The sequence below is a fragment of the Lactuca saligna genome, chromosome 9 (assembly GCF_052625555.1).
Source record: "Lactuca saligna cultivar CGN05327 chromosome 9, ASM5262555v1, whole genome shotgun sequence".
Classification (NCBI taxonomy): Eukaryota; Viridiplantae; Streptophyta; class Magnoliopsida; order Asterales; family Asteraceae; genus Lactuca; species Lactuca saligna.
In genome coordinates, this window is record NC_136425.1 from 32,495,409 (window position 1) to 32,567,497 (window position 72,089).

At 38.0% G+C, this 72,089-nt stretch overlaps 2 protein-coding genes across 4 annotated transcripts; both read right to left on the minus strand.

The window, feature by feature from the left end:
• Nucleotides 1-10,230: 10,230 nt before the first annotated feature.
• Nucleotides 10,231-12,717, minus strand: LOC145017241 (Adenine nucleotide alpha hydrolases-like superfamily protein). Of its 3 annotated transcripts, none has more exons than XM_078975304.1 (3): nt 12,237-12,717; nt 10,808-12,091; nt 10,231-10,623 (listed from the first exon to the last, which is right to left on the minus strand). In XM_078975304.1, exons 2-3 carry the CDS (start codon nt 11,272-11,274, stop codon nt 10,473-10,475), a joined length of 618 nt encoding a protein of 205 aa, XP_078831430.1. In that variant the 5' UTR covers nt 11,275-12,091; nt 12,237-12,717; the 3' UTR covers nt 10,231-10,472. The 3 variants fall into 3 exon arrangements, with proteins under 3 accessions (XP_078831430.1, XP_078831429.1, XP_078831428.1); XM_078975303.1 differs by having other exon boundaries at nt 10,808-12,099; XM_078975302.1 differs by lacking the exon at nt 10,231-10,623 and having other exon boundaries at nt 11,289-12,099.
• Nucleotides 12,718-33,846: 21,129 nt separating this feature from the next.
• Nucleotides 33,847-34,944, minus strand: LOC145015852 (calcium-binding protein CML42-like). Its single transcript, XM_078974325.1, has one exon. The coding sequence runs from the start codon at nt 34,644-34,646 to the stop codon at nt 34,029-34,031; it is 618 nt and encodes a 205-aa protein (XP_078830451.1). The 5' UTR covers nt 34,647-34,944; the 3' UTR covers nt 33,847-34,028.
• Nucleotides 34,945-72,089: the final 37,145 nt, after the last annotated feature.

Sequence of the window (72,089 nt, forward strand, 5' to 3'; positions counted from 1 at the left end):
ACACTCCTTGTCCTGGTAGCGAGTGACCATGCAAATGTTACAGATCCAATCGTTAAAATTGGGTCCATCGAAGATCACTCTCCCACATAAGTTCATGAGGGAAAAGGATCTAGAAGCATTTGAGCCATAAGTGTTGTTTGAAGTAGACATCTGAAAAAGAAAGACAAGTTTTATTAGATAGAAATCCCTTAATATTACACTCAAATGAAATATTAAGGCTAGGACCCAACACAATATTTCACAATTCGGAAGGGGGATGTCGTAATCCAATTGCAAAACATTTGAAGGTAGGTAAATGACGATTTACCAATTTCACCACCCAAAACTAAAAATTGCAAAAGAATTAAGTTTTACGAAATTCCTAGATCTTTGAGATTCATTTAACTTTTCAATGGTATGTTTAAATCTCGATTATTCCCTTCAAGTTTGTGACTGGGATACCGAGGATCACAAACAAGGTGTGAATAACCATGCAAATTAGTTTGATACTCTTGAGTCATTTACCACCTAATCAATGTGCCAGTTAACCACACATGCTCCACTGATCTATGATAATTCTGAGGCTACACATCCCCACCCTTGTTAGTCCATGTTAGTGTGTCGGTTAACCACACACGCTCCACGAACGACTTGGCAATGTGCAAAGTGTAATTTCATGGAATAGCACCATTTTCACATTTTTCCTAAAGTAACTAAGATTGGGAATTAAAAGAAAACATTTAGTTATTTTTATAATTATCATTACTCACTTCAATAACCCATTAATTAGAGAAGCCCCAACAACCCCTTGAGAAAATCGATGCCCAATCACCAGTTGGGTTTAGATGCCATTTCTTTTACGTGAAATTGGAAGTACTTAGCTTAGGAATCCAATGATCGGTTGAAGAGTAACACATCCCTTATAACATACACATTCTGAAATTGTGTATTGTTATTGTTAAAAGTGAATAAAATTGAATGTTGAGTTCTAACAGCTAGTTTTTACTAGAAATGAAGTAAAACTATGTTTAGAATCACTCATAAAATATTGGAAGTCTTATGAGATTCCAATTAATAGCCAAATAGTGAAATTTAGCGAAAATATAAAATTTGAAATAAGTAAAATTTTATTATTTGATGTTGTAAATCATCTCGTTAGAAACTTGTAGGCGAAAACCTCGTCGAAATCCGAGTTATAACGAAGAAGTTATGACCAACCGAAGATCCACGACAAAACCGACACGGCGCCGAATGACGTAAAAAGTGAGTTTTTGATAAACTACTTTTTAGCCTTAAAAATCTAAATGAAATTCGTATTATTTGTTAAACCGAGAAATTCGATAAAAAGAACGCTAAAATCTGACTTCGTATGAGGAAGTTATGATTTTTCAAAGTTTCAACTTAGCAGTAGACAGCTAAAAACTCGAATTTTAGATCGAGCGATATTTTACCGATACATCCTACACGTGAATCGAAGGTCTCGTCATTTGTAGTACAATGGTAAAAAGTCTTACGAAAACGGATGTCGGATGAAGAAGTTATGAATTTTTAACGGATTTTCCTATCCCGGTCTGTTAAAAATAATAATATTAAAAATAAAGTCAAATTTAGCCGACGAAGTCTAAACAAAAGTTGTAGAGCGTAATTTTAGCTACGTGTGCATATAAAGAATTTCAAAAACGGAGCTCGTATGCGAAAGTTATGGATTTTAGAAGTTCGGGGCTAAAAAATCGAGAAATCTCGCATGAATAGTAACTGGCCACGTCACCTCGCACGAAGCAGGTGCGTCACCGAAGATGTGGCCTCACCTCGCAAATGCCGCTTGTCGCACAGGTGTCCGAAACATGCGAAGCCACCGGGGACCCTCGTAGCTGCCACGTCCTTCGCACGAGGAAGCCGCGTCACCGAGACGTGGCCTCGCCTGATTGGTCCGAAGCTCGCAGGTGCCACGTCTTCTCCCTCCTGACCGAACCTCGTAGGCACGACGTGTTTCCTTCTCAACCACAGGATCCGAACCTCGCCCCTATAAATAGGAGGGTGCGAACCCTCCCGACTAGAATTGGAAAATTTCCATTTTGGCCCCTTTTTCCATATTTTCACTATTTTGACTTTTCCCGAAGCCCCGGTATCAATTTTAGCACCCGAAACACATCCCGAGACCCCCGAGAAGCACAAAAATTTTATCTTTTCGGTTTTGAAGCCCTACCTTCGTAGATCCCGGTTTTCAATTAAGCTCCCGGTTTTCAACATAGAAAGTCATATTTAAAGCCGAAATGCTGTCCAAATTACTATTTTAACCCCCGGTTAACTTAAGGTGAGTTCAATATATAGGAACAATTGTATGTTATGTGTTATATATGTTATGTGCTTCTGAGTGTTATTATTCTGAGTTATTCTACAGTGTTATTTTATTCGCTATGTTTATAGCAAATATAATACCTTTGACCATGTGATAAGTGAAAGAACTTAAATTCACATTGGTACTGGTACGTAACCTCTGGCCATGTAGAGGATGTCTCCGTAAGAGAATGACTTCTATTCTATGGAATTGGCATAAGGTTTGATAGGAATGATATGTAGCCTCTGACCATGTAGAGCATGACTCCGTAAGAGAATGAACTCTATTCTATGGTATTTGTAAATGGTTAGATAGGGATATAAGTCTGAAATTTACCAAAATGTTAATCAGAAATTGTATGTCTTCTGTGCCAATTGGGCCAAAGCTTTATTGATGCATATCAAGTATTGAAATCGTTATATCTCATTGAAAAGTATATCTTTGAATAAAGTCTTTGATTGATATAAACGCTTGTCACATGATTTCACATATGTCTTCTTGTTTCCCTTCTGCTTCTGTCATATTGGTATATGTAAGGCATAAGATTATATTGTATCTATTTATTGAATTCACTAAGCGTTATCGTTTATTCCTCTCAATATTTAACAATTGCAGGTGATGAGTATTCCAATATAGCTTTATACTGCTGAAAGATTTAGAATAGTTAATAGTATTTCTCTGTATTTTTAATGTTCATGTATGTATATGAATAGTAGATTCCTGGGTAGACATGAAGTGTAATAAAACTTAGTCGATTTGTATCAAATCCTTTGTAATCACTTTATCAATATAAAATATTGTTTTATAAATATGCATATAGCATGTTTTGAGGAAGTATGGCCGACGTAGTGGCCTGTAACCCAAATCCCACATGGATGGCTTAATCTATTATGACCTTTTTTTTTCTTCCAAATTTTAGATCTACTTCGAAACAAGGTCTTAATCCATAAATTCGGAAGCTTTAAGCTTGTGCATGGCTTAATAAGCCCCAAAACCCAATTTTCACACCCTATCTTCAAAAAATGAAGATCAACCTTTGCATGGTTGAGTTAAACCCATAAAGCTACCATTTTTATGAACAAGTGACCTCAGAAAAACTAAGATCTACCAGCCTGAGCTCCTGGAGTAACTTGTACTCACAAGAAACCACTCAAGGGACCAAAATAAACAAAAAGCTAGGGTTTTCGTGGGGAGTCTTTAGAAGAGAGGGGGCTGATGAGGGGGTAGCCTCAAGGCTCATAATGACATTTTTATAGGGGTCAAATCCTAAAAATTAGGGTTTGTGATCTGCATACGTACGCCCGACGTACACATGGGTACGATCAGTGTACGCCATAAACACCCACGATTCATTTAAGGGAGTACGCCCATCGTAACAGTGAACAAAATGAAATCTTTTTAAAACTATGCCTAATATTAAAGACTACCTAAAAATTGATCGTAACAAAACAAATTGAAGTCCTTACATGGAAATTGTTATCTTGTTAGTTGGGTCGAGATCGCAGATCTGTGATAGTATTTTAGCATTTAGGGTTTAGGCCCAAGGCCCTTAGGGTTTAGGTTAGGCCAATGACCACTTATCTATCCATATTTATATGAGGTTTAACAATCACTATTGCTCAAATAATCAATCTACTTGATAACATGGTATTAAAGATCTAGGTTAAAACCTTACTGCTGACCACAACCCGTAGTCACCGCCCTCCACCTCCGACAACATTCTCTCATAGTTGTCAGAGGTGTCTTCATTAAATAGATAATAATATGGTGCTCTATTATCGTTAGCGGGACCCGATTCGATACTTGTAAAACTCATAAAAAAGATCGTTAGAGCCACCCAAGGACTTGCAAATTGGAGGCGACCTTCGACGATCAAGTCAGTAACTATACAAAATGAGGTCGATTCTTTTAGGCGAATTGAAATTGGTCGTGTACACATACGATATGTATGAGAGAGTGAGAGAGAGAGAGAGAGTCTCAAAACTTACTTTGAGGATCGTATCTTATGTGTGAAAATGGAGGGTTTTTTTTTTTTTTTTTTTTTTGGGAAAGAGTATTTCCCTAATGAGGGTTTCAGGTCAACATTCAAAATAGATAGATTTATATATAATGAAAGTACTTAGACTACTTTCGATCTACGGAATGAACATATGTATGACACATGTCTTCAGAATAGGCATAGATCTCACACCCATGTATTCGGAAGAAACGTGCAAACAAAATGGACTCTTCTGGTAGGAGTGTCGAACTCAAAAAGTAGGACTACACCAGCAGGGGTACTGGACTAGAAAAGTTGGATTGCGCCTACATGAGTACCATAATTAGATTGTTGGATTGAGCCAATGATTGTCGTATTAAGATTGCTAGACTGAGCTGAATATTGTCGAGTTAACTGAATTGCGTCCGGAGTTTTGAAACGAGAATGTTATTACACCTAACACCCTTCATAAATAAAATGTTATTAATCTTTGTTGAGATGAAATGCTAGTTATCTTCTTTAGAAAATGGACATAACTTGCTAAAAATTAACAATTTAAGTTTAAAGCAAGGGAGAACATAAAGTAATCCCAACGATTGAACACACAATCACTTTTTATGCCGCCCAAATTCATGGTTTATTTTTTTAAGTAATAAGGCTAATGTACATTTGAACATATCAGTACGATGGCAAGCATTCATATAGATATTTTCACATGTCAATGTATCTGGTTATAAAAGACTATTAATTATGTTTGGCGATTTATAAACTATAAGGTATCATCAACCAAGAAGATCTCCGATCATCACAATGTATAACGTTTTGTTTTCACGTCATATCCTCACTAACTTTATCAAACTAAATAATATTAACCTAAATCATCTACCATCATTGACTATTTTAAAAATGATTATTTATTATGAAATTGACTAGTAACCCTATATTTTTAAAGGGTAAATTACACGAATGGTCCCTGTGGTTTAGGGTAATTTGCGTGGTTGGTCCGTAAGAAGTTTTTTTAACTCGGAAGGTCCCTATTGTTTGTTTTTGTTGCGTCTTTAGTCCCTATTTGACCTAAAATGACTTTTTTTTACCCTTATTAGTTTCTTTTTTATTTACTTATCATTTATTTTATAATTAAAAGAAAAAAGAAAAAAAAACCAACCACCGTACCCTCCTACCCCTACCCAACCTATCGTTTTCTTCTGAACTCTTTGTTTCACAGGTCAATCAAGATGGAAAGAACCCACAAATAGATGTCGTTGCCTTGGATAGTTCCGACAAACCAACCATTTCTCAACTTCACATCATCAAGCTTCTCTCATCTCATCGCTGGTTCACCTGCTGTAGCGTATCTCTATTTCTCAACTTTGTTGTATCTTCGATCTGCAATTGAACGATGGAGTGGTGGTGGTCACAAACATACACTTACCACATCTTCTTCCTAAGCATCTAAACCTCAAATTTGATGAAATATTGTTTTCAAACCCTATGCTAATAATCAAATCAAGACTACTACACATCAAACCAGAGCTTCAAAAAAAACCAGAGCACCAAATCAAAGCCCACCTGTGTTTTTCGAAAACAAAAAACTCGAAAGCCACCTGCTTCGAATCCCTAAAACAAATCAGATGTTGCAAATTGATGAGTTTAGAGTACATATGGTGGTTATTTCGGCATCTTAATGTGGATAGGTTCCAGAAACAATCCATATTTTTTATGTCAACAGAGAACCTCCCCTTACTTGCAATATATCATCGTCATCACCAAGGGTAAAATCAATTTCAATTGTGTGTTACTTCTAATTTGGCATGGGTTGGAGAAATGTTTTTTTTTTTCTTTTTCTTTTTTTTTTTTTTTTTTTTTTTTTTGGTATAATATTTAATCGCAGGGGAGTTGCAGGTGGGTAGAGAATAAAGGGGAAGGGAGGAAGGGTATGAGAGAAGAGAGGGGAGTTGCTGTGAAAATTTGTTACTTTGTATATCGATCTGTATTTATCAGTTGATTATATCTGAGATTTTTTAGGGCAACACTTGTATCTGGTTTTTTGGGGCAGGACATGTTGGTGATCTTGTAGAAGAAAATAAAAGAGGTGGTAGTTGGTTGCCGGAGGTGAAGGACTCAATGAAGAAGGAAGAGGGCGACGGGGGGTAGGGGGGATTAGGTGGAAGGGGTTTTAGGTGGGTGGGACCCAATGGTTATATTTGTTAAATTATAAAATAGTAAATGATAAGCAAATAAAAAAAGAAATTAATAAGGGTAAAAAAGTCATTTTAGGTCAAACAGGGACTAAAAATGCAACAAAAACAAACAATAGTGTTTTTCCGAGTTAAAAAAACTTTTTAGATACCAACCACGCAGATTACTCCAAACCACAGGGACTATTCGTGTAATTTACCCATTTTTAAAATATATTTATAGTTATGTCATTAAATTTGTTAAGTTTAAACATGTATAATATTTATAAAATCAAAAAGTACTTGATAATAACATTAAATAACAACAATATATTAGAATATAAGAATAAAAACAACATATTACAATACATAAAATTAAAATTGAAATAAAGACTAGTAAATTTAAAGTTCGTATTTCACTTTTATTTTGTTGCGTAACATTTGATAATACGCAAGTTATACACCGCTAATGCTTTTGGTATATATATATATATATATATATATATATATATATATATATATATATATATATATATATATATATATATATATATATATATATATATATATATATATATATATATATATATATATAAAGTTTGAACATTGATCATTACAAGCTTAGATCTAGGTTTAGGGTAGAAAATGGTATACTTTGGTCCCATAGTTTGGATTCTTTGAGTATGAGCAACTTCAGACCATATGAGCTATCCTTTTGGACTCTTGGAGATGTTTTTAGTCATAAAAATCTTATCTTGATGGTTAAGCCACAACCATACAAGTGTTAGTAGCCATCCAAGTGAGTAAATGGACTTAATTCATGGTTTGAGCCCTATTCATGCATGCAAAAGCATAAAGTTTGCAACTTTATAGCTTAAGGCATTATTTCAAGCTTGGATCAAAGTTTTGGACGTTAGGTCTTAATGGATTAAGATATGGAAGTGGGTTTGGGTTGGCAGATCAGTAACCCATGTGTACTTTAATATACACTGCGCGTATTGGGTCAAAACCAACGTATGTTGGGCGTACAAGACAAGTATGCCTTGTGTACGCGGTCTATGGGCTCAAATGATTTTTAGGCTCATGGTTATGTTGGGCTTTAGACTTGTTTAGGTTGGGCCTCAAGCCCACCTGTTGTAACAAGACATTTTTGGGCCTAAGGTCATGTTAGGTGTTCTTAGGCCATATTGGACCTTATAGGTAATATAGTAGACTTGTATGCCTTTTTGGGTTTTTATGGATTTGGGCCTTAGAGGAAAGGAGGCCCAATTAGGCAAAGGTAAAGGAGTCCTTTTGCCTTAAGTCAAGAATTAGGGTTTTGGACTTTCATGTTAGAATGTGACCTAATTTCTAATTAGGATTTTATGCTTGTGCGATAGGGAGAGGAGTTGGTGAGTCATCCATTGAGTGCGATTTGATACCTACAGTCTCAGACGAGTCTTCCTTCATAGTATCCGTAGGTCGAAAGCACCAAGGCCGGTCCACTAGTTTATGATGTAGTGTGATGATTATCGTTGTGATAATTGTCAGTTAAGTCTATATTTGCTTGATGAATCTGTGATTACTCTTATGATATTATGTGGTAGTAGTAGGGGTGAAATAGACCCGATATCCGGTTGAAATGGACCGAAGGTTATTACACGCACTCGTATATGCTTGATAGTATCCGGTTGAAATGGACCGAAAGGGTAGGCATGCACCCATATATGCTTGACAATATCCGATTGAAATAGACGGAAGGAGTAGGCAAGCAACATATATTCTTGACAGTATGTTTGTTTAGTATGTGGTATTTTAGGGGAACTCGCTAAAATTTATGCTTACAGTTTTCAGTTTATGTTTAAGTTATTTCTAGTTCGAAGGGGATTGATCCGTCCTGATCGCACCGCATCACTCTATATTTTTCCGCAGTTAGTGATTTTGAAAATTTGTACTCTGATAACATGATACAACTATACTCTTTCGACTATTTTGATATCAGTTTCTTATGAATAAAATGAATTTAAAACAAAATTTTATGTCTTTGTGACGTTACGATATATATATATATATATATATATATATATATATATATATATATATATATATATATATATATATATATATATATATATATATATATATATATATATATATATATATATATATATATATATATATATATATATATATATATATAGGGCCAATAGTCTTAGCTTGCATGTTTATTATGGGCCATTTGATTCTTAACTATGGTCTACGGGTCTTAATCTGATACACCTTAAAAAGGCCAATAACACAAGCCTTGAGTAATTCTAGTCTCTAGATACAAAATTGTTCTTTTAAAAAACTTTAACATATAATATATTTTATAAAATTTAAAATATTGTTCTAAATGATTCATTTTAGTTACATCACGACATAAATATTATTGGTTTTATATCTAACATTATGTATAGTTATGTTTGGAAACCTATAGTATTTCATAATGTTGTAAAAAAGAATTCTCTAATGCCCATTTTGGTATGATTTTAGTGCACCATTTCTGCTATTCTTTTTTCCTACATTACACTAATAACAAATCCGAAAAATGATTAATAATATAAAATAAAAAAGCCTTCAATTCGGTCATAATTCAGTTTTGGACCAAAAACCAAAACCGAATTAGTACCATATATAAACATTCGATTTAGTTGTCGGTTTGGACAATATTCCGACTTTGGATTCGGTCAGTTTCAAGACCAAGCTCCTGCCTAGACCTTGCGTTATCTAAGAATTTCTCAATAAACAAAATGGTCACACGCATCTTTTATATATATTATTACAAATGGTTGTAGAGGTGATTGTTCACTTCTACTTTTAAAATAAAACAATATTGTAATAAAATAATAAAATTTAATGTAGATAAAATATATTTTGCTTCTTAATGTAAAAAAAATATAAATTTATCAACTAAATGTTTTGAGTGTTCTAACATAATATAAACAGTATTAAATTAAGTTAGCTACTAAATTAAATTTATAAGTATTGTTGGTGATTTTAGTGTTATTACCATTTTTGGTGTAATTATTATTAATAATGAGACATGGTGAGTTTCATTTACTAACCGAGATAAGAGATGTGAGATGCACACTTGAAGTGGTAAATATAAACTCGAGAATATGTGGGTCGTGGGACAACGCCTCTGAGTATAGGGTTTCAAGGGGATGCGTCCCTAATAGGTTCTAGGGTCAGCACCCCTAGTGGGGTCCAAGAGGCAGAGCCCCTGACGGCGATATCATGATTATACCATGACTCCTGCCATTCATTTTCCCGCCAAAACCTTTGGTTATATCATGCTGATGTTATGAGTTGGTTATGTCTTAATAACCAATGATATTTGGTGTCGAAAGGAGACAACTTTCGTTTAACTAGTTTTCCCTCTAGCATAAGAATTTTTCTCTGCTATGGGTTGGAACTTACTTACATTAAAATAATATATTGATTTGTTCTATCTCTCAAGAACACAAAACAACAAAATACTTTTCTGTGTTTCTTATTTAGAAATGGTTTGACTTTTAATTGAAATTCTTTGTATTATCTCAAACCTTATTTCGTGATATCCTAGGCTATAGGTTGAATTCACAGTTTTTGGAAAATGATTACAATCACAATCCAAAAAATATCCAAGTATATTGATATTCTAAAAAAATGCCGCAAAACTCATCTAATCACGGACCTTGGATTCAAAATGATTATGGTGCGAGATTTGCTCTTATAGTTCTTAACCATTTGGCCAATGTTCTTTCTCCTTATATATTTGATGAACTTTTGAAATTACAACAAATAAAACATAACATTTCCTTCTTTTGAATTGATGTTTTCATGTATATATATGGTGAAGCTTAAAGAATTCGTGTCAGTTTTGGATTTTGAAGAGCCGAGTGTGTCCTCAAAAGTTAGATTCCATGTACTTTGTTTTATGAAATGGAGGAATAACTAATAAGAGACAAGTGATCAAATCACAAAAGTACTTGGCCCTTTACGCTAAGAGCCAATAATTTCTATGGGTTTTAGTATGGAGAAGGTAGCCTCCTGTTAGACCCTTTTTCTGCACTGCAACACAGGTGCATTTGCAGTTCTCTACCAAATACTCTGCTAATTCTCCTCTTATTGTCCCATTCCTCCCTTGCCTGTAACCAAAAATTTCACCATGAGAGATGAGTAATTCGACTTTTAGGTCGAAATTAAACGTTGTTTTTTTTATTTAGAAATCAGTATTATGATTCTTGATTCATATTATATAAGGATTATCACGATATATATCCAGACATATCTTCACCTTTTTAAAGACAGATTATGGAATAAAGAACTCACCATAGTATTGCGGTAGATAGGCTCTGACGCTTTCCTACAACAAGAAGATCAATTCCATGCACATTCGTCTGTGATAAAATCACGTTAGCTTTTTCCATAGCACCCATTTCAACCTTTATCACCTTCACCTTCATCTTTGGGTGCATGCTTTCACATGCATCCTTCATTTGATCAAGAAAGTCAACATTTCCTCCGATGCAACCACCACCACCCCAATGGCCATTTACGCCTTCATTACAGGAAGTGGTTGTTGAAGATGGTGATGATTGGTTCATGAAACCAGGAATTCTGTTCTTCCAAAAGGTAGGATTCTCAACGTGAAGAAGATATAATGTATCATTCTCGAATACTACATGAGATAGAACATAACGAAGAGCAGCTGCTGACTCACGGGTCGGATCTGCTACGACCATAACTTTCCGTTGTTCTGCTGCGTTACAATCACCTGTTCTCGGGGCTGGAATCATCTTTCCACCACCTATCACCACCCCACCCCCACCACCTGTTGCTGATATCTTGGGATGATAGATGGTGGGTCGGGAAGATGGTGGATGGTTTTGATCTCTGGTTGTTAACCATGTTTGATTTCTTGTGTTATGTCAAAAAGGATGATAACCATCAAACTATAGGCCATTGTTTGTGTGATCCAAAACTCATTTTAGGAAATTTACTGACAAAACTGGATTAGAGGGGGTAATCTTACAACCTTACAGTTGGATTAACAATAGCCATAGATTGGATTGGAAATCTAATCGTTGTGACTTTTGGAAAAACTTAATACAAAGGTGGGAGAAATTCATATAGGAATAAAAATGCATGCAATAATAAAAGCACATGATCATTTTCCGAAAGATTTCTTGCAGTGAGCAATAGCTCCTTGAATGGAATGATCTTTCGAGTAAAACGAGTTCCTACGTTCATCACAAGTATTCCGAACATCATTATCATGCATTGGTGAAGATTTGATTGAGACTGGACAACTTTTACTACCCACGTGTTTCGACCTTCGACATATGCCTATATTCTTCATAAACCCACCAAACATCTTATTAAAACCACTTTTTGATGATTTCTCCTCTTGCTTGTTTCGGTTCTTGTTATTTTTGTTGACCATATGGCTAGAGTCTCTTTGAATGACTAATTTATTTGGCTTGATATCCATGGGAATCTTCTTGTTGACTTTGTCTGTCGGTGACTGCTGAATTGATCGGGATTTTGTATCTCGTAAAATGGTCTTGATGGATGTTAGTTTCACCATGATTTTCCTTAAGCCACTAAACCTTGCTGAATTGCTTTAAAAATTAAAACAAAACTGTTTTTTGATTATGCATGTAAGTAATTAATGCATGGATTAAACCAGGCAAATCTTTTTTTAAACGAAAAATGAATCGAATGATATATTTTAAATATAAAAGAAAAAATGTATTACCGTTGAGTTTTATCAAATATCCGCAACTGCGCTACTTCTTGGCCTTGATGACATCGTGGGCTTCGAATCATGCATCCATGATTTATATTAAATAAACTATTAATTTTTTTATGATATTGGAAATGATAATGATTTTCAATATGGATGTCTGCTGTAGTGGAGGAGGTGATTGTGGCTGGCTTGGGATGGTGGAAAGTGGAAACGGGAAAGTTGACAAGGGTAGAAGATGAATTCAGTGAGGAGCAAAATTCAAATTCCTCTTCTTTTTCATGAATATCGTCATTGGTTTTAGTGATCAAGGATGGTTGTGGTGGCAGAGATAATTCAAAAACACCGCCATCTTCGTCATCGGAAAAAAGCCCGGCTTTGGAAGAAGAAGTAGACTTGAAGGAGAAGCTTTCTTCATTTTGCAAGTAGTTCATGTTTCTTCAATCACATGACACTAGTCCATAATTTATAAGACCTTTCAATATTATACATTTTTCTTTTATATGGATTTTATTTTATTATGCATAATTATAGCTTGGTTCTAACTCATATAAGGATAAGTAATAACATACACACTGATTTAATTTATGAGGAAGTGGTTGGTCTTTTGTTTTTTTTCTATAATTGTTAATTAACGGATGGTTGGTCAAATTGAGAAGCAATGAATTTGAATATATTTTAATAATATTTAATTTGGTTGATGGCAGGAAAAAACATTCGAATTAATGTAAACTAATGAGAGAAAAAACAAAAATCCCCAAATGAATGTAACCCTCCAACCCGGCCCTTTTATTTATTTATTTGATCAATTATAAACCCATGATCTTGTTTTTAATTACACACATTGATCCATGTATAATTTGTGTCGAAGAATCTTTCTAATTGTAATTTCGTTTGTTTGTATGATCTTTAATTAAATGCAACAACGTTTTCCATTGGTGTGAAATAAATGATATTTTTACATAATTTTTTGTTACATTTATAGACTTTAATTTGTATTACCCAAGCTCAAAATGTTTAGGGCCAATTAAGCTCTATGACTCTATGTTGATTACGTTGCTGACTTTAGTGCACTTAAAGATTTTAGATGATTTGAGTTTACACGACTTCTATCGATATGAATGTAGTTTTGCTCAAGTGCAAGTCAATAGGTGCACAATGCATATTTATATATACAATTTTGATTCCAAAACAATGAATGATAGGGGCTGAGGTGGGCATGCACCGTAACGTCCTCATTTTTCATTTTAATTTCATTATTTAATAGAATAAAGCAACGAAAATCTTAATTTTATTTGAAAACATCACCACGTTACTTAAATTTTTTTTAAAAATAACTTCATCAAAATTAAAGTTTATAAAACCAAACTCCAAATCAAGTTCTTCAAACCAAATGTAAATGAAATCTTAATAACAAGTCCAAAGTGGTATCATCACTAAAGTAATACTAAAAATAACTATCCAAAAGTCCATATTGTAACCAGGGGCGGAGCTTCAACGATTTATTCGGGGGGGGGGGGGGGGGGGTGAAATATAATATGTATAAAAATTGGTAAGCAGGGGGGGCCACAACCAAAATTTTATAGTTTTGGGCCGAAAATGTATAAAATGAAACTAAAAGGACTATTTATAACCACAACTTAGGGGGGGGGGGGGGGGGCACAACCCCCTAGCCCTAATAAAGCTCCGCCTATGCTTGTAACACCCGTTTTCTGGATCAATTATCTTATGCATTTGGAGTTTTAAGGAATAAGGTTTTGGGAAAAACCTTCAACTGTGGTGCGGTGGTTTGGTGTCTGCGACACAACCATGTCGTTAAATGAGGCTTAGGTCTACTTGGTGATCATGGCGCAATACTAGTATGTACAAGAGTATGGTGGCCGCCACAACCCAAAACCTAAGGTCTCGGGCCTTGGACCCTATGTAAGGAATGTTTGTTTAAGGTTTGCTCATTTCTTCCAACGTCCACCTTCAAAAACCCCTAACCATGAAACCCTAGCCTCTCCTCATTCCCCCCTTCTTCCTTTGGTGATTTTATTGTCTTGGGAAGCCTTTAGTGTGAAGATTCAACATTTGTTGGTATTCTTAGGGCTGATCCACACTTCATCAATCTTCTATATGTTTTTTGGACTTTTGTAAGTCTTCAAGCTTACATATTTATGCTTATAAGTTGTTAGATCTAGGTTTTAAGCTTGTTTTTGGTCTAGTTGATGAATTTGTGTGGACTGAATGTGATAAAGTTTGCAACTTTATCATTCCACTTTGTCCTATAAGTATTTTGGTCTATGGATCTAGTCTTTCATGGTCTATAGGTACAGTTCTTGGAGTTAGGATCGCTTTTTGGTCACTTTTGACATAGATCGGTGTAAGACATGCATGTCGACAAAGGTAAGATTTTTATGAGCCATGAGAGTGCGTTAAGGTCTTATGGAAAGTACAAGACTTGGACTTACCGGATTAAGCGCTTAATGGATTAAGTGGTTCATCAGCAAGACCACAATGCGACATAGGCTTAGCTGCGATGTGGTAGCAAGGAAGCCACCGCGATCTAATGTCAGGACCACGACGCAATCAAGGGTTTGGCCACGATGTGAAGACTGGTCCAAGTTAACTATTGACTTTTGGACTAATTTGACATTTGGTCAAACTTATGTAAAATAGAGTATCTAACTAAGGACTAGTACTGGTTTGGTATTAGGTAGTTGTACACATAATCACATGTGATTAATATGGATAAGAGAAGTAAGAGAAGTATTCAAGGAGTGTACCTTAAAATTGAGACTTCATTATCATGAAATTGTTTCTAGTAACAAAGATTCAGTGGAATATTATGTAACATCGAAGATTTAGTCTTTCAGACTTTGGAATCTTGATATCACATAAGATGAATGCATGTAAAGTTTGAATTCCACTACATATTGGATAGTGATAAGAATTTGGAATTGTGAAATAAGTATGACTAGAGTAATGTCTAGTTAATCAGTTCACAAAGAAAGGATAATAGAGAGGCATATTATGCATGTTCACAACATGGAATGATAGATGTTATTTAATTCAAGTGGTTAGTTGATTACTCAAAACAATATACAATGATAAAATTCCTAATTGTTATGGTGATTAAATAATAATGATTTATTTATATTCAAAAGTATGATACCATAGTTAATTGTTTATTATTGTGTTTTACTTTGCATGTTTTACTTTATGAATGATTTGATTATTCAAATTCCACAGTCGCTCATACTTTTGGAACTAAGTAGTGAATTAAGATTATCATGAATTGAATTATAGATTGTTTATGAGGATCAGACATTACAATAAGATTGTCACAATGTTCATGAGTACTTAGAAAGATGGGGATTTTGAGTATTGGATTAACCCATGCATAATTACTGCATGGTTTCTATCACAAACAATTGTCAGGCGATAATATCTTTTATTATTTAAATGGAAATATATAAGTTGTAATCTACAAGTAAGTTATGCATTGGTATTATAAAAACGCATCAGTAACATGATGTCATAAAACGTAATGTCGTGTATGATTTGGTGAGTAAAAGACACAAGTATATAATTACAATTTTCTTTGTTCCTTTTTCCTTTATAGGAAAAAGCAATATCTTTGGGCCCTCGATGATTTATTGTTGAAATCTGAAGTGCTTGACCGAGTCCAAACTAAATTGATGTGTTTAATTAGTAATTAGAATACAGTCGTCATAAATCGTGAAAATAAAGAAATAGAATCTTGGTCTATGGGATTGATTATTATCCATGTCTCATGTCCATAAGATATCTTGAACAATGAAGGATTAGCCAATCACTTATCTTATAGCCAATGTATGATTAGATTAGAGTTCAACGGTTGCTTTGTAAAGCACTATTTGTTGTTTGGTTATACCTGCAAGTGAATTTATAGATTTATCCAAGTTGGAGACTATTGGATTAAGGTGTCTAATCTCTTAACTAAATTGTTATAAACTTTTAAATATAAGCAAAGTCCTTTTTGGGTTGCTATCATAACTAGAAATGGCTAGAAATGATATTAGGATAGAGAGAGAGAGAAGAGAAAATGATTTGTTAATACATTATGTGATTAATATATTAAATGGGAATATATAATTGATATGTTAATTTGTTATGTGATTAATAAATTAATAAGAGATCAATAGTTAAATAATTGGTTTGTTAATTTATATGGTTAAAAATATACAAAAAATAAATTAGAATTAATTAATTATTAATTAGAATTAATCTGGAATTAATTTGGGACTAACTGGAATTAACTAAAGGTACAAAGGGTGACATGTAATTGTTTAATAGTTGAACAAAATAAGACAATTCTAGAACCATCCAAGGGTGGACGGTTTTGGATGATCTTCTAGGGTTTTAGGAAGCCTTATGGATACATATAAGGAAAGGATTTGAATTGGGTTTAAATATATTATTTAATCAGTTCAAATCTTGCTTGGTCTACAATTTACCTAAACTATAAATAGGACCCATTGACTCATTATTTTCGTCCATACCTTTACCTATAAGCTTAGAAACAAAAATTCTATCCCTCTCCTCTCCATCATCTTTATTCTAGGATTTATAGGGTTTTGGGTACAAACCATTAGAGATACTAAACTTTTGGTACTTGCTTTCCAAGGTTTTCAAGAAGGATATTGGGGTGATTATTTGCTTCAATAATCAAGAGGTATATAACCATAATCCTATGTATATTTTGATTATAATAGGTTACCATTAGGGTTCTTTATGTTCATAGTTTATTGCTATCAATAGAAAAAACATAGATCCAAATAAGTTACATGTGAATGTAAGAGTTAAGTAATTTTTGGCCTCATGCATAGATTTATAACCTATAAAACCCATCAAAATATTGTGGGTCTAGACATTCACAAGGGTCGAGTTGATGGCGAGATCAACTTGTTAAGTCCGGAATTTTCAAGGCAAAATTTTCATTTTTATTTATTCGAATATGAGTCTTACGTGTGTTATATTACATATTTAATTAGAAAAAAGAGTCTTAGTGGAAGTCTTAAATATTATTTAACGCATCCGATGTAAATACACTCATGTGGAAGCCTTTCCTCGATCTGTAGAATAACCTATAAAGTTGTTATGTAACAACTATAAGTCGAAGCTTAGTGAATTCCCTCAAAATATTCCATACTACAATATATATATATACAATGCATACACATAATGGCCTTTAACATATAGTTAGTCTGCCCTTTGGCCTTCAGCTTAAATCTGGTTTACCCCTTGGCCTTTTGCATTAAGGTAGTCCGCCCGAGTCTATTGGCCTTCAGCACAAAGCTGTTTTGCCCTCAACTCCCACATAATATATTAACACATATAGCTAGCAATATTCCAAGATTACAGGAAACTATCTAGCCTAACTGATTAAGTGTATACTGCAAGCAACTATATCCTAACATATACTGGATACATACTGAAGCATAAGATATAGTGAGAGGAACTCACATGGATAGTTTCTCAAGGGATAAAAAGTTAATCAGGCACTTCGACTAACATGCAACACTCCGATGAAGATGTACCTACATTACTATAGTTTATTAATTCCTATGGGAATCTGTAACGTAGGCTAAACTGATCACCAATCCCAATGAATGATCATAGTTCTATCAAATAATGATTTGCTAGGCCGGACAGTCGAGAGGCAGGACCATTTCGGCATATAGCCTTTCTGAAATCCAATAACCAAGCCAACGTGACCATTCTAGGCACCTCTACCGTAAGTATATTAATCTGTATTATTACTTGAATTACTGAAAAATCTTTATTTACATATTCATAACAACGACTATGAATATAGATATAAGTTACACTTTGAAGCATAGTAAGTGTATCCTAACTTACATAGAGTTTCTAGAGAAACCGAGATTATGCAGGCAGAACTCTCATCCAAGAGTTTCTAATCATCATCTCTTTGATTCCGCATGGCCTCACTAAAGTAGTTAGGAACTAGGGAGTAAAGGGCTAAAAACTAGAAGAGAATTTAGAGAGTTATGGAGAAAGGAGTCGAAGAATGAGTTGCAAAATAGAAGAATTTATAGGTTGCAAAGGGATACACGTCATGTACATGGTTGGGTGCGCATTGTGCTTTTGTTTAGCAGCGATGATGTAGCGAGCAATGGGTGGTGACACGTGTCGAAATCCAGGTGGTGTGTCAAGCACGCCGTGCAAACTTTTAGGTGCACTCCTGAGCGCGAGAATTTAGACTCTGTCAGCTATCGATGAGATCTACATCTTTAATTTAGACTCCGTCGGCTAATTATGACTTTATTTTTAAAGTTATATTTTCACAAGATTAGACTGTTAAAGTCCGTGTAAAAATTATAACTCTCTCATACAATATTTGTTCTCAACTATCTTTGTATCCATGGAATTCTATTAGCAATATATTCAAATCTCGTTTAGATTGTCTTTCCTAACAATCAATCGATCTCAAATTCGGTTTCTGTGTTGCATACTGCTATGCTGAAACTACTAAAAATCATAACTTCCTCAATTGAATTCAGATTTGGACGTTCTCTGTATGCACACTCTCAGTTTTACGACTACTACGACTTTCATTTAGATTTATTAGACTAATGAGTAACTTACCAAAAGTTCACTTTTTATAGTAGCCGAGCTGAGTTGGTATTACTGCGAAACTTCAAAGAATTATAACATCTTCATACGAATTCGGATTTACGCATTTCATACATATACAAAAAACATACTGATTTTTTCTACATATTGACGATGATTGTTTAGACTTGATAGTAATGTATTTCTACTTCATATTTGATAACATTTTCTTAATATTACAGTCTACGGAAGTAGTAAAAATAGATTGTTATAACTCTCTCCCATCTACAAGGTTTTTGCCCTGAATCTTAACTAAATAACTTGGGATAGTTGCTTTTCATCTCTTTGTCTGGATGCCAAGTCCACTCTGGTCCTTTTTGATGTTGTCATTAAACTTTAACCAAACTGATTACCTTGTTTCATAAGGTCTTTGTCTTTCTATCTAGGCAATGACATGCCCCCTCTGCATCAGAACTGCGCCCAACCCTGAAATGGACGCATCAAAGTAAACCACAAAATCCTCTACGCCCTCAGGCAAGGCTAAGATCAGCGCCTCGCACAATCTCTGTCTCAGCGTCTCAAATGCAGCCTGCTGCTCGGGTCCCCACCGAAAGACCACGACTTTCTTCGTCAGCCGCATCAGGGGTACGACTATCTTGGAGAAATCTTGGATAAATCTCCGATAGTAGCCCGCTAATCCCAGGAAACTCCGAATCTCAGATGGAGACTTCGGAACCTCCCATCTCATCACGGCCTCAACCTTGGCTGGATCGACCAGAATCACGTCCTGGTTGACGAGGTGCCCAAGAAATTGCACCTCGTGTAACCAGAACTCACACTTGGAGAACTTGGCATACGAGCTCTCCCTCCTCAGGGCCTCCAACACCTCTCTCAGATGCTCTTCATGCTCCTCATGAGTCATGGAATAAACCAAGATGTCATCGATAAAGACTATCACAGACCGATCCAGTATCGATCTGCAAACGCGGTTCATGAGGTCCATGAACGCGGCAGGAGCATTGGTGAGCCAAACGGCATCACCACAAGCTCATAGTGGCCATAACACGTCCGAAACGCGGTCTTCTACGCATCCTCCTCCCTGACCCTCATCTGATGATAACCCGAACGCAAGTCAATCTTGGAGAACCAAGATGCTCCCTGAAGCTGGTCAAAAAGGTCATCAATCCTCGGGAGTGGGTAACGGTTCTTCACCGTCACCTTGTTCAACTCCCGGTAATCTATGCACATCCGATGCGACCCATCCTTCTTCTTCACATATAGAATCGGGGCTCCCCAAGGCGAACTGATCGGACGAATGAATCCCTTGTCTAGCAGCTCCTGCAGCTGCGTAGACAACTCCTGCATCTCGGGAGGAGCCAACCGATACGGTGCTTTGGCTATCGGAGCCGCACCGGGGATAAGGTCAATCCTGAACTCCACCTGTCGCACCGAAGGTATCCCAGGTAGCTCCTCCGGGAAAACATCTGCAAAATCTCGAACCACCGTAACCTCGCTCACTGTCGCCTTACCCGCCTCCCGGGTATCCATCACATACGCGACATATCCTGTGCATCCCTGCTGAAGATAACGCCTAGCCCTCGCTGCTGAACATACCGTGGGTCCACACTGCGCCCTTTCGCCATGAATCACTAACTCTCCCCCGCTTGGGGTCCTGACCCGCACTACCTGCTGCGCGCAGTCTATCACCGCCCCATTAGGGCTCAACCAATCCATGCCAATAATCACCTTGTTCCCACGCAATGGAATGGGAACCATGTCTACCAGGTCACACTCCTCAAACAGTCGCAGAATGCAATCTCGAAACACCATCGATGCTCGCACCGATCGATCATCGGCAATCTCTACCTCTAAAGGGCAATCTAACTCGCCTGAAGTCTCATGAAACCTCTTGCTAAGCGCAAGAGAAACGAACGATCGGGATGCACCCGAGTCGAATAATACCTGAATTGGGATGCCATTCACATGGAACGATCCTAATGCATATATATACACACGGAGCACATATCAATATCATAACATCATAAAACAAAGATAGAGGGAAAGAATCATACCCGTCACCACATCGGGTGCGGCGCGAGCCTCCTTGGTAGTCAGCTGGAATGCTCGGCTCCTCACCACCGGAGCCTCTGCCTTGCCCTGCCGGCCATCCTTGATCCGCAGGGTCGCTGGAGCTGGCGCCTTCACCGGCGCTGAAACTGTCAACTGGGGGCAATTGGCCTTCTTGTGGCCCCTCTGGTTGCAGTGGAAACACAACAACTTTGATGTCTGAATAACTGCTGCCGGAGCAGTGCAATCCCTGCTGATGTGCCCAGACTTGCCGCACTTGTAGCAGCCTGATGATCCCATCCTGCACGCCCCCTCGTGCGGCCTGCCACACTTCCTGCAGCGGCCCGGTCCTGACTGGCCTTTCGGCCTACCATCTGATCCCTTAGGCTTCTTCCCCGAAGCCCCTCCTGCCCATCCCTCCTCTAATTTCGTTTCCGGATGTGCTCCAAATCTATCTCCCTCTCCCTCGCCCTGGCAATCATAGAGTCCAAGGTAGGGCAAGCCGAAAAGCTAACATGCTCCCGGATGTCAGCTCGAAGCATATCGTGATAACGTGTCCTCCTCATATCCTCGTCACCAGCATACTGGGGCACCAACAAAGCCCTCTCCTGGAACTTGGCGGTGATCTCCGCCACAGACTCCGTCGTTTGTCTCATATCCAGAAACTCCCTGGCCAGCTGCTGAAGCTCGACAGCCGGCACAAACTCTGCCCTGAACCTGGTCACAAAGTCCGACCAGGTCATAGCCTCGATAGCTGAGGCTCCAAACGAGTCACCCACTGACTCCCACCTAGCCCGGGCTCGGTCCCGTAAACACCCCGCTGCATATCTCACCTTCGACCCCTCGGGGCAGAAGCTAGTCAACTGTGCAGACTCGATGTCTGCAATCCATCGCCTGGCAGCAATAGGGTCTTTCACCCCATGGAAGTCTAGCGCACCACTGCCCCTGAAGTCCTTGAAGGACAGTGTGCGAGATCCCGACTGACTAGATGCCAAATCACTCCTGAATACCCGCAGGTGATCCTCCATCAACTCCATAATCCCTTCCTTGATTGACCCAAAGAGGATGGGGGTCGACTCAAGAATGCCTCTGGTGATCTCTGACGCGATGAACTCGCGTAGCCCCTCATCTACCAGCTCGGAACCTGATCCCGAACCTTACCCCTATCCAGAACCACCGTCCACCGGCCTCGATCGAAGTACCACCATTCTGCAATACATCACAACAATCATTAGATATACTGATGCTTCCTGAGGGATCACAGCTACTTACAAGTTCCCTGGTCTTGTCTTGGCCTTCCTTGGTTCGGGTACGGATCCTCTGCTTTCAGTAGTACGGGCCCATACTACCTTCCACATCTATCCGTACCTTCTTCAAGGACTGCCTCGACTCCACCAGGTCCCTTACACTATGGCTGGTTACTGCTATACTCACCCCAGGCTCTCCCTAGGGAAATCTCCGGCTCTACTCGATCCAGTCCTCAGCTGCTGCAGGCCTCCTTATAATGCCAGTTAGCCATCACCCGAACACCATCACATGCGGCGAGACTCAGATAATCCTTCGAGTGCCCGACTCGTCCCTACAACGGTTGGACTCAAACAAGAGCTGCACAGTAGGATCAAATCCGGTACTCTAAGATTATTCAACTCTGATCACTTGTGATGTGACGTATTCGCCTAATGGCTAACTCCCATTATTCGGAGTCCCACGTAGCACGAAGCAAGCAACATTCAGACAAGGGAAACAACCTCAAACAATTCCGCTCTCATAGAGAGAAAATGAACTAGCACACCGTGTTAACTCATACCATCAGGCACACCCTAACAGGCTACCCTACTGCTGTCTACTCTATACTAGCATGCAATTCTCATATAGGTGGAACACATAAAGCAGACACATAAGGCATCACTCCTAGATCCTTAGTCCTATTCTAGCATGCTGTTCTACAAAAGCTGATAAACATAACATAAACTTGTATGGGTACTTTGGGGAATACTTACTTGAGCTCGGCCGGTCGCGCACATCACACACACTTTGTTCTTTCTTAAGCTCTTTTCTCCATTTAGATAACATTTTTTTAAAAAAAAAACATCTTTTAATCCCTCGATTTGATTTCAGACACCCCCGAAGGTGAGTCCGAATCCCTCAAACCAGGGCTCTGATACCAACTTGTAACGACCCAATTTTCACGTCCGAAAATTTCGTTTTAAAACATTACTTTAGAAAACATTAACAATTAAGAACATTGTTTGATCAACAATAACACAACGTAAACCATGTTCAAAAAGCTAAACCATACAACCCATCAAAATATCAGAGTACAAATCCCAGTGAATCTCGTAAATGCGGAAATCAGAGTGTGTGCATGATGTGCCGCTACCGCGCCAACTCCTTCCCCTTCGAAGAAGAGGTACCTGAAACCAAAACTATAAAACATAAGCACAAAGCTTAGTGAGTTCCCCCATCGTACCACATACCATACAAATACATAACATAACGGGGTGCCTGACTACCCGGTACGGCCATTCTGGGGTGCTGACCTACCCATACGGCCATTTTGGGGTGTCGTCCTACCCGTGTCAAGCCATTATGGGGTGCTGACTACCCATGTCAAGCCATTCTGGGGTGCTGACTACCCATCGGTCCTAACATCCGATCCTCGGGGACTGGTCCCCTACTACTACCTCTATCGCTTAACATAACAGGCCAACATACAAACATATCATCACATACTGTCAGACATTTCTGGGTTGTCTGACTACCCTTCGGTCCTAACAACCGAACTCTACTACTATCACATATAACGTATCATGCTAGCATATAACATATCAGGTAGTAGCAATCCTAGATGATATCACAAAGACAATCATCTATCATACGTTTCCTACTGGTGGGCCGGCATTGTGGCCTTAGACCCACCACTACTGGAAGGTAACTCACCTCAAAGTAGCTGCTGAACTGATCGGGAACTGACTGACTGCTGCTGCTGCTGCTGCTCCGGAAATCCTCTGACTGCAATTCCCACAACATACTCAATCAAACACTGCTAACTGTCCTTTGGGTAAAATGACCATTTTACCCCTGGTCAAGCCCTAAGTCAAAGTCAGAGTCAACTTTCAGTTGACCCGAATCGCCGAGTTGGCTCTCCAACTCGCCGAGTTCCTAACCAGACGATTGTCCTGAGTCCCTGATTCTACTCGTCGAGTTAGGCTATGACTCGACGAGTTCTTCTTCTAAACTAACATTGAAGTTCTTTATCCTACTCGCCGAGTTGTATGAACAACTCGTTGAGTTCATCTTCATCCGATGAACACTCATGCTTAGACTCGCCGAGTTGTATGAACAACTTGCCAAGTCTGTTCTTGATCTATGAAGATTGCCTTGGACTCGCCGAGCCAAGCCATGAATCGCCGAGTCCTACCATGGGTGAGTTCAACTTCCAACTCACCGAGTCACACCCTGTGACTCACTGCTCAAACTCGATACAACAAAAAGGGACAAATTCGGTGACTCGCAGAGTCACATGAACGACTCGCCGAGTCATTGCCATGCACCCATTAATTACACCGATTTGTTCGATTCCAGTCCATGCCATTCACAGATCTGGGCTTCTAAGACACGAATCACACATAAAGTTTCCAACTTTACGTGTTGATATTCACCAATATGGATTTTAGGGTTCAAAATGCCTCAAAAGGGTAGATCTAGGGTGAACAAGCCACATGGGTCCATAAAGCTAACAGATCTGAGCTCCTGGAGCTTAATCTTGCCTAGATCTAGAGGCCAACCAACTTATTACGAAACATTATGCACATACTAGCTTGTGGAATGGCTCAAGAATGTCTTAAATGAAACCTTAAGCATAGAAACAGGGGGAAAATGGGGTATACCTCAATGAAACTGCTGAAAGAACATAATGATGCTTGGATGGCTCTCCTTCCTCTTGATCTATTTCCCCTTCTTGCCTCAAAGCCTTCAAGAACACACACAATAGCCTCAAATTCTCAAGGAACAAGCTTAGAACGAGGGTTGGGAGCTCTGGGGGTGAATGGGGGCTGGCATGGGGCAGATATGAGGTTTAAATAGGGTGAAAACCCCTGAAACTTAGGGTTTCATCCAACAGCAGTGACTCACCGAGTCCAGGATATGGACTCGCCGAGTCGCCAAATTAAACGTGTCCTGGGTCTCGTCCCTACTCGGTGAGTCGGACCTATGACTCGCCGAGTCCAAGGCTAAAAATGAAAAAATACTTAAATAAGATTTACATACCAGGAACCAGGTGCTACAGATCTGAGCTCCTGGAGCTCAATCTTGCCTAGATCTAGAGGCCAACCAACTTATTACGAAACATTATGCACATACTAGCTTGGGGAATGGCTCAAGAATGTCTTAAATGAAACCTTAAGCATAGAAACAAGGGGAAAAATGGGGTATACCTCAATGAAACTGCTGAAAGAACACAATGATGCTTGGATGGCTCTCCTTCCTCTTGATCTATTTCCCCTTCTTGCCTCAAAGCCTTCAAGAACACACACAATAGCCTCAAACTCTCAAGGAACAAGCTTAGAACGAGGGTTGGGAGCTCTAGGGGTGAATGGGGGCTGGCATGGGGTGGATATGAGGTTTAAATAGGGTGCAAACCCCTGAAACTTAGGGTTTCATCCAACAGCGGTGACTCGTCGAGTCCAGGATATGGACTCGCCGAGTCGCCAACTTAAACGTGTCCTAGGTCTCGTCCCTACTCGGTGAGTCAGACCTATGACTCGCCGAGTCCAAGGCTAAAAATGGGAAATACTTAAATAAGATTTACATACCAGGAACCAAGTGCTACACATACCATACAATAACATATAAACACATATTAGGCCTTGCCCACTGCATCGGACCGAAGTCCGGAACTAACCAGGTCCTTGCCCTCTGCATCAGACGGAAGTCAGGAACCAACCAGGGCCTTTCCCTCTACATCGGACCGAAGTCCAAAAACTACATCATACCTAAGTCTGGAACTAACATGGGCCTTGCCCTCTGCATCGGATCGAAGTCTGGAAACTGATTGAACATAGCATAACATAATAATAACTATTAGCATAAACACATACATTGCATACTGTATCGGACCGAAGTCCGGAAACTGACTGAACATAACATAACATAATCATAATTACTAGCATAAATACATATACTGCATACTGCATCAGACCGAAGTCCGGAAACTGACTGAACATAACATAGCATAATCATAACTACTAGCATAAACACATATACTACATACTGCATTGGATCGAAGTCTAAAACACATAACACAAGGACATGCTTGAATCACAAAGACATCAAGCACAGTGAACTAATGCATCGGACCAATGTCCGAAACTACTGCTGACTAAATGGCTCGGCATTGTGACCGTAGACCCGTTCCTACTGGAAGGAAGACTCACCTCGAAGAACTAACTGCTGAAAGCCTGAGTGAAAGATCCCTGACTGCTGTTTCCGACTGCTCCCCGACTATCATAATCAATTAAGACACTAAATCAGAATAAGGATCGTGTATGGGTAAAATGACTATTTTACCCCTGCTATGGTGTGGGTCATAAACATGGCCCAAACCTCTAATTCTTTCTAAGACCATCAATGACCCACTAAAGGCCCACTAGTTGCCTAATTTGCAACATTGGGCCCAATTCCTTTTTGTTGGGCTTAGCCCTAAGTCCAATACTATACTTGGCCCCTATCCATTGACTCTTGATGGCCCACTAAGGCCCAATGATCCAAAGCACAGCCCACACCGAGGCCCAAATACTCAAGGATCGAACTAGTAGCGTTATGCGAGGCGTAATTCAATGTACACTTAGCGTACAAGCTCGATGACGTGTACGTTGGGCGTACCTGTACGTACGCTCAACGTAATGCTCTGTTAAGTCCTTTCTCTATTAAGAGCTGAATACCTCGATTCAGGAGCTACCAACTCAGATCCTAGTCTTATTTTACGTCTTAAACCATAAAGTTGCTTACTTTATGGCTTCCTTGACTCACATAAGCGCCAACTCCAAAAACCATAATCTATTTCCATGGAAGAAGGTATTAACTCATGCATGAACTTATATAAGTCCTAAAGGTTGGAACTTTACTGCTTGTGGGACACATCTGACTCTAAGGGAGGCAAGCCTGGTCTTAGAAACATGCTTAAGTCTCAAAGACCCGTTCTTGGGACCAAAAGTCCATAAACTTGTACTAAGAGAGATATAAGAGAATAATCATTAAGCTCAAAACTTTTTACCTTATAAAGGTCCGAAATGAAGCACTTATCCCAGATCTATAAGCTCTAGCTTCCAAGGTTCCTCCTTGCCAATCTTCTTCTTTTCTCTTCCAAGCTTTAAACCACCAAAATAAGCTTTTCAAGGTCAAGATCTCACAAAATGAAGGTTGGGACGTTATAGGGTTTATTCTGAGGTTGGGGAGGCTGATATGGGGGCTATGGTTGAAGCCATCATGTTCTTTATATAGTGGCTCAACCCAAAATTAGGGTTTAATGGCTTCTAACGTACGTTGGGCGTACAATTCTCCCACCCGCGATCATTTTCTCCGCTATGCTGGGCGTAACCCAGCTTACGTTGGGCATACCCGCGCGTATCCCAAAATGCATCCATGGCCTGCCTTGTCAACTTTTTCATTAAGGGGTCGTAAATGTCAATATCTTCAAAATGTCATAACTCCTTCATTCTAGGTCCGTTTCTGATGAACTTTATATCCACGGAAAGGTGGAAATAAACCCTAGGTTTCTAACCACACACCCCGGCCCAAAACCTTCTCGAATAATAACCATAAGATTCATAAAAGACTAAAACGCCCCTAGCCCTGGCCTCTGAAATTCCATAGTTGAATAATCTAGAACAGGGCGTTACACATGGTGAAAATGGTAAATCGTAATTTACCTACGTTTAAATAATTTGCAATTGGATTACGACATCCCTCTTCTGAATTGTGAATTATTTAGTTGGATCCTAGCCTTGATTTGGATTTTGGATTAATAATAAAGGATTAAATCAACTAACTTGAATTCTCTTTTCTCCTATTATAGATGTCAAGTTCTGACAACAATGGTCTTCCTCGTTCTTCTGAAAATGTTTTTCATTCTGAATATGATCTTCCACAGGTTGATCAAGGTGAAAGAATGTTCCCTTCTTCAAGCAATGTGGAACTAGAAATCATGCTTCTCCAAATCTTTGTCCACCTCCTCAAATAACTCTCCCTGAACCCTCATTTTCTTCAAGCTAAAAAATACGAAGTCACTCAAGCCCTATTGACAAGTAAAAATCAAGATGGAAAGTCTGTGTATGCGCATGTGTTTGAAAATGAAATCGTACGTAGACAAATTAGAGATGTTGGGTGTCGTTTTACCGAAAGAGTTGGCTATTGACTTGGTTTTGCGTTCACTTCCTAATTCATACGGTGAGTTCGTTAAGGACTATAATATGAGGGACGGCGACATGACCCTAATCAATATGACATATATGTTGATTGATGTTGAAGCATAAATGCTTAAGAGCATAAATGCTTAAGAGCATAAATCAAGCAAATGTGTTTGAAGGATCTCACTCCCAAATTTCTATGGACATTGACAATGGCAACATTGGTAGTCCAGAAAAGGTTTCTCTTCCCAATGGAAAGGGATCGGCCAAGGTCAAACCGTTTAACCATATGGTAAAGAGAAAGGATAATTCTGAGATAGTCCCATGTGCTATTCCTGAGAAATCCATATGTTTCTATTGCCAATTGAAGGGACATCGGATGCGAGGCTTCCCTGACTACCTGAAATATCGCATAGATAGTAAAGTCAAGTCGTATGACTCTACTTCAGGTACATCCACTATCTAATTCCATTATTCTAAGTTCCTATTCATAGATTCTTAATACATGATGTGATGGTCATATTTTCCTGTTTTGTAGTATCTAAGAGAAAGAAGGAAGCTTAAGAAGAGTAAGTTGAATCTGATCGTGAGAGATGGATTTCGATCACATGGTTCTATGATCAAATTTTGGAAGATACTGTTAAAGAGTTATGGTAGATTAATTGATTGCTTAGGAAATACTTAGAAATATAGTTTTCATATATTTGCATTGTAAGGAAAATTTTTTCGCTTATTATCAATAAAAGTGAAATTTCGATTTATTTACTTATATTTCCTTGCAATGACATTTATGAAAATTAGTGGTTATATTTCTATTATTAGCAACGTTTAATGTGGATTGATTCTTAATTATATCATTTATGGTAATGTCATAATTAAATAAGTGAAAAAGGAATTCTCATCACCCAAGTTTTGATTGGATAGTAACTTGGAATCATACAATTCGAATTATGTGATGTATGAGAATCTTTATCTTTGGAAGATTAAGACTAATTCCTTGATCACATGTTTATGTGAGTCAAGTGAATGACTAAAGGATCTAGTACACATTGATGTGGACTATTTAGATCCACCGCAAAGAATGATAAGTCTATTCGTCATGATTTACTGATGTTTCAGTAAATATGATTGTGTTTATAAGATTAAACATAATTCTAACACTTTGAAAAGTTTTCAAATAGTAGTAGAACGAATATTAAAATCTATTAGGTAGAGAGATAAAAGTTTCTACAATCTGAAAAAGGGAGGAGAATACTTTAGTATAATGTTTTACGATCATCGTAATGATTATGGAACCATGTCACAAATTGATCCTCGTAGAACGTCTTAGTGTAATTTTTTGACTAAGAAGAGGAGTCAAATATTGTTAAAATGGTTTAATCAAGAGATGGGTCCTTCTTCATTTCCAAATCAAGTTTTAGAGTCATGCTCTAGTAACTTCAAATCGTATCTTGAAGTTTATTTCAAACTAAGTAGGTTTATAACACCTCATGAAATATGAAGTAGTAATGTTTTCTTACTCTAGCACATTTGGAATTGGTGGTTGTAATGTTTTGATTAAAACAAAATATGAACTAAGACCAATTCAATGAGATGTTTTCTTGACAAGAATTGATACAAAGTTTTGAATATTTATTTTTGCTTGTCAAGGAGTGTTCCTTAACATAAAAACTTATATGTCAAGAAGTCAGTGGGAGTCTTGTTAATCTTGAAGAGTTTCAAGAGTCAATTGAGGATAAACCTTTTAGTTATCACTAACACACGACCTGAGGTTAATAACCAATCGTATTGACACATTATAGTTTATGTGCACCTTCCAGTTGAGTAGGCAATGCTTATGAATTCTGTGGTTCTCATCTGACTGCAGAAGGCAGAGCACGTTGGTCAGTGATAGTACATTGATCAATATTAGTGAGCTGTTTGACAACTTGTAAGCATTGGTAGGCCTTTGTGCTACCATATGTTAATTAAGAATAAGAAAAGTTAAGTCCATGAAAGGAAAACAAAATTTTATTTTGGTTTGTCCACTACCTTAACTTATGATTGTAGGTTGTAATTGATAAATTCAAATGGATAGGAACACATACACCATAAAATCTAGGTGGCAAAAGGTTTCTCTCTGGTTCATGAAAAAGATTATGAGGAAACACTTTCGCTAGTAGATTTTAAATCTGATTAATATCATTATAGTTAGCAGTTGTGATAATTGTGTTCTTAAATTCGTATATGATTACGACATCCCTTTTCATAGTTCAAATTGTGAGAAATGGCAAGAAATAATTTGAACATTCAGGACATATTGCTATAAGTTTTGAAAGGGTTTAAACACACGCATATGCTACTAATGAAGGTGTATGACTTGAGAAGTCTAGTTGAAGACTTATCATAGCATTATGTATCAGGAAATCTGCACTTTAGTAGGAAAGTCAAAAAAAAAATTATTGATTTCTGAAAGTCCAGTTGATTTCTTGGTACATGCCAAAACTAGTCGGAACATAATTGCTATGCTAAATATTGCAGGTTTGCAATACTAATTGTAGGAAACAGAGACTTCAAATTTGCAAATTGAAAAGTTTGGGAATTATTTTTCTACAAAAGGATTTTGGGGAGAAGGCACTCATACTTCATTTCAAATCTAAAAGTTTAGATTGAAGGATTTTAATGAAACTTAATCATGAACATATATGAATATCATGTTGAAGTGATTCAACATTGGAAATTCGATATATGGTAATATTATAGCAAGAGACTAATCAAGTATCATGTCTTTATGTAAGATATTATGAAGAATGTAAAACATACTTATTCTCAACATCAAGATTGAACTTATATCTATATAATTCAATAAATATGATGGTAGCCACTTATGCTATCAATAATTACTCATGAATCATTAGCTATACATAATCAACATCAACTTATCACATCAACGTTGCTAATCTTTATGCTTCTTAGCATTTGATGGTAGTCGTTATACATCAAAAATAAACATTTGATTGTATACTTAGTAAGAACTAAGTAAGGGTCGAATTTGGAGCTTACAGTTAAATTTTGTTCTTTTGTAACTATAGACTAAAAACTAATTGATTGCCTTGATAACGGTGATAAAGTGGCAAAATAGAAAAAATATATAATTCAATAATTAGATAGATGATTTGCTTTTCGGTTTCGATTCTAAATCAATTAAGTATTAAAACGAGTAATTATTATGTTTTGTGATTGTTCAAGTTGCATATGCATATTCAATTATTCCTTAATATTGTGTATGCACTAGGTTTTTTTTTTTTTTTTTTTTTTTTTTTTTTTCAAACCTCAATCCTACACATTGAGGTGGGATAATTTGGCATATCGGTGAAGATTACTTAACAATCGACGTACATTTGGATAAACAACCATATCTAAAGCAACAATTAACGTAAAAGTATTTAAATTGATAATAGATGCAAAGACCATTAACAATGTTTCAATAAATCTTAACCCATTCAAATTGGGGTTCCTGGGGCACAATTCTGTTTCAGCTCGGTAATGTAAAATTTTTTCTATTATGGTGTAACTTCTATAAAAAATAGTGTAACTACTATTTTTTGGTGCCATAACTATTGAAAATGCGTCCGTCGCTACACGGTGTTGTTCACAGCGGTGTGTCATAGGATGAATGTCTCGTGATTTTATTGAAAGAGAAGATAAAGACCATGTCTGGATTAGCTTAAATTGGGTTCAAAATGGAACGTCTTAACCCAAGGATGTTGTTATGCTAGTCGTTGTTGTATGGCCGAGTCGCGGAAGTGTGTGACAATGAAGGGGGCCGTAGCGTTCTAGAGAAACAACTGGTCGGTGGCTAGTGCCACTTTCCTAATGAGCACATGGTAGGGTGAAACTAGTTGACATATGTAATCTAGGAATACTAGTATTGGAGTTTTATGGGGGATCTCGGTACACCGCTCGGGCAAGAAGTAATGTCGAACTTGCATCTGTGACAAGTGGTATTAGAGCTAATCGACGAAGGGACATCTCACTACGGCCACACATTTTTGTGGGGTTTGTAGAAGTACGGACTAGCTGGTGGGTTATCGTGAAGTAAAGAGAGACATGTCGATGAATGATCTGCCTCCCTAAAAGGAAGTATTGGGAATGGCCACATGTCAAGTATTCCAACTTAAAGTACAAGGGTTGGGATCCAGTATTGTAGTGTACAATCATACTTGACTACTAAAGAAAGTTCATTTCGAAGGGACAATAATTCCTCTTCTATCGCACGAGAATGTGCGCTAATTTGGCAGTGGAACAGTGTCACGAGATGAATATCCAGTGACCATGTTGACTGAGAAGATTAGGACTATGCCAATGGATTATCTTAAATTAGGTTCAAAGGGGGGGGGGGGGGGGTCATAGCCCAAGGGCATTGTTATGCTAGTCGTTGCTTTCTGGCAGAGTTGCGGGAGTGTGTGACAATAAAGGGGGTTGCAGCATTCTAGAGATACAACTGGTCGGGGGCTAGTGTTGCTTCCCTGATGAGCCCATGGCATGGAGAAACCAGTTGACATGCGTAATCTAGGAGGACTAGTATCGCGATTTTATGGGGGACATCGGTACGTCACATGGGCAAGAATAATGTTGAAGGATTCATGGAATCGTTTATGGAATTCGCTGGTATGATAATGGCACTTCGATATTCAAACCAATGAAGTTTAGAGGTGATTTGGAGGAGTTAGGAAACCTCAAAGTTCTATAAAGATTGACAAAAGTCTATGGAAGTGTGTTAATCAATTAGGTTTTGTGATATTTTTATGGAACCTAAAACTTTTGTAAAATGTTTTTTTTACAAAATGCCAAGCTGTTTTTTTCTTCAGAAAGTGAATAGCTTATAAACACACATATATATATATATATATATATATATATATATATATATATATATATATATATATATATATATATATATATATATATATATATATATGTATGTATGTATGTATATATGTATGTATTTATCATTTTATTGACATGTGTTACTATCCATATTTTCTTTTCACCTATCATACCCATAAATAAATAATATTTAATCGTTATATATTTTCTACCAAAAAAGAATTTATTCGAGCAAAACGTCAAATAATAAAAATATAGAATCATTAAAAATTATATAAAAAATTAAAATTAAATAAACGTGTTACGACATTAGATAATTTATATAAATAAATTTTCAAAAAATATAAAAAAAAATCTCAATAACAAATTTTAAGATAATAAAATATATAAATAAAATTATTTTTAACATATTTGTATTTTATATTTAAAAATATAAAAAATTAAATAGATATAAAATAAATAACAATTTATATATTAAAAAAAAGATTCATCATTACTTAATAATTCTATACAAAAAGTTAAAATTATTAACTAATTATTATAGTTATTTAAAGAATTAGATTATAAAAAGGACTAACCCGTATATTTATAAGTTCGCAAAATCAATTATTATAGTAATAATATTCACTAATTTAATCAATTGGATTTTAAATATTCATAAAATCTAATCATTCCAATGTATCTGATTGTCAATATTTCAAAAACAAAAATACAATCTTGGAAAGAAGATTAAAAAAAAGACCTCCAAATATAGCATGCCGGCGTCGGATGGTATATGTTGCAGTCGCCGGATGAAACCCTTTTATCATACACAACAACAGTTAATCTACATTCAAGAAGACGATCGATGAAACGATCATATTCACTTAAGAACGATCACAGTTCGCATCATATCCTTAAACTCCATGAAATCAACGCGTCCATCTTTGTTCCTGTCGACGGAGGAGATCATCTTCTGCACTCTTCCGATCTCATTCCCCTCTGCAAATCCCAGCTTTACAAGAACCGTCTGTAGCTCGGTCGCCGATATGTATCCATCTCCATTTTCATCAAACACCTTGAACGCCTCCATCATCTCCAACTCCTCCTCCTTGCCTCCCTCACAACTACCACCCTCATCATCCTGATCTTCATTGTTGTTGTTGTTCGGATCATAGTTGTCATCCAGGCGAAAGAACAGATCGTCGATATCCTTGTGCAGAGCCTGGAAGTCTTCAAAGGTGAGTCCGGTGTTTCCGGGTTGGATGAAGGTTTTAATTATGGAATCCAATTCATCCATGTTGGTATCCAAGCCTAGGAGTATCAATGCACGGCTGAGTTCGTCGACGGTGATGAGTTCGTCATGATTGGTGTCGAATAAATCGAAGATACGACGGAGGCGTACGGAGTTGAGGGATGGAGAACGGAGGCGGAAGGAAGAGGATTTGAGTTGGTTCTTCTTGGTTGAGTTGTCTGCAACGGTGGTTGTAGGTGTTTCCATGGCTGATGTCCCCAAATATATATTCAATCTCTTACTCCCTTTTTTCTGTTGACGATTGAAGGAGAAGAAGATTGAATTTGGGGAAGATAGGAAAGGGAGGGGAGATGACGATTGAGTATGGTATTTATTTAGGTGGTAGGAATGGAGGTCCGGTGATTGAGATCGAGATCAAGATCGGGAAATAATATGATCAATCATTGATATGGGGTGGGAAGTGGGATTGCTGGCAGCATATGGATACGCCCATTTTGCGGAAACTTCCATTATACACGACATAGCTATAATTCTGGGTTCAAATTTCGATCAGAATATCACTACTTGTCATTAAATACACACCATTAATGTTTTGCTATCACGAAGATGAAAGCTTCTATCACAAGATCAACCATACATACAACTACACCTAAAACATCACACAATAAAATTTATGTTTACTTCTTTGAACAAAACAATCATGCATAGGCATATGAAACGATTATCTATGTTCATTATACTTTGGTATAAAATCAAACAAATTGTTCAGACGTAAGGTTGAAAACAAACCGAATGAACACGAATAAACGTTGTTCATGTTTAGGCTATAAACGAACCGAACATTCAACAAACTGTTCAACGGAAAGTTCATTTATGTTCGTTTATTTAGTAAATGAACGAACATGAACACAAATTTCCGTTCATTTCGTTAAATGAACGAACATGAACAATATCTTATTTGTTTAGTTATGTTCGTGAACGTTCGTTCATATTATTCATCTACGTTCATTCATTTAAGTTCCTTTTATGTTCTTATATGTTCAATTATGTTTGTTTACATTACTATATTATATGTTCGTTAAACATGTTCACGAACATAAACGAACGGACATTAACAATGTAATTTATTAAATGAACGAACATGAACAAAAAAAATTGTTCGTTTATCTATTTGTATTAGTTCGTCTGTTCTGCTAACTTAAATGAACAAACATGAACAACTATCGTTTGTGTTCATGCGGTTCGTTGACAACCTTATTCAGGTTCGTTCGTTTAAATTAGTCAAACAAACAAATGAACATGAATAGATAAACAAACGCTTTTTTTTTTTCTTTGCGCATGTTCATTTGTTTAACAAATTACATTGTTCATGTCCGTTTGTTTATGTTCGTAAACATGCTAAATAAACATAAAAAACGAACATAAATGAACAGAGATAACAAACATAATTGAACATATAATATAGTGATGTACACAACTGAACACATATGAACATAAAAGTAATTTAAATGAAATAACACATATGAACTTAAACGAACAACATAAACGAGTGTTCATGAATAAAATTGAACAAACAAGAACTGATGTTCATGTTCATTCATGTATTAAATAAATGAACATAAACGAACTTTCCATCAAACGGTTCATGAACAATCCATTGAACATCGGTTGGTTTATAGCCCTATATTTGGAGTCTAACCTAAACGGTAAAGACAAAGCTATTCTTACAACTTCGACCTAGAGTGCAGTCTTGGGAAATCCCAATTCATTGGGCCTTTCGATACAATCAAATAGAAAGCCCTAAGGGCGCTATATTCTAGGAGCTCAAACTATGTGTGGTCAAAGGTTCTGAAACATAGTCTCATTTCGGTTTAGAGCGCAACCTGGTCCAAAGGTTCCGAAGTGCATTCTCATTTCAGTTTAGAGTGCAATCTTGGCCATAGGTTTCGAAGCGTAGTTTCATTTTGATCTAGAGTGCAGTCTTGGTTAGAGGTTCTCAAGTGCAGTCTCTACCGTGGTGTTCCTAGAAGCATCAGTCCAAAGTGGCAGCGAAGCAGTTCTAATCCATAATTTCAGTATTGGTTTTACAAGCTTGTTACTACGAATAATGATCTCTTGTCAAAACATAGTTGGTAGCTGCAAATCGAAAATAATAATCCTCCAAATTGGATCATGGATTGGTCATTACCTCTATGCACAAGTAATGGCACAATAATAAGTGGCATTCAAAAATCGTCGATATATTAGCCCATCTAGTAAAATAAGACGCCCTGGAAAGCATCACTCACATTGAGATAAGTTATAGCCTAGCAATGATGTCCCGACCCAAGTTTGGCTTACAAGTTGTAATGATGTATGTATTGTATACGTCATCATGTTGCAAAAAAATAATATAAGCATACTGTTTCAAACTAGTTCTTCGTGTTTAGGACTAGTTCTAATCTTTCTTAATATGAAACTAGCTGGCAAAAAGACCTAAACAACAACAAGAACTACTTCAAGGAAAATTTTCTAATCAAAAAATGTAGTCTAATCCAAACATGTTCTACATATTTTGAAAGGATTTTGTATTAAAATAACTTATTGTAAATAATAATAATAATAATAATAATAATAATAATAATAATAATAATAATAATAATAATAATGATAATAATAATAATAATAATAATAATAATAATAATAATAATAATAATAATAATAATAATAAATTAAAAAAAAAAACTTACCCACAACTTTGCCAACTCCTCATCATCAGAAGTTGTATTCTTCGAAAAATCAAGAGTTTTAAATGTCTGAAATCAACAAAAGGAAACTATATGTGTTAGGGGAAAAATCATCAATCCTACATAGGATCTCGGATCCTAAAGAAACCTTATGATCCTAAAACATACCTCAGGATCCTAACTTTTGTTATTATTATTTCCAAATAGAATTAACAGGTATATTTCTAGTCTTTTTCTCACACGTGTAGAAATAGTTAACATAAGACTCATTCTCAACGAAGAAATGTTTCAATCAAGCTTATGACCTGGAAAAACCAAATCAAACGAACGTTTTCATACTTATTCAAGAGGATCCCTAAAATATCATACTTTTAGTTACGTAGACCAGACTATAAATACATATGTATTATATACGCTACACACAGCTACACTTACCGCAAAATTTATACTCATATACTTACCTCCATTTCTGTAACTCACATTTTAATCAATAAAATTAAAGAACAGGATTTGGCCCCTGACTTATGTATGAAAGACCAAGATTTGGCCCCTACAAACTATATGAAAAACCAGGATCTGGCTCCTACAAATTGTATGAATGACCAGGATCTGTCCTCTGGTAACTGTTTGTAAGACCGGGATTTGGCCCTTGGCAGGAAATTACTTGTAAGACTATGGCTGGGCCCGTAGCACTATCTTATTTATGATTGGTATGTAGTACTTTGGGAAAACTCACTAACATTTTTCTTACACTTTGTATATATGTTTTCACGTATTTTCGGTACTACGAGGAAGGGCCCGGCATGATGGCACAACGTTCTCCCCTCACCATTTTCCGTACTTATTGATATTTTTACTATAATGAGTTGAAATTGTTATTATGTAATGGTTTTTGAAACAATATAATGACTATATTTCTTATTTAAATATGAAAAAAAATTATATTGGTTTTGGGTTGTTACAAGTTGGTATCAGAGCGTTGGTTTGAGAGATTCCGGTACACATTTGGGTGTGTCAGAATTCAAAATGAGGAAATGATAATAGTTTCAAAAGAAAAAGAAATTGAATTTTTGAAAAAAATTCTTTTAAGTAAAAAGGTGAGTTCAATGTGTACAATCAACCGATCTCAAATAAGTGTTTCCCAAGTTACCCATACTTATGTATTGTGATTACTATGATTGATATGTGAACAACATGCTATATTAGAGCTAAGGATACGTTTAGGAATCATATGATAGAATTGACTGATTTGTGGGATGCCTTATAGCTCAATAGAACTTGATGCCATGTATTACTTGGAATTGATATCAGCTCAGTTATTTGCGAAGTGTATGCTTTTAAAGTTGTATATGTTTAGGATTGTATAGCCCTAGAATGAGCGATTTAGCCTCATTTCCTATTCCATGTTTGGTTGTGGACTTAGGGTAGAATCTTCATTCGACAATCTATGTAATCCTACTTTGTGTACAACTTGTATGTATAAGGCAACCATCGATGTTGATTGAGGTTCTTCGTACTGCTACTGATGAGGGTTGAGAGAGAGTTCCTAGAAGAGTCTAGGATATATATATATATATATATATATATATATATATATATATATATATATATATATATATATATGTGTGTGTGTGTGTGTGTGTGTGTGCGCGCGCGTGTGCTATATAGCATATGTGGTTCTTGATTATAGTGTGGTCACTTAGAGGAATCATAATTTACCTTGAGGAAGGTACAATTAGGTGTGGAATGTATTATTGGGTCATACTACTGGAAGCATAGGACTTGTACCTGAGACAAGTGTAGATATGGGAATCCTAAGGGTACTTGTGTGTTGCACATTTCCCTCAAGTGTTTGTTGATTGTTTATATCTTGTGTTTTTCAGTTGGAGTATGGTGGTCACTCGTATATGATCAAGAGGTACTGGTTCTTCTCTAGACCGGGTTCAGCTTCTGACTTTGTCACATAACAAATTGATATTATGAGGAGACCCTGAATAACATGATCGTGAGCTTTGGTTCCTTTGACCCATTGGTATTGTGAGGAGACTCACCTATTGTGAATGCTGAACAAGCAAGACAAGATCAGATAAGTCCCACACATAGCTCCAACTCAAATGTTTATAATCATCATGTGATTAACTTATCACAATCCCTGAATACCACAAATACCCTCAAAGTCAACCCTGGTCAAAGTCAAGGTCAATAGTCCATGTTGACCCCAACTCGTCGAGTGCATCCAACAACTCATCAAGTTACCTGAGTAACTCATCAACTCGTCGAGTTCCTTAATGTCTAGAAGACTAAAAACTCATGAAGACCAAAAACCCTAATCCTTCACCAAAATCACTCAGAACCTTGAAAACAAGTAAGCCCTACCCAACTCGTCGAGTTGCCTAAGGGACTCGCCAAGTCCCTTCAGTCCTTTTTGTGTTCGGATGTTTTTAAGCTACCCCAAAGCTCCAAATTGCAGATCTAGCCTCCTAGGGATTGGTTTCCATGTAAAGTTGCAAAATTTACATGCATGCAAGCTCTTAAATGCCAAAACCATGCTAAGGGAGGGTTTTAAGCCAAAGAGAAGGGCTAAAGCTTGATATATTTAGTAACTTTATAACTCTAAGGACTTAAAGGAGTCCAGATCTGAAGTTACAACTTCAGATCATGCCCAACACCCGAAATGCTCCACAAATATACCAAGAATAGCCTTAAACCCAAGAAAAAAGGGAATCTAATACTAGAATGATCAAGGTAATAGCTTGTTACCTTCAAATGGAAGCCCAAACGATGTAGATGCTGGATCTATAAGCTCCTTCCCGTTCCAAGCTTCTCAACCTTCAAACTTCTTCAACAAAATGCACCAAAAGCACTCTCTTAGTCTCACAAGCACAAGGAAGCAGCAAAGAATGGTTAGGGTTTCTTCTATGGGTAATGAAGTGGTAAGTGAGGCCAAAAAAGGCAGATTAAGTCCTTTATATAGGGTGCAAACCCTAAAAATTAGGGTTTTCCTTTACATCGCATACTCGTCGATTCGGGGCCTTTCGAATCGTTGAGTAGGATCTAAATCCTACGTCCTCATAAATGATCTCTACTCAACGAGTTGGAGCTCCCAACTCATCAATCCCTAGCATAAAAACCTAAAACTTCGAAAAATTAAATGATACCTGGAACATGTGTTACAGCTGTGGGTTAGGCTAAGAGGCCCAAGACCTTCAATGCCCACACCATAGGCCAGTAGGGCCGGGGCCATTACGCCAACTTCAGTATGGCGCATAGTGGAGCTTACCAAGTAGCATGTCCAGGATCTTTCAGTTGTGGCCAGTTGAGCCATGTGACCAGGGATTGCCCCGTGAGGGCTTTGATTTTCTTTCATTGTCATCAGACCGACCATAAAAGGCCGATTTTACGAGATTGTCTAGGGGATCAATGACGGCGCCTGCGTGCACCACCTTGAGGATTATAGATAGCCACTAGGGAAAGGCAGAGGCTCTTGTGGTGAAGAGTAGGGCTTTTCAGTTGACCGCCAATAAGGCTCATGCAACGTCAGATGTAGTGACTGGTATGTGTTCTAACCCTATCTTTTATTATGATCTTGTATATGTATCTTTTTGGTTAGTGGTTTGTATGCTCATGTTCTGCTTGATTCGGGGGATACCCAATCCTTCATATCTCTTGCGCTCAACAAGAAGTTTTGAGGCACTCCAGGGACTTTGGATTCCCTTATGGAGGTGGAGAGCGTGGATGACCATACTGTGAGTGCTTTTAGGGTTTTCTGTGGGTATGTCCTGGACATGTTTAGCGAGAGGTTCTCTATTGATTTGGTGTTGATCCCCTTGCGAGGATCAAAGGTTATCGTTGGGATGGATTGGTTGGGCCCCAACGGGGCCGTGATTGATTGTGAGTGGTAGATGGTGAGAGTTCAAACCCCAAGTGGGGGAGAACTGGTTATTTCAAGCGAGATAGATTTACATGGGCATGATCTCTGTTCAGCTGCGAGGGCTATGAGATATCTACAGTAGGGTTGTTTTGGGTTCTTAGCTTATGTTTCTGTCACGCGGGTCGAGGTCACGACGGAGTTGAGCACGGTACCCATTGTAAGGGATGTTCCTGATGATTTTCTGGGAGTGCCTCCCTTAAAGGAGGTTGAGATTCGGATTGATTTGGTTCCTGGTGCGACTCTGATAGCCAATATGCCATATCTCCTGGCACCACCAGAGATGCAGGAGTTGTTTATGCAGCTGTAGGAGCTGCTAGACAAGGGTTTTATTCATCTGAGCAGTTCTCTATGAGGATCACCTGTCTTATTTGTCAAGAAGAATGATGGTTCACACAGGATGTGCATTGATTATTGGGAGTTGAATAAGTTAACCGTGAAGAACCGTTACCCACTCCCGGGGATTGATGATTTGTTCGATCAACTCCACGGTGCAGCTTGGTTTCCCAAGATTGATTTGTGATCAGGTTACCACCAGATGAGTGTCAGGGATGAGGATGTGTAGAAGACAGACTTCGAGACTCATTATGGTCATTACAAGTTCGTGGTGATGACCTTCAGCCTCACCAATGCACCCACAGTGTTCATGAACTTATGAACTAGATCTGCAGGTCGATGTTGGATCGGTCTTTGATTGTTTTCATTGATGATATTTTGGTCTACTCCAACACCAAGGAGTAGCACAAGCAACATTTTCGAGAGGTGTTGGTGTTAGGTGCATTTCATGTACCCATTTTGTAGCTTTATTTCATAAAAATACATTGCATATAGGCTTAAACTCATGCATTTTGCATGTTTTTCGGGATTTTTCATGAGGCAATTTCATTCAAATACTTTTGTGATATTTTAGGGACTTTTGGAGGAAGGATATTGTTGGAGGAGGTAAATAAAAGTTGTGGACAAAATTTCGGGACTTGCGGAGCACCGAGGAGCAAGATATCAAAGAAAAGAACATTTTGGCTTTACAGAGATTTACACGGCCGTGTAAATGCAAGCCTTGCGTTTACGCGGGCCGTGTAAACGTAGATTTCTGCGCAGTATACTTTTGCGTTTACGCGGGCCGTGTAAATGACAGTGTTAATTTACGCGGGCCGTGTAAACGTAAACGTGGGTTTTAAAGCAGTTTTTCACCATTTTTACTTAGGGGAACCGACTTTTTACTTAGGGGGTCGACTTTTGGAGTAGAGAAGGCGAATTTCTTGAGGATTTTGAAGTTAATTAACAATTGGGAATATTTGATTTCATTTTGTAAGAACTTTAATTTCATTTTCCAGATTTGTGATCTTGTTCTAGCCATGAGTGGCTAGAACCCTAAATTCTCCAACTTTATGTCTTGACATTTGGATGTGATTTCAATCATATGACTTGATGTTTGCTTTCAATTTTCTATCTAGTGAATTTGATTTTTGTCTCAATCGAATGTTTGATTCTAATTGTGATTCTTGTTGGCCATTTGAATTAGGGTTAGATCATTCAAGTTATCTAATTGCAAAATCCGTAATTGTTTTGTAAATTGGACTAGGTAACAAGCACTAATCTGATTTCTATTGAATGAAATTAGTGTAAATCTATTCACACATTCTTATGCTCCCGAGCTTATGAGGAGTATTGAGTATTGTTGGGAACATTCACATAAAGTTTAATGCAATCTTTCAACCTAATTCTAAGAGCTTGTTTAGATTAGATTGGTAAGGTTAGGATTAATCAAAGAGCTTGTTTTTGGTTAATTATTGTGGTGAACGGGAAGTGTTAGAGCTTGTTAACACTTTCAAGTACCAACTTAGATAGAATTAAACAAATATCTTTTCATCCATGGAATCACATTGCTAATTTGTCTTGCATAGAGTTGGAGTTCTCACAAATTCTGAATTTGTTTCATTTAATTGATCATTTACTTATTGCTTTATTCTTTTGTTTAAATCATTGCATACCAACCCCCCATTTATGTGACCATTATTGTACCTTCCGCAAAAAGGTATAACATTTGTTCCGTGTCTCTGTGGATCGACCATACTTACCTTGTATTACATTTCTAGTACAAAGTAGTAGTGTTTAAGGAGTTATTTTACCCCTTTATTTGTTGGCTTTGACACGCTCAACAGTTGGAGTCCCTAAGGAGGGAGAGGCTTTATGCCAAATTATCCAAATGTGAGTTTTGGTTGTGCGAAGTGCAGTTTCTGTGGAACATCGTCAACCAGAAGGGGATCTTGGTTAACCCGACCAAGATCAAGGCTGTGATAGGTTGGGATGTCCCAAGGACCGCATCAAAGATTCCGATTTTCATAGGTCTTATGGGGTAATATCAGAGATTTATGCATGACTTCTCCAAGATTGTTGTGCCTTTTACCCGTTTAACAAAGAAAAGTGTGATCTTTCATTGGGGGCCTGATTAACAGTTGGCTTTTGAGACTTTTAGATAGAAGTTGTGTCAGGCCCCGATTCTGGCTCTACCCAAGGGTTTGGATGATTTTGTAGTTTTCTACGATGGCTTTGTTTTAGGTTTGGGATCTGTACTTATGCAAAGGGGTCATGTGATTGTTTACGCTTCGAGGCAGTTGAAGCCTCATGAGGTGAATTACCCCACACATGATTTGGAATTAGGGGCTGTAGTGTTTGCCCCTAAGCTCTAGAGGAATTATCTCTATGGGGTTTGGTGTACTATCTACACTGACCATAAGATTTTGAAGTATTTGATGGACTCGCCAAATTTAAATATGTGGAAACGGAGGTGGTTGGATGTAGTGAAAGATTACAATTGTGAAATCCTGTACCACCCTGGAAAGTCCAATGTGGTGGCCGATGCTTTGAGTTGTAACACGGCAAGCTCATCTATCTGAGATATCTGTTTGAGGATGATGTTCACTTCGCCTCTTATGGATTTGATCAAGAAAGTACAGGTGGAAGGATTAAAAAAGGAAAATTGGAAGATCGAGTGGATTAGAGGACAGATTCCCTTATTTTTTAGAGATAGTCAGGGGTTGTTGATGCAGTGTGGTAGGGTTTGGGTTCCAGCATCAGGTGGGGCAAGACAGACGATTTTGGTGGAGGCACATAAATCAAAGTTTTCTATCCATCCGGGGGGCCACCAAGATGTACCGAGATTTGAGGTTGAGTTATTAGTGGCCCTGCATGAAGAGGGAGTTAGCTTGGTTTTTTGAGCGATGTCTGACTTGCAAGAAAGTCTAGGTCGAGCACCAGAGATGCCAAGGAAAGGTGCAACCATTACAAATTCCCATGTGGAAGTGGGAGTAGATCACTATGGACTTCATCACAAAATTTCCTAGGACAGCATGTGGTGTTGATTATATCTGGGTCATCGTGGACAGATTGACCAAGAGTGAACATGTCATTCTGAGTGTACAGAGCATATCCACAGAGAAGCTAGTTGATGTTTATGTTTGGGAGGTGATGGTTTGGCACGAGGTTCCAGTTTCAGTGGTCTCAGACCGGGATGTCTGTTTCACCTCCAGGTTTTAGAGGAAGTTTCATGAGGAGTTGGGTAGTCAGTTGCATTTTATTACAACATAACACCCTCAGGTCGATGGCCAGAGCGAGGGGATGATTTAGACGCTCGAGGATATGCTTCGGGCTTGTTTGATGAATTTTGGAGGGAGTTGAGATACTTACCTTCCACTAGTCGAGTTCTATTACAACAAAAATTATCATGCTAGTATTGACCGACCACCATTTGAGATGTTATATGGGAGGAGGTGCAGGACCCTAGATTGTTGGGGAGAAGTTGGTCATTGGGTCATGGGAAGCACTGAGGTGGTGCTTAAGACCATATGGTTGATTCAGTAGGTGTGCAACAGGTTGCAGGTCTCCCAGAGTCGACAGAAGATTTATGTTGACCGCTGTCATTCGTACCTTGAGTTTTAGGTGGGAGACTTGGTGTTTCTGAAGGTGTCACCTTTGAAAGGTGTCATCCGGTTTCGGAAGCAGGGCAAGCTGGGACCCCGGTTTATTTTTCCGTTAAGGATTACTGCATGTGTGGGTAGGGTTGCATACCGGTTGGATATTCCTGATGAGCTCAGTCAGATCCATAACACTTTCCACGCATCTTAGTTATGGAAGTGTGTAGCCAATGATTCAACAGTGATATCACTGGATGAAATTAAGGTTAATGAGCGTCTGGACTATATGGAGAAACTGATTCCAATTTTAGATCGATAGATGAAGCCTCTATGCAACAAGGAAGTGACACTAGTCAAGGTCTAGTGACAGCATCTGAAGGGTTCTGATTGGATGTGGGAGCCGGAGGTGAAAATACGAGACCACTACCAAGATTTATTCACAATAGCATACTTCGAGGGAGAATTCTAGTTCAAGTGGAGGAGAGTTGTAAATGTTGGATTAGTGTGTAAGCCCATTACTATTTTGGTATGTATTTGACCCGATTGCGAGCATGGTCCTTTTGGGTTGCCTTCACCATAGCAACTGATAGGATGAATTAAGGAGAAAAAGGATTTGTTATGATTTATTAATATATTATAAGAATAATATATTAAAGGAGAAATTATATTGTTTAATTAATATTAGTCAAGAATTAATTAAGAATTAGTTTTGTGACTAAAAGACATTAGTTAAATAAAGGGGACTAGAACTGTCAACTATGGGATAGTTGAATATTGGGCTAATAGACTCCATAGAAGTTGGAGTTGACGAAATCTATGGGGAAACCCATTAGGATTCGTCCAAGGCTTCTAAGGAGGATTCCATGGGCTGCTTAGGGCCTAAGCAGTCAGATTAGGGTTTCCTAGTTCAAAACCCTAATAGCCTCACTATAAAAGGAACCCTTGGCAAGCCAAAAACATCCCTAACCTTCTAAGAGAAACCCTAGAACGTTTTTTGGTGCCTCCTCCCTCTCTCCTTGTTCATCTTGTTGCTCATGGTGTTTGTGACTCCATTAGAGGTGCAACATTTAAGGCACTAAGCTTTCAAGAGTCAATATCAAGAGGAATTGAGATTGTTATTGCTACATAACAATCAAGGTAAGATCTAAACTCTAATTCATATGTTGATTTGATTATTATATGCTAAATCTAGAGTTTATGGCTTTGGATGATTATTGCATGTTCATTAGCAAACTAGATCCAATGCTTTAGGGTTTGCATGTACATCATAGGATTGATGTTCTGCTCAAAACCCATCAGTAACACCTAGATTTCAAGTATCCAATTTAACCCTTCAGTTGTGTTTATTTTGCAAGTTTAGTCCCTGTTGGCAGGTTTGTAATTTTAAAGATATTTGGAGTACGCAAGGCATACTCCGGAGCACATTAGTACCCTGAGCGTTCACAGGTATGCATGAAGTATTCAATCAGAGTACAAACCCTAAGTTTTAGGGTTTGGATCGTATTTAAGCTCTCTTATGTACTTAAGCACCTTTTTACCTTTAGCCTCTCTTCTTATCTCGAAAATCCTAAGTGTGTTTGTGCTTTTGAAGCTTGTATCGGGGGGGGGGGGGTGGCATTTTTGCAGCTCTATGAGTATAAGGAAGAACATTAAAGTGGTGGTGTTGCACTCAAGGCTTTGGATCCAACATTTAGTCCCCCTTGTCGACCTTGTGGAGGTAAAAAGTTTCAAACTTGATGATTGAATCTCTTGGATCTAGTTTTGATCAAGCTATTTCCTTTTTGGTCCCAAAATTATCCTTTGTGCATAGGAGGTACTCCAAGGCATTTGAGATGTCCTTTTAGAATTTTTTAGGGATGCTAAATCATAAAGTTCGGTTGTTGGTCACTAGTTCCCCCCACACAAGTGTTAGATGGTCTTAATGGGTTAAGAGGCTACGGTTTTGGTTTTAAGGACTTAATATCCATGTTAGGCCAAGAAGTTGGAAACTTTATGGCTTAGGTCATCTTATGTGATGTGGATCTAAATTTTGAATGTGAGTGCTTAAGTAATTAAGCACTTGGTTAAGAAGTTGGCAAGCAGCCTCATACGCAAGGCGTACCGAAGGGTATGTTGAGCGTACGACGTCAGTGTCTCTTCCTTCAGTCAACTACGAGGTATACCCCGCATACACAAGGAGTACGCCTGACATACTTAATGAGTCAACCCAGTTGACTTAATTGACTTTGACCTAGTTTTGTCTAGGGTTTGACCTACGGATATTTTAGGTATTTTGAATGATAGTTTGAGTTTTGGTGTTTTTTAATTGTAAAGGTGATCTGTAGTATGAGTTTTGGAGCAACGTGTCAGTTTAGATTTTCGTCTACCTATGAGGTGAGTTTTCTCACTATATCAATGGGTCGAAGGCACCAAGGTCGGCCCATTATTTGTGATATAGGCTGTTAGCTATATTTGAGATATGTGTATGAAAGACCAGGATTTGACCCCTAACAATTATACAAAAGACCAGGATTTTGCACCTACCAACTATATGAAAGAAAAGGTTCTGGCCCCTGGCAATTGTATGAAGGACCGAAATCTGGCCCCTAGCAACTATCTGTAAGACCGGGATTTGGCCCTTGGTAGGAAATTGCTTGTAAGACTATGGTTGGGCCAATAACACTATCTTATTTATGGGTACTTTGGGGAAACTCACTAACATTTTTCTTACAGTTTATATTTATGTTTTTAGGTACTTCTGGTAATAAGGGGAAGGGCCCGGCGTGATGGCACAACATTCTCCACTCACCATTTTCCGCACTTATTGATATTATTACTATGATGATTTGACATTATAATGACTGTATGTCTTATTTAAAAATGAAAAAAAATTATCTTGGTTTTGGTTTGTTATAGAACACATCGATAACGAATAACAAGGAGATCATCTTTGACAAACAAGATAGAAAAAACGTCCAAGATCCTCACCAAGATGGATTGGTGATTACTCTATACATCGCCAATCATTTCGTAAGAAGGATCTTGGTAGATGGAGGATCCTCAGTGAACATCATACTTTTAGATGCTCTAACCAGGATAAATATCCCAGAGTCGAAAATAATCAAAAGATCCTCGGTCCTAATAGGATTCAGTGGTGAAACCAAGAACACCATTGGAGAAATCAAGCTACCCATCTACAATGAGAGGGTAAATTCTACGCAACATTTTTGTTTTATTGATGCTTTTTATTCATATGATGTTATAATATGTAGACCCTAGATCTATGACATGAAAGTAGTCCCATCAACATACCACTAGTGCCTCAAGATGCATACCCCATGGGGAACATTGAAGATTGCCGGTGACCAGCAAGAATCTAAAGAGTGTTATAAGACCTTGATGAAGTATTCAACGACATCACGAAAAGCATAGCAATTAAAGCAAAGGATATCAGACGTGCTAGAAGAAAGATATCAAGACATAAAAAAAAGTTACCCTAAACCTTGAGGATCCTGAAGCCAAAGTCCTCATAGGATCCTTAATACCAGAACAAATCGAGTAGGACCTAATAAAGTTCTTAAAAGAAAGAAATAAAACCCTAGATTGGAAACACGAGGATATGATAGGTATAGATAAAGAAATTATAACTAATAAACTCAATATAGATCCCTCCTTCAGGCTTGTACATCAAAAAAGAAGGAAATATGCACCCATAATGAATCAAATCATTTAAGAGGAAGTTGACAAACTTCTTAAGATAAGGATGATAAAAGAGATAAAGCTCTCAAGATGGCTAGCCAACATGGTGATGGTTTAAAAGAAGAATGGAAAATGGAGAGTGTGTGTAGATTACAAGGATCTCAATAGGTCTTGACCCAAGGATCTTTTCCCATTGCCATACATAAACTTTATGATAAATGTCGTGGCATGACACAAGCTACTAATATTCATGGATGCTTATTTCAGATTCCGACAATACAAATGGAACCATCCGATAAAGTGGATATTGCCTTCATAAACCCTACATGTATATTGCTATATTGTTATGAATTTTAGTCTTAAAAATGCAAGAGTAACATACCAAAGATTGCTGAATCGAATGTTCATGGAAAAACTGGGGGACAACATGGAAGTCTACATTGATGAAATGGTGGTCAAGTCTAAAAGAGTTGAATATTAACTCAAGGATCTTCAAGAGGCCTTAGATATACTAGAGAATACAACATGAAGCTAAATCCGTCGAAATATCACTTTGGAATGAAGGCAGGAAAATTCCTTAGTTATACGATCACCAAGAGGGGGATAGAAGCGAGTCCTGAACAAATCAAATCCATAATTGATCTAAGATCTCCAACATCGACCAAATATATCCAATGTTTTAATGGAAGAGTAGCATCTCTAAATAGGTTCATTTCAAGATCCTCGGAAAGGTGCAAACCATTCTACGACATCCTAAAGAAAAATAAGAAGTTTGAATTGACCAAGGAGCATGAAAATGCCTTCCAAGAACTTCAAAAATATTTAATTCAACACCCCTATTAGTGAAACCGTCAGATGGAAAACCACTCCTCCTATATTTTTTAGTATCCTCAAATGTTGTAAGTGTAGTTTTGGCCAAAGATCTCGACGGGGATCAACATTTCATATACTATATAAGTAAAAGCCTCCTAGATCTTGAGACTAGGTATTCTCATCTCGAAAACTAATACTTGCACTAGTTATAACTTTTACCAAATCAATACATTATTTTGAAACTCATACCATACATGTAAAAACTAACTATCGCATTAAGAATTTTATGAGAAAACCAGAAATGTCAGGAAGAATGGCTAAATGGTTAGTGAAACTTAGTACATATGACATCATATACGAACCAAGATTCGAGATAAAATCACAAGCGCTGGTAGATATTGTGGTTTACTGTAGTGATGATCTACAAGCTGAAGTAGAATTAGAAGCTCAAAACTTCTAGAAGAAGAAAAATGGGGAAATAGACACTCTTTACAGACAGAACATCCAACTTTAGGGCACAGGCCTAGGGATCATACTAAAATCTCCATAGGGGATATACTACCCCAGGTCGTTAGCTATAAATTTTATGCAACCAACAATGAAGCGGGATCTAAAACATTAATCACGGGACTACAAATAGCCAAGGATCTTCAAATCAAATATCTTCAGGTATACGTTAATTCGTTATTAATAACTAACCACTTTCATGGATCATATGCAATAACTTTAATGGATCCTATGTAGTAAAAGGTGAAAGATTAGCACAATATCTTCAAATACTTAGAACCTTATCCTTAGAATTTGAAAAAATTAGCTTAGTCCAAGTTCCTAGAGAAGATAGTATCGAAGCAAGAGCACTAGCCAACCTAGGATCTTCTCTTTGGATCCCACCGGAAACTAGGATCCCGATAGTCCACATTAAAAATCATGGAAGTGGAAGATCCAACCAAGAAACCGGAAGACTTTGCTCCCATTATCAAACATCTAGCATTGCAGCGATTGAAGATCCTAATCTCTAACCCCCTAACCATGATCTCTACACTCAGGATCGTAGACCAAACAATTTGGATCTTTAACAACAGCCAAGATCATGTACCTAACCTATCATAGAATACCTCCAATATGGAACAATACCAAAAGAAGAAAAAAGAAATAGATGATTCAGAATAAGGGTCTCACGCTTCGTCATGATCCAAGGAGTATTGCATAAGAAATCCTTAGCATGACCATATCTATGGTGCCTGGAGGATCATGAAGCTATTGATGTCTTAAAAGACATACACAAAGGGGATTCTGGAAACTATACCAGGCATTTGGGTCAAAAAGTTGATAAGGTATTATGTAACGTCCTGCCTTGAATCGTTACCCATTTGGGTGTGTGTGTGTGTGACGTAATTTAGATGATTCAGGTGTTTAGATTAGGTTTTGGAGCCAAGGGGTATGTTAGTAAAGTAATAGTAAGGGATTTTATGGAAATTGGATTCTTTTTCGGGAAATTTTATGCCTGGTATGAGTTGATTAAAGCGTAGATTTTCGCGTTAGCTTTTCGTTGATATAAGGATCGTCGGAATCGGATTTATAACAAAGAAGTTATGTCCTTCAGATAATTTTAGGGTTTAAGAGGAAACTATATCATGCGGGGCATACATAGGGAGTACGCTGGGTGTACTAGTGTGAAGGGTAGTATGTGAGGCATAACTTGGTGTATGCTTAGCATACTGTGAAGGGTGGATCGGGAGTGCGAGGCCTAGTACGATGGGCGTACGAGGATTACACGGGGTATGAGGAGTTAGTAGAAACCCTAATTTAGGGTGTTGTACCCTATATAAGAATCTTAAGTCTTTAGGGATGGCCTCTTTACCGGCCTCCAAGCCCCCGAAACCATATAAACTATCCCTTAGCCTCTATTGATGTTTATTGAGCTCTTGAGGAGAATTTGGCATTGTTTTGCTGATTTTTAAAGAAATTGAAGAAACAGGAAGGTTCATAGGTTGGTGGGGAACTTTGAGATCCAGAATCATTCATCATTTTGTAAGCTCCTGGAGGTATCAAGTTCAAATCTTGACTTGTTAATGCTTAGATCTCTTGTTGTCTTGATTTTCATGTTTTTGGGTCCTTTTTTGCGTTGATTTATGAGTTAGATGTTTATACGACTAATTCTTTTAGATCTAAGCTCATTCGGAGTTCCTTATGCATAAAGGTACCAACTTTATGGGGTATTGGATCTCATGCATGCATTAAGTCATATGTTAAGTCCTATTCAAGATTAAGAGCTTCATTTATCCGTACATGAGCATAAAGTTGGTAGCTTTATGTGATTATCTAGCTCAAATAATTCAAATCTACATTTTGGGATCAATGTCTTAACAGATTAAGGAAGAAAGTGAGACTGGGTGAATGGAGGAGTATGTTGGACGTGCAAGCTTGTACGCACAGCATACAAGCTCTTAAGCTAGTACGCTTAACGTACAAGCTAAGTACACCCCGCGTACTCAGCAGGAATAGATTTTGGTGTTTTGGATTAGGTTGGGGCTATCTTTTGGGATTAGTTGTATTGGGCCCTATTAGGCCATCGGGTTTTGGAATGATATTTAATTATGGAGGCCCACTATGGGATTTAGGCCCAATTTGGAAAGTTGGGCCATGATTTGGGCCTTGGGTGGCTAATTAGGATTGGGCCATTGGATTGTCGGTCTTGGGCTAAGTTATGGAAAGGGTAAAAAGGTATTTTACGCTAGTTCTGACTTTTAGTATGAGTTAGGATCCCTGTATTTATTTTGAACATGTTTTGTGATTATAGCGTGCCATCATCTAGAGATTTATCTACGGGATTCAGATGTGCAAGGTGAGTCCCCTCACTGAGTTTAGCGAGTTGAAGGCACTAATGTTGGTGCATGATTTAGATGTTAGGATTTTAGATATCTGATTGACTCTTGCATGTGCTATATGATGGTATGCTTACCGGGCAAGACCTGAAGCCCAACAGGGCTTGATGAGTATATTGTATGCTAGTTATTAATATTTGTTTTTATGCTTAGCGGGCAAGGCCCAATGTCGGGAGGTGATCGATGACTGTATTGTATGTTATGGTATTTGTAATTATTTCATGTGATAGTGAGATTATATGTTTATATGATTATGTGTGTATCGGGCGAGGCTCAAAGTCAGGCGAGGCCTGGTGATTGACAGATCTGTAATCCGGGTGGGGCTCGATGCAGTGCGGAGCCCGAGGCCGAGTGGGACTCGAGACCAAGAGGGGGCTGATGGAGGGCGAGGGCCCAATATGTGATTTATGTATGTATGGTATATGGTATCTTAAGGAACTCACTAAGCTTTATGCTTACGGTTTTCAATTTATGTTTCAGGTACTTCGATTTTAAAATGGAAGAGATCGGGATGATTGTAGAGCACACACCACATGTTTCTGTATTCTATGATTTAGTCTGATAATGATGATGTATTAATAAAGCTTTGATTACCTTGGTAAATGATATTATGTACTACTTTAGTAATTTAAAAATGAAAAGCTATTGGATCTTATTGTTGGGACGTTTCATATTATTCAACAAAATTATATGAGAGGATGTGGTGTTTAAGGTAATGCAAGTACTGAATAATGATCAAAGTGAGACAAGTGAGTAATAAGGAAAGCCTTTGATCCTTTATAGGATCTTCAACATAAAACCTTGGGAGGTGATAATGATCACCTACCTTGTTGTTTTTGATGATTTTAATGTAAAATTACAGAAATGGTGATGCTAATACGAGTACAAATGTATTATTAAAGCTAATTGTGTCCGTGGTATGGGGATTACAGGTGTATTTATAGTCTACACTAAGCAATAATATGATATTCTCGGGATCCTCTCGAATAAAAATGAACACGTTGGTTTGACATAGTATTCATGGATCTCTTGCCTGATTGAAGTACTTCCTTATTGAGAATGAATCTTGTGGTGACTAATTTTGTACATATGAGAAAAAGAAATAGAAATATATTCGTTGTAAGTGTTATGGAATAATAATAACAATGGTCAGGATCCTGATAAGTGTTCGGGATCCTGAAAGATCTTGAAGATTCGGGATCCTAAATAGGGTTGAGGATCTTGGCCCTAACAATTGCCCCCAAATTATACCTGTGAAATATCAAGGTTAATTTTAAATATTTAAAGGAATATTTTTAAAATAAAAAGAGAAGGAATTCGAATTTCAAACCCTAACAGATAGATTTATCCGTTCCATGAGCATCATTATGCAGTCAAATCATCTTCTGTCTTCTTTGTCACCAGGATAAATAGGGGTAATCGGTTCGATATTTTCTTCAGTTTCCCCTGTTTTTCTCTTGATCATCTTCGGTCACCTTTAAAGGTAATTTATTTTTCCTCTTTTCCTTTGGTTTTCCTCCTTTTCCGATCATGGGCAAGAAAATCGCTCTTTCTCTTGCTAGCATACTTCCTCCTTCTGATGATGACTTAGTTGATCAAAAGATCTTGGATCATGATGATTCATACTATTTTGACAATGAGTATATTCAATCTTTGAAGACTAATGGTGTTTTTCCTGATGGTGTTGTTTTCAAATCCTTCGATGCTTCGGTTTAGCTAGATTTTGTCTCACCTACATGATTTTGCTTCCCAGAATACCCTTTTTCTCTGGATTTGACTTATCCTTTCTCTAGTATCATCTCTAAATTCTTCAAGGTTATGTAACTCTCCTACATCCAGGTTATGCCAACAGTTTGGAGGATCCTTTATTTGGTGAATCACCTAAACCAGTCCAAGAATTTGGACATTGGTTTATCCGAGTTAGCTTCTATTTATGATCTTTCCACCTTTGGTCATCTCGTTTTTTTGTTCAAGGTCAAATCAAACAAACCACTCCTTGTTTAAAAATCCAAGTATAATGATGCTGTTTGGAAGGAATTTTTTTTTGTGAGACGTGATTCCATCCCTAATAGAAGTTCCTTGCCAGAGAGATGGGTTAAAAAGAATAGGAATTTTTTGTTATTTTTTTAGGATCCAAGGATTTACTTTCTAACTTTTAAGGGATCCTAGGATCTTTCTTATTTTGTTTTTTTTTATAAATCTTAGAAATTTACTTTGGGGTCTTAACATATGTTCAAAAATAAGAGGGTTCCCAAGTCATTAAAGCATGAAATGCTCCCCTTATTCACATCTCATAGTTATATATCATGCATCCAAGCAAGGTGTAGAAACCTTAACTCATGTGAAATAGGTTATTAGCTCTTTAAACCTTAGAGGATATTAAGCACCCTTAATCGTAGTGGAGATAATTAGTATCTATTCGTGGTTACTAGGATCCTTGGATCCTACATGTTGCAAACGTTAGTTCGGGGTAGGCGTTAGCTTCACTGACGCCCCTTTGATGCTTAAGTCAGTAACGATCTTTGAAAAATTAAATGAAATAATTAGATAAAAGTAATAGGTAGAGAGTGTGTACCTCGATTTTTTTGGATAATGATTTATACAACTTACATGAAGTGTGCTTTTAGATGTATATCATTCTAGGATCTCGGAAAATCGTAAGACCCTCATTTGGAATGCTTAATCGCTTTTCTCTTTTTTAAGAATCATGTCCTTCTGGAGATACTCCACAATGGGTTGGATCCATGATCTTGACCTTTTCATAGGATCCTGGATGTCGAGATCCAGGCGATAAGGATCTTGAAGAAGTAATTGATGATCAGGATCTTCGATCGTTGCTATGTTGGTTTTCTGATCATGGATATTAGGATTGTCTGTTTTCTTGGAGGGATCTTCTATCGTTAGGATCAATATATGGGCTATAGAGATCCTAATTTCCAGCAGGATCCTGTGAGAAGATCCTAAGTTGGCCAATGCATCTGCCTTAGTGTTTTCTTCTTTGGGAACTTGATTTAGGCTAAAAGCTTCGAATTCAGAGGCTAATTTTTTTAGGATCTTGAGGTATGGTGCTTTTCTTACGCCTTTTACTACCTAGGATCAATTAAAATGATTAGTTAAAAGAATCAAAACAGACTTGAAGATCTTTAATTTGAAGATCATTGGCCAACTGTAATCCCATGATCAGTGCTTCGTATTCAACCTCATTGTTGGTTGCATGGAATTCACAACTGACAGCCTGGGGTAGGATATCTCTCTTATGGAAATTTTAGTATGATCCATAGGCATGTTCCTTTAAAGTTGGAAGATCCATCAGTGAAGAGTGTCCATCTTCCCATGTTTTCTTCTATTTGGATTTTGCTTGCTTTCTAATTCTACTTCAGGTTGTAGATCATTACATAAAAAAGCCACAAAGTCTGCTAGTTCTTGTGATTTTATTATTGATATTGGTTCATATTTTATTCCATATGTGCTTAGCTTCACGGACCACTTTTCCATCCTTCCAGATATCTCTGGTTGTCGCATAACATTCTTACTGGGGTAATTAGTTCTTACATGTATAGTATGTGATTCAAAATAATGTCTTAATTTTGTAGAAGTTGCTGCTAAGGCAAGTATTAGTTTTTCAAGGTGGGAGTACTTGGTCTCAGGATCCAAAAGACTTTTACTTACTTAGTAGATAGGATGTTGGTCCCTATTAAGATCCTTGGCTAAAACTGCACTTACAGCATTAGAGGATACTAAAAGGTAGAGAAGGTGTGGTTCCCTATCTAATGGTTTCACCAACAAGGTGCTAAACTTCAATAATTTTTACGTTCCTGAAAAGCATCTTTGGGCTCTTTATTCCATTCAAACCTTTCATTCTTCTTCAAAATGTCATAGAAGGGTTTACACCTTTCCGGGGATCTTGAGATGAACCTGTTTAGAACAGCTACTCTTCCTATTAGTCTTTAAATATCCTTTGTCAAGGATGGGGATCTTAAATCAATGATGATCTTTATTTTCTTCGGACTTGATTTTATTCCTCTTTTAGTTACCATGTATCGAAGGAACTTTCATGATCTCATTCCAAAATGGCATTTGGAAGGATTTAGCTTCATGTTGTATGTTTCTAGTATGTTGAAGGCTTCTTTAATATCCTTGAGTTGGTCTTCGACTTTATTTGACTTGACCACTATGTCATCGATGTATACTTCCATGGTGTCCCCCATTTTGTTCTTTAACATCAAGTTAACTAGCCTTTGGTATGTTGAACCTACATTTTTAAGACCAAAAGGCATAGCAGTATAGCAATATATATACTTGTAGGGGTTATAAATATGTCCTCTTGGTCAAATGGTTCCATTTGAATTTGTTGGAACCCTACTGATGCATCCATGAATGTCAATAATTCATGTCCAGCCATAACATTTATCATGGAATCTGTGTGTGGCATGGGGGGAAGGATCCTTAGGGCAAGCCTTATTAAGATTTGTGTAGTCCAGACGCCATTTACCATTCTTCTTGTTTATGAAAATCACATTGGCTATCTACCTTGGGAACTTGACCTCCTTAATCATCCCTGTCTCAAGAAGTTGTTCCATTTCTCGGATGATATGATTCCTTTCGGGTGAAAATTTCTTTCTTTTTTGATGTATAGTTCTGAAAGAATGATCAATGTTAAGTTTGTGAGCTACAATATTTTTGTCTTTACCTGTCATGTCTTCATGTTTCCATGTGAAGGTTTTCCTTCTTTCTTTTAGAAGCTTTATTATATCTTCTTCTATGTTTTCTAGAATTGAGGATCCTATGAGTATTTTTGCATCGAGATCCTTAAGTTCTAGGTGCACTTCTTTTGCATCTTGTTTTTCGGCTTCTATTACATGTTGTGCCCTTTGCTTTAATTGCTATGCTAGCCATGGGACTATGGAAGTCCTCATCTTCCCCCATGAAGTTGGCTTCTTCACATATTGATGGTATGTTGATGGGACTGCCTTCATGTTGTGGATCCATGGTCTACCTAATATAACATTATAGGAGGATAATGTATCAATTACGCAAAAGCATTACATGGAGTTTATCCCTTCTATGTAGATAGGCAGCTTTATTTCACCAACTGTATGTTTTGTTTCGTCACTGAGTCCTATTAGTACTAAGGATCTTTTACCTATTTCGGGCTCTAGGATTTTTATTCTTTTTAAAGCAACCAACAGTATAATGTTGACTAAGGATCCTCCGTCGACAAGGATCCTTCTGAAACAATGGTTGGCAATGCAGAGAGTGATCATCAATCCGTCATGGTGAGGATCCTGGATGTTTGCTCTATCAGTTTCACCAAAGGTGGTCTCCTTCTCGTTCGTGGTTGACGTACTCTTTTGTGTTCTTTCTTCTTTCTCTGTTTTTGACACATTGGCATGTCTTTTTGCTGCTGAATAAGATGTGCCACAAATGTCAGAAGCTTCAGAGATAACATTGATCACCTTGGCGTCTGCAGTAGGGGATCTTGGTTTTTCTAGGATCTTATGAGGCTCCTGATCCTTTTCTTTAGATCTTTCTTTTCTTCTCCCAAGTATCTCTTTGAGGTATCCCTTGCTTAGAAGGTAACTAGCCTCATTCCCGAGGGCTGTACAATCTTCTGTAACGTGACCAAAGTCTTCATGGTATGCATACCACTTAGACTTATCTTTCCAGGTGGTGGACTTTTCTCCCTTTCGTGTCCATGTCTCTTTGTTGCCAAGATCCTGCATAGCAAATATTAAACATAAAACATCCACATAAAAGAAATAGTCAGTCATCTTGGGAAATTCCTCTTCTTTTCCTTCGTCTTCAAGGGTATTAACCTTATGATTATCAGGTTTGGAATATGGTTTTTACTTATAGGATCTTTGGACCGAGGAGTCAGCATTCCTATTGGGGTTATCGTATGAGTTTGGCGGGTTGCTCCTTTTTTTGGATCTCATTGTCTTCTTCAAACCTTATGAACCTTAGTGCTCTATTCATTACTTCGTCCATTCTTTTGCATGGATTCATTACAAGGTCTTCGTAGAAAGGAGAGCCCTTTTTAATCCCATTTTGAAGGTGTCTATGACATTTTCCATATCAATGTTGGGGATACTCAGTGCCTCCATACCAAACCTATTAACAAAGTCCATATGGGATTCCTTAGGATCCTGAACTATCCGGTAAAGATCACAAGTGATTTTTTTGAATATTTTGCTACAAGAAAATTGGTTGTTAAAAAGATTAACTAAGTTGGTAAATGACGTAATAGAGTAAGGAGGAACATCAAGAAGCCATTTTAAGGTTGATCCTCTGGTATAGGTTGGACCACTCTAGGCACATTTGAGATCATCTGCCTTAACTATTGAAGTTCCTTGACCACGACTGGGATCACATGGGCTCGTACATTTGGGGTTGCACCCCAAGTGGGAATAGGTGTTGGTGTTGAGGATCCTATCTCCCGGTGGTTTCTTGAGGATCTTGTATCGTCAAAGTTCAGGATCTTGGGTTGCAATATTAAGGGTGCTTCTTCTTGGGGTTTATAGATATCTGCCCTCATTCTCTCTATTTCCTTTAGCACCATCCTGCTATCCTCCTACTACTAAGTAACTTGTTGTTCCATTCTCTTCATCTTAGCAAAGAGCTTGTTTTTGGAAATCACTACAGGAGGATCCTAAAATCCTTGGGTAATAACCAAAAAAGTATTTTTCTTCGGTGCATTAGAAGTCCTTTTAGCAGCTTTGCTTGGAGGTGGTGGCAGGTTTTAAAGGAAATGGGAGGAACATAGGAAGGGAATAAGGTTTGTTGGACAAACATGACTTCTGAATGATTGTGAACACCACGGCCCCATAGTGAGCGCCAAATAGTTTTGGTCAACAATTGATCAAGTATTATTGAACCATATTGTATGAGAGGCTATGATGTTTAAGCTAATGCAAGTATCAAATGATGATCAAAGTGAGACAAGTGAGTTACAAGGAAAGCCCTTGATCATTTATAGGATTTACGACATAAAACCTTGGGAAGTGATAATGATCAATTGCCTTGTTGTTTTTATTGATTTGAATGTAATATTATATAATTTGAGATGTTAATACGAGTACAAATGTAGTAGTAAATCTAATTGTGTATGTGGTGTGTGGATTACAAGTGTATTTACAGTCTATAATAAGCAACAATAAGTCTGATATTCTCTAGATCCCCTCGAATAAAAACAAACACATTGGTTTGACTTAGTATTCTCAAGTATCTTTCCTTATTGAAGTGCATCCTCGTTGATAGTGAATCTTATGTTGACTAATTTTATACATGTGAGAAAAAGAAAATCACAAGTATCAAATACATATCATCATCATAATATCGGAATTTCCATATCTGGAATCATAAACTGTAAGTGAATGTGTAGAATCAAGCATTCGCCTTCCTGCAATCATTAGAAGTACCTGAAACACATGTAATCAACAAGTGTAAGCACAAAGCTTGGCGAGTTCGAAAAAATAACACATACAACACAACACAAATAAACAGTTATGGGTTAGTAGCAACCCTAGAGACTACTCGAAGTCTCAGTTGGAAAACAGCACGCCTTGTGGGTTATTAGCAACCCTGGAGACTACATGAAGTCTCAGCACACACTGCAACATATATGTAACCCCCTGTTCCGAATCGTTTCATAATTCTAGGCCGTGACCCGAGGACCCATTATCATAAGGCTTAGGGCCTTTGGGAAAGAGACCTAGACCTCCCCCCCTCCCCCTTAAGTGTGGATAATGGGATAATGTTGTTTAGATGATCTGGGAGTTTGGTTTGTATTTGGAGACCAAAGGTATATCGGTAAATTGGTAGTTTGGGCCTTTTATGAATTTTGGATTTTAGTTCGGAAAGTTTTATGGCAAGGGGGGTTGATAGATGTGCGGAGATTCTTATTACCTTTCCATGGATATAAAGATCATCGAAATCGGAGTTGAAACAAGGAAGTTATGGTTGTTCGAAGTTGGAAAGGATTTGGGGAAAAACTGATCTCATGACATGAGCAGTTGGATCTCACGAAGTGACAAGCTATTAAATGGAAATGCTAATTTAAATTGTGTGCACGACATTAGCATTAAGGGCTCATAACATGAGAAATGTGCAGCCCAAGCCCACGAGATTTTAGGGTTTTCAACATATGTGAAGGTTTGTTCCCTGTTTTTGGGGCACTTTATGAACCTCCGTCATATCTAGATCATCTTGAGAGAAACCCTAACCCCCCCCCTTTAAACATTATGAGCCTCCCCTATTCTCTTTCATCCATTCATGAAGATCTTGGTTTTTTTTTTTGAAGAAGAAGATGTTCTTGGTGCTTAGATCCAACAAGCAAGTTGTCTCACCACCTTAAATATCATACTTGGACCATGGTAAGTCCTCAATATCTAACCTTTATGTTTTATTCTTCTAACATTTAGACTTTTATGCCCTTTTCTTCATGTTGGAGGTGGTTTGAGTGGTTAGATTCCATAAAGTTGGAAACTTTATGGATCCATGAGTCCCTTTGAGGTTTGGTGTGTTAGATCTATGGCTTGGTTGAGTTTTAGTCCAATGAATGAGTTTTGGATCTCATTTTCACCATTTTGAGCTAATCAAGTTCGAGACAAGCATTGGATATACACGTCCATAAAGTAAAGATTTTTATGTTGCTTTTGATGTATGAAAGCCCTCTGGAAAGTTAGAATGGATGACTTAATGGATTAAGGACTTAAAACATTAGGATTTAGCATCAGACGTGGCTCATAATGTTGATGGGTTTTATGCATAAGAACAATCCTATGTGCTCATACAAACCCTAACGCTTTGATCTAGGTTTCTCTATTGTACATGCATTGAATCCAAGACTTGGAAACCCTAATCTAGCATACATAATTTAAAAATTAACTTAATACATCAGATCTAGATGTTTACCTCTTCAAAAAGTGGCTTAGATCTCCTTCTCTTCTTCTCTTGAGCTTAGAGTCACAATTGTAACTCCTCTAATGGATCACAAACACAACAAAAAAAAATGAAACTTTAAAAGAGGAGGGAGGATGCTAATTTTCAGCCCTAGGGTTTCCCTTGGAAGCAAGTGGTTGAAAATTGGAGCCTTGGGGTCATATTTATAGTGCTAGCTACTAGGGTTTCAGCCTAAACCCTAATGGATAACTTAGCCACCAAACAGCCCAAGGAACCTTCTGGAATAAGTCTCTTGGACAAAAATATGATGAGCCTTCATCATAATTTCGTTCCCCCTTAGTCCATTGGTTCCCTTAGCCCAAAACTCAACTATCATGCATTTGACAGTTTATGCCCCTTTATTTAATTAATCTCTTTTAGTCACCAAATTAATTCCTAATTAATTTATGACCAATACTAATTAAATAAACATAATTTCTCTTTTAATATATTATTCTTATAATACATTAATCAACCATAATATCCCCCCCCCCCTCTCTCTCTCTCCTCAAATTACCTTGTCAAGTTGCTTCGGTGAAGGCAACCCAAAAGGATGGGCACAACCGGGTCAATTACACACCAAATATAGTTACAAACTTAGACACTAATCCAATAGTCTCTCACTTGGATAAGTCTAGTAACTATATCTCATATATAACTTCAGGATCCGATTAGCAATCGTAGCTCTTATACGCTTCTGTCAACTCTGATAAAAAAATAGTCCTTTAGATAAGGGATCGTACAATCCTCTGTTCTAGATATCACGCTGTCAATACTTGTTTTCCAACATTTGTTTCTCGGTCTCTAATTTTTTCGACATAGAATTTAGTTGAACACATTAACCTCATTCTGACCGGGCCCGACAAATAAGTCAAAACAAATCATTGAGTGGTCGGATATCGCTCTTATCCTCCTAGGATAAAAGGAACAAAAAAACTTCAACTTATATGCTTTTATCATTCACTAGCTAAGTCACACACAATAATGTGTTTTATAACATCAAGTTACTAATGCGTTTTCACATTATCAATGCACGATCAACTAGCGAACAATAACCATATCTCTAGGTTCAAAGATCGTATGATATTATCATCTTGTGATCACTCATCAAAATAGTGATACCAGCAAGCGCGGGTTTATACCAATGCTCAAATCATATTCATAAGCACTCATGAAGTTTGTAGCAAAACTTTGTTATGCCCAAAACCTTTTAGACAATCTACAAACAATTCATGATAGTCTTCATTAACATCTACTTCCAAAATATGAACGACTGTGGACTGTTCAAATAATCTTATTATTCAGGAAGTCAAAACATGCAAAATTAAAACAATAGATAAATAACCAACACAAGATAGTAGCTTTACTCATAAATAACACAACCTTATTTATTCATCAAATGTCAAGTACAAATTATCTATTACACGTTTCTTATCTATCTAATCTAAACTCATATCGTCCTTCAGCCCAATGCTCCTAGCGTGCTGCAAGTGCTTGACCCTACTCAGTCCCTTCGTAAGTGGATCTGCTGGGTTTTCTTCTGACGATACCGTCTTTACAACGAGGAGTCCCTCTTCTACCCGATGTCTGATAAAGTGGTATTTTTTTCGATATCTCGAGATCTGCCATGATCCCTCGGTTGAATCAGCTACAGTCTCCTGCTTGGAACTTTTCCAAGATACTGTTCCTCCGTTAAGGGTAAAGACCCATCCCGACTGCGATCGGTAACTATCCCAATCCGTATGAAAACGAGCGTCACTATACCCTCGTACCCTTAAGTCATCACTCCCACCGAGGACTAGAAATCATTCCTTAGTCCTTCGTAGGTACTTAAGAATATTCTAAACTACAATCCAATGAGCTCTACTAGGGTTCCCTTGATATCTGCTGACCATGCTCAAAGCGAAGGCCACATCAGGGGGAGTACAAGTCATAGCGTACATGATAGAACCGACTGCGGAAGAGTAAGGTACTCGGCTCATATCAGCTATCTCTGCCTCTGTACTCGGGCTCTGAGTTTTACTCAGCTTAGTATTGCTTTTGATTGGTAACTCTCCTTTCTTTGAATTTTCCATACTAAAACACTTTAGCACCTTATCCAAATATGTATCCTGACTGAGTCCTATCAGTCTCTTTTCCCTGTTTCTTACTATCCTTATTCCCATAATATAAGCAGCCTCTCTGAGGTCCTTCATAGCGAAACATTTCCCAAGCCAGGACTTGACCTCCTGCAAGGTTGGGACATCGTTTCCTATGAATAGTATGTCATCAACATACAACACTAGGAAGCTCACTATACTCCCACTGGCTTTGACATATACACAACATTTATCTTCGCTTGGCAGAAAGCCAAACTCTTTAACTTTCTCATCAAAACAAAGATTCCATCTACGAGATGCTTGTTTCAATCCATAAATGGATTTCTCAAGCTTGCACACTCTATGTGGATTCTTCACATCGACAAAACCCTATGGCTGATTCATGTGAACATCCTCATCCAACTTTCCATTCATGAAGGTGGTTTTCACGTCCATCTTCCATATCTCATAATCATGAAACGCATCTATTGCGAGCATTACCCTAATAGACTTTATCTTCACAACTAGTGAGAAGGTCTCATCATAGTCAACTCTGGGAGTTTGAGTAAAGCCCTTCGCAACCAATCGCGCTTTATAAGTGTGCACTTTCCCATCCATGTCCTTATTCTTCTTGAAGATCCACTTGCACCCGACTGTCTTACGACCCGGTACATTATCAACCAAATCCCAAACTTGGTTTTCGTACATGGACTGAATCTCGCTGTCCATCGCCTCTTTCCATTTAGTAGACTCCGGGCCTGTCATGAGTTCTTTGTAACTGCTAGGCTTGTCCAAATTTATTAGTGTTTCATCACTAATTAACGTATCCCCTTCAACAGTAATATGAAAACCATAAAACTGGGGTTGAGCACTAACCCTACTGGAACGTCTAAGAGGTAAGGATTTGTCAACGGGTTCAACCGGAGTTTCTTCCTCGGGTTGAGTGCCAGTGTTGAAGGTTCCTTTATCGCTTTGCTCTTGAATCTCTTCAAGATCAATTTTCCTCTCACTATCCTCTTGACTTATCAGTTTCCTTTCTCGGAAAACTCCTATTCTAGCAACGAAGACAACATTGTCACTCGATCTGTAGAAGAGATAGCCAAAAGACTTTTGTGGATAGCCGATGAAATAACACTTCTCACTACGAGGTTCGAGCTTGTCTTGAGTCTCTCATCTTACGAAAGCCTCGGAACCCGAAACCTTAATATGTGCCAACGAGGGAGCTTTCCTTGTCCACATCTCGTGAGGAGTCTTGGTAACCTTCTTGGTGTGAACTAAGTTAAGGATATGGGCGACAGTCTCTAAGGTATACCCCCAGAAAGCTATTGGTAACGAAGCCCGACTCATCATAGAACGAACCATGTCCAACAAGGTCTGATTACGTCTGTCAGCCACACCATTCAATTGTGGCATTCTCGGAGGCTTCAATTGCGAAACAATTTCGCATTCTTTTAGATAGTCGTGAAACTCAAGACTTAGGTACTCTCCTCCTCAGTCTGGCTGAAGCATCTTGATTTTCCTACCCAACTAATTCTCCACTTCATTCTTGAACTCTTTGAACTTTTCAAATGTTTCTGACTTTTGCTTGATTAAGTAGATATATCCATATCTGCTATAATCATCTGTAAAAGTCACGTAAAAGCGACAAGCATCCCTTGTGGTGGATCTAAAGGGCCCACACACATCGGTATGTATGAGATCCAATAGACCCTCACCCCTTTCACAAGTGCCATTAAAGGGTGACTTGGTCATCTTCCCAAGTAAACAAGATTCACACACATCATCGTCCCTAAGGTCAAATGACTCCAACACTCCATCCTTTTGGAGTTGGGCTATGTGTTTCTTGTTGACATAGCTAAGGCGACAATTCCACAAGCATGCTTTGTCTAGAATAGTATACGAATCAATATTCAATACATCATTTCCTAAATTATCAACAACCATCACAGATTCATAAATCCCATTACAAGGTAATGCATTGAAATAAAACACACCATTCAAATAAATATTAATAGAACCATTACTATTATCAAAAGAATATCTAAAACCTTGTCTAAATAATCCATGAAATGAAATAATGTTTCTTTCCATATATGGCGAATATCAGCAATTATCCAAATCTAATCCTAACGCGTTACTCAACACTAAAGAATAAACTCCGACTTTGGTCACAGGCAACGATCTTCTGTTTCCCATAATCAAGTTTATCTTCCCATGTTCCATCTCCCTACTTCTTCTTAAGCCCTACAAATCAGAACAAATGTGGTAACCACACCCTATATCAAGAACCCCTGAAGTAGCAAATGATGAGTTTTTAGATTTAATAGAATACATACCTGCGAAGGTGGGCTTAATCTTCCCATCGTTTATGTCTTGCAGATACTTAAGGCAACTTCGTTTCTAGTGGCCCTTTTGGTGGCAGTAATAGCACTCTGCTTCTTTGGGGCTGTAAGAGGGTTTGACCGAACCAGATTTTGGTGGCTCTTACACGGGGGCAGCCATAGTAGGGGATGATGCAACAGATTTGTTCTTAAGATAGCTCTCAGCAGTCCTTAGGAGCCCTTGGAGTTTGTTTAAGGTGACCTCTTCTTTGTTCATATAGTAGGTCATTCTAAATTGGTTGTAGCACGAGGGCAATGAGTGGAGAATGATGTCGATAGCCAAATCTTCCCCAAAGTTAACATTTAACTTGCGAAGATGATCAACATACCTCTGCATCTTTTGCAAATGCGAGGTTAGGGACTCTCCACTCCCCATCTTAGCAGTGATCATGTTGGTGATGATCTCATAGCGCTCTTGCCTTGCGCTTTGGTGGTACCTCTCCAGCAAATCTTGGTGCATTTCGTATGGATACATGTCCTCATAGGACCTTTGGAGTTCAAGATTCATAGTGGCCAGCATAATGCAATGAACTTTCGTTGCATCACGCTTGTGGGCCTCAAAGACAGCCATTTCTTCGGGAGTAGTAACTTTTGGATTGTTCTTTTCAAGCTTCTCATCGAGGACATAATCTTTGTCCTCGTAACGAGCAATCATGCGAATGTATCTCATCCATTCGTTGAAATTCGATCCATCAAATGTCACTTTTTGACATAGGATCATTAGGGAGAATGAGCCAGGAGCAGTGTTGTTTGCATTTGATTTAGACATCTACAAATAGAAAGGAACAAAGTTTGATTAGAATTGAATCCCCAATTAAACACCCAAATGAAAAATAGGGGCTAGGATCCAACAACATTAATTACAACTTAGAAAGGGATGTCGTACTTTAAAAGTAAATAATTTGAAGGTAAGTGAATGACGATTCACTAATTCTCACCACGAAAAACAAAAAAGAGACTAAGTTTTAAATGTATTTGAAAACTCCTAGATCTTTGAGATTCATTGAACTTTTCAATGGCATGTTTAAATCTTGATATGCACTTCAAATTTGCGACTGGGATGCCGAGGATCACAAACAAGTTGTGAATAACCATGCGAATCAACATGGTGCACTCAATGTCTCTATCACCTAATCAATGTGTCGGTTAGCCACGCACGCTCCATTGATTTATGACAAACATCGAGCCACCCTTTGCCACCAATGTCAATCCCAAATTAGTGTGTCGGTTAACCACGCACGCTCCACTAACGTTTGACAAGGGTACAAAGTGTAATTCCATGGGATAGCATCATTTTCACATTTTTCCCTAAAGTAACTAAGAATGGGAATTTGTAAAAACATTAGTTACTTTGCAATATTCATTATACTTATAATGAGGTATTAAGTGCCCTATCCTATCCGTTCGGCTAACGACCATCCACCAATCAACCAAGCGGTGGGTGTGAGTGTACACCCATTAAGTGTCATTTTATAGGCAGCAACCTTATACCCACCTTATAGACCGGCTTCGTGAATGAGGCCTACTAGCAATAAGACTAGCTTATTCTTATACATACATATATATATATATATATATATATATATATATATATATATATATATATATATATATATATATATATGAACCTTTTAATAAGATAATAGTATATGGTTGAATTTTAAACTTGTAAAACTCTAAGGGTTTGAAATTTAAATTACTCAAAATTAAATTTTTAATCATAAAATTTAAATTTCAAAACTTGAGGACAAGTTTTGAACTTTTCAAAACAAAAGGGATCAAATAATAAATAATTTAAATTAAACAATTAATTTCATAATTATCCATATTTGACCTAATCCAATTTTAGTTACAAGATAACTACCGAATAATTCAAATAATCCCTATTTATCATATAAACAACCTATCATTCAAAAGATTTGAAATTATCTATTGTTTTGGTAGGGATAATCATTAAAATATAATAAAATTCGGATTTTATCTTCAAAAAATGATTTCGGAATTAATCCCATAAAAAATCATCAAAAAAATCCCAAAATATCCTCTACCTGATGCATAGACTCGCCGAGTCAGTCCTGGACTCGCCGAGTCGGGCCAACTCACCGATTCCATATACCGACTTGCCGAGTTGAGTCGGGCAGAGACAAAAAAAATGATTTTTCAGCAATTAAACAGTTAAAGTGTCACATACAACAAAAAGCTGCTTGGCTCTGATACCACTGATGGGTTTTATGCATAAGAACAGTCCTATGTGCTCATACAAACCCAAATGCTTGGATCTAGGTTTCTCTGTTGTACATGCATTGAATCCAAGACTTGCAAATCCTAATCTAGCATATAAAATTCGAAAATTAACTTAATACATCAGATCTAGATGTTTACCTCTTCAAAAAGTGGCTTAGATCTCGTTCTCTTCTTCTCTTGAGCTTAGAGTCACAACTATAACTCCTCTAATGGATCACAAACACCACAAAAAGAAAAGGAAACTTTAAAAGAGGAGGGAGGACACTAATTTTCATCCCTAGGGTTTCCTTTGGAGGCAAGTGGTTGAAAATTGGAGCCTTGGGGTCATATTTATAGTGGTAGGTGCTAGGGTTTCAGTTTAAACCCTAATGGATAACTTAGCCACCAAGCAGCCCAAGGAACCTTATGGAATAAGGCTCGTGGATGAAAATATGATGAGCCTTCATCATAATTTCATTCCCCCCTTAGTCCATTGGGTTCCCTTACCCAAAACTCAACTATCATACATTTGACGGTTTATGCCCCTTTATTTAATTAATCTCTTTTAATCACCAAATTAATTCCTGATTAATTTATAACCAATACTAATTAAATAAAAATGATTTCTCTTATAATATATTATTCTTATAATATATTAATAAACCATAATATCCTCTCTCTCTCCTCGAATTACCTTGTCAAGTTGCTTCGGTGAAGGCAACCCAAAAGGACCATGCACAACCGGGTCAAGTACATACCAAATATAGTTACAGACTTAGACACTTATCCAACACATGTGATGCAAGGAGTTTCATGACGTGAGACTGGTTTTTACATGATTGTTTCGACTGACTAATCTCACAACGTAACCAAGGAAGGTCTATATCGTGAGGTGTGCTGAGTGGGTCATCTGGGACCGAGTTGGCTGAGTTGAAGCGCGTTGAGTAGGAATCTGGCCAAGTGTGTTCTCTTGATGTGACCAAGGACTGGTCACGACATGAGTGTCAACTGATGGAAATGTAAACTGTTAACTTCGACTTTGGTCGTTGACTTTGAGTGTTGAGTTTTGGTCATATTGGGTTCCCTTACCCAAAACTCAACTATCATACATTTGACGGTTTATGCCCCTTTATTTAATTAATCTCTTTTAATCGCCAAATTAATTCCTGATTAATTTATGACCAATACTAATTAAATAAAAATGATTTCTCTTTTAATATATTATTCTTATAATATATTAATAAACCATAATATCCTCTCTCTCTCTCTCCTCGAATTACCTTGTCAAGTTGCTTCGGTAAAGGCAACCCAAAAGGACCATGCACAACCGGGTCAAGTACATACCAAATATAGTTACAGACTTAGACACTTATCCAACACATGTGACACAAGGAGTTTCATGACGTGAGACTGGTTTTTACATGATTGTTTCGACTGAATAATCTCACAACGTAACCAAGGAAGGTCCATATCGTGAGGTGTGTTGAGTGGGTCATCTGGGACCGAGTTGGCTGAGTTGAAGCGCGTTGAGTAGGAATCTGGCCAAGTGTGTTCTCATGATGTGACCAAGGACTGGTCACGACATGAGTGCCAACTGATGGAAATGTAAACTGTTAACTTCGACTTTGGTCGTTGACTTTGAGTGTTGAGTTTTGGTCATATTGCTAGTTCTAGAAGGTGGACTAAGGTTTTACCTTTATGGTTTGTTAGGAGGTGTATTGTAACACCCCGAAATCGCAAGAGTAGAGTTGAAGGGCTAAAAGTGTAAGTTTCAAAGGGTGACTCGGCGAGTCCATGGATAGACTCGGCGAGTCAGGTCGCGACTATGGTCGCGTATCAAGTGGCCTACTCGGCGAGTCCAAAGATGGACTCGGCGAGTAGGTGCTGTATGGAGAAAACCCTAATTTTCGGGGTTGAGCCATATATAAAGAGCATTATGCCCCTCCACAGCCTCCCTTATTTCCCCCTTGAGTCCCAGAAACCCTAAATTCGTGGAGAGTCCCATTATTGAGCAAATTAGAGCTTGGAGAGGTGTTGGTTGAAGAAATCTTGAAGGAGAAGTGGCTTGGATCAAAGGGCTTTGCTTGGATTCAAATTTCATTGCTACTGAGGCATCCTTTGGAGGTAATACTTTCGTTCTTGGGCTGTGTTTTCCTAGTTTCTCATTTTGGGGTTGTGTGGGGTGCTTAGTTGTGTGGCATCTTGATGTTTGGAGGATGGATCTGAGGTTGCTACCTCAGATCTGGAGTGGAGAAGATCTTAAGAGCATTAAAGCCCCTGTTCTTGTGTTGTTAATGGAGCTACCATGTCCCAAACCTTGGTTCTAAGGTGAATAAGGCCTAGATCTCCTTAGATTCACGTAAAGCTTGCCACTTTACGTGATGGATGGATTGTAGGAGGTTGGATCTATGTTTTGGATCAATTGCATGGCCTGAGATGCTTCTGTATGGATTCAGACCGGTGGTACTCGACGAGTCACATGGGTGGACTCGACGAGTTTCTTGAAGATGGCCTGGAACTCGACGAGTTGGAAGAACAACTCGGCGAGTAGGTTGAAGATAGCCTTGGACTCGACGAGTCCATTTGGACTCGGCGAGTCTTGTCGAGGATGTCCCAATATTTCTGGTTGAGTCGAGGAATCGGTGAGTCAAGGGATGACTCGGTGAGTTGGGTGCGAGTGGACTCAGAGTTGTTGGACTCGGCGAGTCTTGGGGCGACTCGGCGAGTTGGGTCGCTGATGGAAGGAAGTTCTGAGCATAAGGACTCGGCGAGTCATCGGGTTGACTCGGTGAGTAGGGTCAGTCAGGGGTTGACTTTGACTTGTCCAAGGTTGACCAGTTGTCTTCCGGGGGTATTTATTGAGTTGTATGTTTTGATGTTCAGTGGAGGAGTTCGTGTCAGAGTTCGGAGCAGCGGGATCTTATCCTTTCAGCCGGTAGTTTCGAGGTGAGTTATCCTCACTATATCAACAGGGTCTAAGGCACCAAGGCCGGCCCTTTATTGGATCGAGATTCAGATATGGTTATTATGTTATTGTTTGATGTGTCTGCATCCTGGTAGTTAGGATGGTGCATGCTAGGAGACCTTGTTAAGGTCAGTTCCCCGATATATATAAGTGTTGCTATGCGAGTGACCGGTTAGGTCGGTAACCTGGGTAGGGTAATGATATGCTATGTGATCTGTTTGTTCGGTTTGTTGGCTATGACTGTTACATGATTGTATGTTTTGTGCACATGGTTGTTTGGACTAGAGATGGGTTGAGGCGGGTCCTGCCTTTTGTTGTAGGTCAAGATACCCAAGGCGGACCGGTTATTCCGAAGGCCCAGCGAGCGGTCCGGATAGGCTGTAGGCCCCACGAGGGCGGACCAGACGTGCCGAGGCTCGGAGAGTGGACCAGGCCGACTGAAGGCCCGATGCGGGCGGACCAGTCACACTGTAGACTCAGAGAGTGGACCAGGTGGGTTGAAGGCCCGATGCGGGCGGACCAACCCCACTGTAGACTCGAAGGACATGACTAGACCTGGAGGATGGATCTGGTGGACTGAAGGCCCGATACGGCGGACCAGTCACACAGTAGACCCGATATGCATGGTTGTTCTATGTTCTGTTATGTTATGTATGTTTATATGTTTTGGACCCGAAGGTCGCAGCCTGGAAGGGCGTATACATGGTTGGTATTTTGGGGGTATCTCACTAAGCTTTCAGGCTTACAGTTGTGGTTTAATGTTTTTCAGGTTCTTCAGGAGACTGTGGCAAGGCGAAGGCGCGATCGTACCGCTCCTCATGATTTTGTAGCAATGTGATTCTGGGAATACTCTAAATGATTTGTATTGAAAACCTTTTTGTAAACAATTTAATGAAAATCGGGTTATTTTGAAAATTTTAAATTGGTTGTATTTTTCGGATGTTACATGTATGGTACTCGTTTGTTGGCCCTGTGACCTATTAGCTATGGATTTTGTCAGTGAGGTGAGTTTCCTCACCATGTTTAGCGGGTCGAAGGCACCAATGTCGGCATATGGTTTGTTATGATAGGATGTTAGATGTCTGCGTGACTCTTGCATGTGTATATGCTTGTATGCTTACTGGGTGGGGCTCAATGGTTATTCTGTATGCTATTACA

Bases quoted from the DNA above. Each gene is read 5' to 3' on its own strand.
- LOC145015852 (XM_078974325.1), bottom strand. From the start codon at position 34,646: ATGGAAACACCTACAACCACCGTTGCAGACAACTCAACCAAGAAGAAC.
- LOC145017241 (XM_078975302.1), bottom strand. From the start codon at position 12,658: ATGAACTACTTGCAAAATGAAGAAAGCTTCTCCTTCAAGTCTACTTCT. The intron at 12,100-12,236 runs GTAATACATTTT...TAATTTTTAAAG, and splicing joins ATATTTGATAAAACTCAACG to CAATTCAGCAAGGTTTAGTG.